Below are 72,089 nucleotides of genomic sequence, written 5' to 3' on the forward strand. Positions count from 1 at the left end.
CTAGCTTGTGGGATGTTTTCAGATGATAAGAAAGCTATATCATCTGCGAACTCAATGACTTTTACAAACAAAACTAAAAATAGTTAAGTATGTTTAAAACCAGTCATCGACTACTTTACCATATAACGGGCGTGGGTTTAAACAGCCCCAATTGCTAAGTGTACAAAAGCACCAATTGCTTGTACATGGCAACCATCCAGGCGATCATCGTGGAGACGAGAGTACCCTCTCACATCAAAGTGGGTGGATGGAGTTAATCATGTCTACATGCAGCCACAGAAACAAGGTTTGAATTTAGTAAAAAGGGCAGATCGCAGAATCAAGGCGATCATATCGGAGACAGGAGTACCCTCTCACATAAATTGGGTGGATAGAGTAAATCATGTCTCCAAGATAACAGCCATATAAACAAGGTTTGAATTTAATGGGTTAGGTTAAGGAAGTTAATTTTGTTAAAAATATCCCTACGGCTATATTCTAACATTTTGTTGAGTCACTTTGAAAAAGTGATTTTAATATGGAAGCAGCATGGAACGGTAAATTAGTTTCAGAAGAAAAAAGGTCAATTAGAAACATAATAAGGGTTTTGAGAAATGAGAATTATCTTGGGAGAGTTCTTAAAAAATGTTGAGAGAGCTCGTTTAGGACGGACAATAATTCTTTGCGTTTTTGTGGCATTTGAGAGAGATGAACCATTAGGAGTAGTGAGTTGTGTTGTTGCTGATCGTATTTAGGAGCCGGTTTAGAGATAGGGTGTTTGTATGTGATTTTAGTTGAACGAGAAGAAGCTGTTGTTGAGGAGGGAGAGGTTTGGATGAAGAGTTGCTGGATGATGCCTCAGCAAATGATGTTTTAACATGCGCAAATAGTTTAGAAGCATGCAGAAAAGGCAAGTTCTGAGAGGCCATAGAAAATTTAATATTTTGGCTAGATTGTTCTGGACAAGAAGAATTGATGGCGAAATGAGAGCTCGAGCGATTGAAACATTTAGGTGAGAAAAAAAAAGTACATTGGTCAGCTGGGTGATTTTCTCCACATTTAAAAAATCTGGACGGAGATTTGCATGCAGCTTTGGTATGGACATAACGGCAGCAATTGAAATATTGAGTGGTGGCATAAGTGTACATTTCAACCGGTAATGAGTTAAAGAATAAGCATATATGAGATGGAAGAGATAAAAACAGATTGGGAGGATTTCCAGGAAATGTTGCCCTCAGAGGAGTCCTTGTAATTTAGCCTCCTGACTTTTATGGGATTACCGATATGTCGGGGGGTTGAAGGTGAAGACAGGATTTCTGGGTTGGACGAGATCGGTCGAGATACCTCTAACCAGGCCAAAGTGAGTAACATTAAATTGGTAATGAATGCTTTAAATTTGGATTTTGAAGATATGAATATATTTTGAATGAAGTGATGGCTGACCCCGTTAGGAATTTTACGAAGATTCGGAATCGACCCTCGGCTTTTACACCTCCAGGCTTAAGAGAAAGGTTCTGGCCATTTTATAGGAATTTACCAAATTTGAAAGGGAGAATGGTTTTGATTCGCTCAGGTCTGTGAGTGTATACCACGGAGGAAGGAAGATGTGTATACTATATAGGGGCCTCGGAAATGGGGAGAAAGAAGTTTTTTGGAGCAGATTGAAGAAAAGCTGGTGGGGATTGTAAAGTCAAAGAGGAGTTGAATTTTATTGGGTAAGAGAAGATACTTTGTTGAATTAAGAACGATAGATTCACTGACTTAAATTTCTGTATTTTCACCTACTAGGGGGTCAGGGGGATCTGGGGGCTCTGCAAGGCGTCCAGGAGGGAATTTTTTTAACAAAATCCTCCTCCGTTATTCACTAACTTACTAACAATAACGACAAAAAAGTGACAAAAGAAAGAAAAGTTTGTAAATATCTGGAAATCAGCGGCAAAAAGTGACTCTTGGAAGAGAAAGGTGAACAAAAATCTTCAAGGCACACCTTACTCTTACACATTACACATTACTCTTTTAAACAGGAAAATATTGGTTTTTCGATTATTTTTCAAAGAAGCAATACAAAACGAATGATGGCAGCCAAATTTACGCCTATAAAGACTTTAACCGTCATACTGACGGCTGATCACATGTGAGTGTAATTTTTGGAATAATAGAAAATATTTAACTTTTGAAATTGATTACTTTATTTAATTATGTATACATTTGGCAGAAGACATTCTACAAAAAAAAAACAAAAGAACCAAATATGCGGTGACTGGAAATACGTGTGCAGAGATCAACATGGGTTATAATACTAACAACTGATACCAAAAGATAGTAACCAATTTTTGTACAAATCGAGTTCAAATAATATGCGATACCAAAAGAAAGATAAATACAGATTAGTACTTTCATTTTGTGAGATCGAATCATGAAATGGTATGTTATAAACTTAGTGGAAAAGAGTTATAAAGAAACTCAGCTTAGTGGCCTTAACCGTCACATTGACGGCGGCGATCTTTGTAGGTATAAACCATTGTATTAGAAAAAGTAGATAAAATACGTACCGTTTTTTCACCATAGTCGTTAAATTAGGAATCATGAAAAGTTTAAAAAAATTAAATGATTACAATAAACTTTAACAAATAAAATATTGTCACATTACATCGAGCAGCCGTCAAAATGACGTCTGACACAAGATAATAAAATGATGTTTACAGCTAATATAATCTAAAAAATTCGCTAAAAAGCATGTTTATAATAAATTATTAATAAACAAATTATGTATTTTTAAAATGATTAGTAAACGCACTGTTTGGAACCATAAATTGTTAATTTCTAGCGCTAAAAAATTGATCGCATAGTAAATGTATCGCTCTGACTCTTATGATGCCACGTTAGTACATTGCACCCGTGCGAAGCCGGGGCGGGTCGCTAGTATGGTATAAAATAATTCAAACGCCATTCCAGACAACATTCTGCGATCATCTGCCATAAGCTCAGCCTCGCACCTACCAGTTAAAGTTTAACGTGTTGTCGTTGGTTAAAGTTACTTAACTCAAAATGTCTGAAAAGCTGTTCTTGATAGCTTGCAGTAAGTACAAACATAATTTGGTAAATTTATTTATTTTTTTAAATATATATACATATTTTTTTATTAAATATTACATGCAAATATGTATTTTTTTATGTTTTTAATAAAATTTTGCAATAAATTAACATAAAACGCAATTTCTTAATGGTTTTATAGCATGGTTGAATGTACGAGTATATTAAGTATTTTGTATGGTAAAATAAAAGCTTGTTTTGAACCCACAAGAAAAACATCTGCATTAATAAAAAACTCATTCTTTTGATTCCTTATAATTTTGATTCTTTATAGTTTCGATTCTTCATAATTTTGATTCTTCATAATTGTGATTCTTCATAATTGTGATTCTTTATAATTTTAATTCTTTATAATTTTGATTCTTTATAATTTTGATTCTTTATAATTTTGATTCTTTATAATTTTGATTCTTAATAATTTTTGTTCATTTTAATTTTGATTATTTATAGTTTTGATTCTTTATAATTTTTATTCATTTTAATTTTGATTCTTTATATTTTTCATTTTTATAATTTCGATTCTTTATAATTTTGATTGTTTATAATTTTGATCGTTTATAATTTTGATTCTTTATAATTTTGATTCTTCATAATTTAGATTCTTTATAATTTTAATTTTATAATTTTGATTCTTTACAATTTTTTAACTTTTAAAACAATTTATCTTGTAATTCCATTTTTAACACTTTTTTATTTATCGAAACACATCTTAAAACTTTCTTCTACTTATATTTGTTTTGGTTAGGACCGGTTTCACCTTATCATCGGTCTGAAAATGCCTTTAATAAAATGAAACCGGTCCGGTCCGAAATAAATAAGCGGAAGAATTGAAACATGAAATAGTTTTATTGTTCTTTTAAAGTGACTTTTGAAGGAAGGTTTTTTTGAATTGCGCCGTGGCTCTGGCTAGATAGCTTTTATAATACTTCATTGAATGGCGTGGCTTTATTTAAAGCACATAGGGTTTCTAAGAAAGTTTAAGTTATTTTTTAATATATTTTTATTTAATATATTCTTTTTTGTAACAGCAAAAATATTGTGGCTTAGCTTGATTTCAAAATCAAATTATAAGCTTAAGGGAATGAAATCATCATTGTTAAGCATAAATGCAACTAACATATAAAAAACAGTAATTCTTTGTTAATAAATGTGATGTAAATCTGCTTTTTCAAAACAAGTGTAGGAAATAAAAAAATAAATTAAAATAAGTTAGAATGTGATGTAAATATTAGGAAACAGAAATAAAACTATTTTTTTAATAACGTCTTCACCGTACAAAATTATAAAACATGTTTGACTTCAATCTTCTCAACCTTGGCAATTAAATTTATTGTTTTCGGTGAAGATAATTTTAGAAGTGTTCAGTTTTTACTGGAATAAGAATGGAAATTTATTATCATGAAACGAGTGGCAAATGGCACGAAAATATTTGCTTTTGGAGTAATTCGCTCCATCATTTCAACTTGTGATTCTCAATCTGAGCAATATGGCCCACCAATGGACGATATAAGTAACTTGTGAGGAAGTAGCTTCATTTCTTTTGAAGACAATATTAACGATTCCTAAACGAAAATCTGAAACGGTAAATCAGAAAAAGATACGGTCACATCTAGGACTCGAACCCCTTGCCTTGCCTTGCCGGGGCACATTAGCTCAGTTAGTAGAGCGGTGCCCCGGCAAGACAAGGGTCCTGGGTTCGAGTCCTAGATGTGACCGTATATTTTTCTGATTTACCGTTTCAGATTTTCGTTATTGAATCGCTAATATTGTCTTCAATAATTAAATATTACAATTTGAAGTATTACTTACAAAGTTATTCCAAAAAATTATTAGCTCCATTTCTTTGAAATCGGTCTTTCCGAAGGATAAAAGTCAACAGTATTTATTAGTTTGACCTTGGGCATAGTTCTTTTAAAAAGATTCCCGAGAGGTACGGGGGGGATAAGGAAAAATGTTCTTGAAAAGTGGGCACTGGACCCTAATTTAGACAAATAATAAGAGTGCTTTAGAAGTTACCAGGTAAACATGTTTATGGCAACAAAAAAAGCGTTCATCATCAATATTTTGCTAATATCAAATACCAAACCAGTTCGCCATCATGTTTTTAAGCTATAAATAGTATCACAATAGAGGCATTTCGATTGGATGATCAACGTGAACCATTCTCTTATATTATTTATCAATAGGCAAAATTATATGGTGGAAGAACAATTATTTCGGAAAAAAGTTATTTTTATTGAAATTTTCGCCTTTTTCGTTTACTTTTTTGATTTTATTTCGTAAAACCGAAAGGCATATGATCTTGTACATCTTTTTTATTTTATTTTTTTTTATTAAAGGAAAAGTACATAAAAGTACCTAATAAGGCTTACAATTAACAATGACAATATTTAATACTACTCTTCCAAAGAAGCATTAGCTTGTGTTTGGAAGAGGAGTGTACATTATATTATTGTAGATACCTATTATGTATTTTACGCAGATTCAAGAAAAGTAGAAAAATAAATATATGTTGTAAGTAAAATGTACTATATTATAGCTACTAGTGGTACATTTACCAGAGTTTAAAGACCATTCTATATTTGGAGAAGAAGTTGATTCTTAATTGTATCTTGTATTACTTTTTTGGTGACCGAATATATCATCACATCTTTAAAAAGTTATATAAAGTCACGGAAAGTGATGAAACAAAAACATTATTAGCTGGGTTAAGAACGTTAGGTTAGGTTAGGTTAGGTTAGGTTTTCATTATCTCTAGTGACTTTATATCACTTTTTAAAAGTGTGTTGAATTGTCACTGTGTTAAGTTATCATGAAAACGATTTTTCTTTGCTACACCTGTTGGATTCGAAGAGAAATTATTAGTACTTGATAAGAGAGAATTTATTAGTTGCTGACACCGCGGACTCCTGTCATGGTGATACGGTAAATATTACCGTGTCGGATTCGGTCCTCATCCGGAGTTGATAGGCGCCAGGAGGGATTCCGTTACACCCTTTCTTCTGCAGCAGGCATGATTTCAGATTCTGTGGGGTCAGTTTAAATTCGATATTATTAATATTTTTCAAATTTTTTTTGGCTTAAAAAGGCAGTTTAATTACCAACCTAGTGTGAACCCAAAATAACTTTTTTTTTGATCTGAGTTCATCGTTTTTTTCAACAAATAAGGGTAAAATAATAGTCAAATAACCTATGGTGGCAGTTCTACGCTTTAACCAAGTTTCAAAGACAAATCAGATGATAGTACTCAACTAGAAACCAACTTTTTTCAAATTTTAACTAAAATAATACACATTCTATTTACTCGAAATTATGCCGTCCACAAAATCGACTCCAAATGTGTTGAAGATTCGCCAGTTTTCAGTTTGTACTACATGTTTACGGACAACCGTGTATATTGTCATTAAATGATTCAGCCACTTCAAACATGCTTAAATAGTGTTTTTTTCTCAATTATTTTTAAAGTTTTTAAAACGAGATTCCAAGCTAAGACAAAAATGGCATGTGATTTCAAAAATGTGGAGTCAGCTCGTCAAATGCTCCTTCTCACATCCTTCAATTTTTTTTACAATACTCAATTACCATTGATTCAATAGTTAATTGACCTGCTGCGTCATTACTGTGCTGCTTTCCATAATATTTAATAAATGTCTTAGTGAAGGAGTTTTACCTGACAGGTAGAAGTTAACCTACATCATACTGGTCCTTTGTTATCAGAAACAGCCGTGTATTTCGAAAACCTGAAACATACCTTCTCCTTTTCCATATACTAGTTATGGACCTTAATATTGTTCCTCCATATGGACTCCACTTTACGGTATATATAAAGGCAGTATTAAAATCATCCAAAAAAAAAATCTGCGGTTTTTCATTTTCAGAATGAACGCTTCTAAACGTATCTTTTAGAATATGCTATAGAATAATACGTATCCACTTTCTCTAACTGACGAAGATACCTTGACTTCATGACCCGGTATAAAGTCTGCAATAACATAATCTACTGTGCCGACTTGCTCAAACTAATAAACTTTAAACTACCACCCAGAACAACTTGGTTTAACGACATATTCTACATTAGCTGGTCAGGCTCAAATACTGGTGTCAGGTATCTAATCAGAAGAATATACCAATTGTTTAATCAATATAAAAAATTTGAAGGATTTTGACATATTTTTTGATACATTTCAGTAGAAAATTGAAAGTTGTTTTCCTATAAATAATATTAATAAAACAACAACTTTGACATACCTCCTGTGCATATTATGAACTTTCATTTCTCACTTTAGCAACATTTTAGAACTATTTTATTTTACTTTCTATTCTCGAAAATTTGTATAATTTGTACGAAATTTATTTGGAAACGTTTAATATATTTTTTTCAGTTGCTATGTTAATTTGTGAGAAATGGAAAGGATGCATGTGAATTTTCCAAAAAATGTTTTTTTTTTCATGTTTATTATTGTCTTATTTGGGTTTTCTCCAATAAAAAAAAAAAACAAAGTTAAATATTTTGACTTGATGGCCAAGAAATGCAGCCGATTGATTTTTGTCAATGTTTATTTTACAGTGGTGCTGGCCCTAGATATAACCTTATCTCACCAGGCTCCTGGAAATTGGGGAGGAAACAATATCCGACAACCACGACAAGTAGATTGGAGTGGAGCCATGCTACCACGAGGAGGCAACTGGGGTGAAAATAATCTACCAGTAAATTGGAATGGAGCCATGCCGCCACGAGGAGGCAACTGGGGTGGAAATAATGTACCAATAAATTGGAATGGAGCCATGCCGCCACAAGGAGGCAACTGGGGTGGAAATAATCTACCAATAAATTGGAATGGAGCCATGCCGCCACAAGGAGGCAACTGGGGTGGAAATAATTTACCAGTAAATTGGAATGGAGCTATTCCGCCACAAGGAGGCAACTGGGGTGGAAATAATCTACCAGTAAATTGGAATGGAGCCATTCCGCCACAAGGAGGCAACTGGGGTAGAACTGATCAACTAGTCAGTTGGAATGGAAACAACCAACAAGGTAGTCAGCAATTACCAACAGGAAACGGCTTTTTCCGTTATTGGTGGAGAAGATGTTAATCCTCACCTTCCTTTTCTCCATCTCCTTCTCCTCCCCACTACCTACATCCTCACATAATACCTCAGTTGGGGATGCCATAGTCTCACTGCTCCAGATGGTTTAGAACCGACTCTTGTGCGGTATTCACATCAAAGAATAACAAAACTCACCTGGAAACAATCAGCATGGTGGTAATCAGCAACAAGGAAATTTGATAGGAAACAACGAACAGGGAGAAAATCGAAATCGAAATATTCACCAATGAGGAAATACATGACAGTAACCAGCAACAAAATGATGGTAGTGGAACTAAGAAAGTACAAACTATTGTATTTTAGATACTAAGAACCGGTTTTTTCACAGAATTTCAACAATTCATTATAATTTCATAGTTGATTTTCAAGTTCTGTGAAGATTCTATTCAAGTTATGTTATTATATTGTTATTGGCCAGTTATTTCAAAAAACTGAAATATACACTCGATATAAAATGAGCTTAAAAATATGTGAAATTTTTCTCCGGATTTTTTTTCGGATTGCACGCGTTAAATTAACTATGAATTTTGACATGTCTACTGAGATGTTAAAAGAAAAGTACTCAATATAACGTAAACAAAAGTCAATGCTAGGTACGGACTGTTTTTTAGCATGTAACTGTTTACGACGCTAATTTTAATGGACAATCATTGAATTTATTATTGTCATAAAATTAATTAGATATTGTTCGGTTTAAACTTCAGTGACTTCAAAATTGTAATAAATCATTGTTTAACACAAGACGTTGCGTCTCATCTATTGTTAAATGTAATATTATGATCATCATTTTTTTGTGTGAAATATGATTGCATTCACTGTTTTACATAAAAAGTAAATAAAAATAAAATGTCAAGAAACATATCGTTTACGAACCAGCTCTGAATAGCCAGGTACTTCTAAACCTACCTACATACATACTTCTCTCCTCCACTACCATAAGTCTAAGTCTAAATAAATAAATATGTAAAATCCTACAGGCTCTGGGCAGTCGGGACTCGTAATGAATAATTCCTATTCACACAGTTAATTTCATCAAAATCAGTTATTCCTGTTAGTTATTCCTCCCTAATTCATGAATTATGGTTCTAACCCACCACAGAACATAAATCAGTGGATTTAGATTCTAAGGACGGGTTGTTTCACAGAATTTGAAAAATTTGTCAAATTTCATATTTAATTTTCAAGTTCTGTTCAAGTTCCGTTCTTCTTTCAGTTTTGTGAAGCAACTGGCCCATTATTATATAGCAACATAACTTGAGTAGGACTTTGACAGAACTTGAAAATTAATGTTGAAATTCGATAATTTGTTCAAATTCTGTGAAACAACCCGCCTAAATCATGTAAAAAAATATATCTTTCTACTAATAAATGTGTTTTATATTTAACACAACTGTTTATTATACAAACGGTTGTTTGTATGTCTCTGTAAAACTATGCTTTCTTCTTTATTGAGTTTTTATTTATTTTTGTATTAACTCCACATAGGAGGCCCTGAATAAAATAATTTCTCTCAGGGCCTATATCATCTTTGGGGATGCTGTGTGGAAGGGTCTTTTTGTGGAGAGGAAGGAGTGAACATGGGTCTTAAAGATTCCCATGTTGTAGGAGGGAGGAAACACAGAGGCCGGCAGTTCGTTCCACAGCCGAGCTATTGAACTTAAGAACGAATCGTAGAAGCGACCCGTTCTCATGTGACAAATGTCAACCGTGTACAAATGTTGGGCGCGCGTTTGGCGTGTATCCCGACTACGCACTGGTGCCGAAGGGATCAATGAAGCTTGTTCCTCAGAGCATCTTCCATTGTAATACCGATAGAACAAGGACAGCATACCTACCTGACGCCTATGCTCTAAAGATTGCAGTCCGTATGTTAAGATTGGGGAATCTATCAAACGGACCGCTCGTTTCTGCACAGTGTCAAGGGTTTTTTTCAGGTATTTTGGGGCTCCGGACCAGAGATGGCTGCCGAATTCGACAGTAGGGCACACTTGCGATTTGTACAGGGTCAGCAGGTGTGTACTATTAAAGTATCTGCGGGCCATGTACAGTGCACCCAGCTTCTGAGAGGCCAACTTTACTCTGGTACAAAACATTTTGGTTTTTATCTTGAAGTGCATTAAAAACGATTAGTACCTTTATAAGTATAATGGTGTTGACAAGCACTAGTTTTATACATAGGGATTTCTACGTGATCTTGTTTGGTTACTTATTTTTGTAGAAATTGTTGAATTGAAATGGTATATGTAAATTTTTAACAGTGTAATATTTTTTAAAATTTTGTTTACACTAAGAGCACAAAAAGAAGTAAACAGCTGCGTGGTCAGAAATATCGATGGGTTTTGCAGGATGACTTTAAAAATTAACATATGAACGTTTTTTACGGTCAAAATTCTCTCCCCAAACGATTTTCCTTATTGTTAGATAGATTGGGCAAGAGAAAAATTTAGTTTAAAAATTTAAAAAAAGATATTTTTTTAATCGTATGTCGAACTGTTGCGAAGTTTGAAGATGTGTTCAATGTTGAAATTAAACTATGTAAATTTTTATAAGGGATTTATTCTGTTGCTGGGATAAAACAGTCGTAAATATTTTTTGCAATATTTTATATATCACACAGTAATTAATCACAACAAACACAGCAAGGATTATTTAAGTAATCGATTAAGTTGTTTTGATTAGCGCATTAAACATATATGTAAGTAGTAGACTGCCTTAGTACATTCCCGCTGTCGCTTATATAAGGCGCGATTGCATCGATAATCATCCAGCGGGTAGCTAAATAGACAGTACCTACGGTGTTTGCTAGTAGGTTCCAATGCCATTCAAGTTGCACCTAAGAACGTTCCCTAACATTTTAATTACTATCGCTACAATGTGTTGCCGCCCAAAACGCTGAAGATTATAGCGGTCGCTCAATGCCTGTAGAAATAGGGCGGTAGTTTCAAGTATGGTCCGGTTTGACTTCTAGTCAACGGCCGAAGTGTCCAGTAGGTTTTACCACGGCCTAGGAAGCTAGGTACTACTGTGTACTAAGAAGTATCTGACACTGTCCGACTTGAGTAGTGGCGTACCACTACAGAACCATGTTTTTAATGTATTTATGTTGGAATTTGCTATCCTTGTTGCCTTCTCCCATATTTTTCCTTTTGTTATCAGTACAGTATTATCCACATAAGACATGATATCACCATATATTAGGATTGTGAAAATTTTATTGACATATATTATAGTAAAAAAGATTGGACCGCTGACAGTTCCTTGCGGTATGATAAAAGATGAGGTTTTGGGTTCACAAGGTATTATTTATTATATAATAAATAGATATACTGTCTATATTTTAAATGAATTTTGAACCATGATAGCGCTATTACATCTATTCCAATTTGATTTTTTTTTTGTGAGTTTGGAATGTGAAATCCTATCGAATGCCTTGCGGAGGTCAATGAAGATACCAATACACTTTTCTCCATTATCCAAATCTTGCATTATTGTCAATGTTAGTTTAGCAATTGCATCTTGTGTGCTGAGATTGAACCTAAAGCCCAATTGATGTGGACTCATTATCTTCTTCTCTTATATGTAGTTGTTGATTAATTTTGATGTAAGCCCTGTTGTACGGTATTTAGAAATATTTTTTTCTCCACCAGATTTAAAAACTGGAGTGAGAATAGTTTTCTTGTAATTATTTGGGGATACACCTTTTTTAAACTGGTGTTTATTATATAAACAATTGGTTTTCTGATTTACTTATATACAGCTTTTAATGCTGTAACAGTTATATTGTCGTTTCCAGGGGTTGTTGATCTTTTCAAACTAAATATGGTATTTGTAACATCTTTGTCAATTACTGACAAAATGGAGTTAAAACCTTCCTCAGAAATGAATTTTATTCTGGTTGGTTAGTTTATTTTCAAGGACAATATTACGGGCTAGGTTCATAAGGAAGTGTAACACAGCACAATAACCCAAAAATAAAACACGATGAAATACATACTAAACTGTTTATTTTGTGGGTCGCAAAATAAATAAAACAATTATAATACTCGTATGATTTGAAATTTTCACGGCCAAAAGTATTATAGTGATTTGTTTTTGGGATATTATGTCGTGTTGCACTACCTCCTTCTTTAGTCAATGTTTCGGACAGCATTGCAGTGTCCATCATCAGGGCAGATGTGTAACACTAATCTAAGATTGTGGTGAAGTGCGCAACACGACATAATATCCCAAAAACAATTCACGAATTTTACGATCCAATATTTGTCTCGAGATCAACTTTAAACATATTTATAAATAAAAAACAAAAGATGCTCACGTTTGTGTTGATAGTTCTTTGAACCCTAAAACTATGTGAAGTCATGGCAAACCAATATTAAATTATACTTCTTATGATTTCATTCGTCAAGTTCTGCGTGTTATCAGGAAATAGGTATTCTTGGAAAAGCGAAATAAAAAACATCCAATCAAGTAGATTTTTTATGTTAAAAAATTTATGTGATTATGATAACTTATTTTATTGTAGGCAATAACGCTACAATATATATACTTGTCATTATCTCACAAAATCAAGATAAAATGTGGTAAGTAAGATACACTTTTATTTGTTTCCAGCGAATTTTGAATTCAAACGTTTCTCATGTTATTGCGTTCCACCAATATATGTACTATACATACTTTAGACAACGATTGCGAGTGACATGGGCGCCTGACGGATTTTGAGGTGTCATGTGATTAAGTATGTACTTAGCCATAATAGAGCAACAACAGTTTGCAAATGGCGGCGATTCTTGTTGATACTCGTTGTTACTGCTAAAATGTACTTAGTTTTACCACTATACTATACATATAAAAAAGCATATAAATAAAAGAGTTGTGTTAGTTGGGGACAGCACTAAATTCGTAATTTCGTTGTTGCGCACCCAGACCTCCACTCTAGTCGGCCTTGTATTTTCTCTATAAAGCGTACAATTTTCAGTCGGGTAACAACTTTATTATTTATAACCATCGAAAAAATTAGTAATGTGCGTGTATTTACAAATATAATGTTATTCCTGGCTTTTACTATTGTGGGCCGAGTATTTAAAACATATTCTCATCACGCACTAGGGCATTTTTGCACCTTTTTACCTTAAAAAAGTGACAAAAGAAAATATAGCGTACCCGAAGAATTTTTTTTTAAATTTCAGCCTTACACCTTGGAAGAACTCAATTTGAGACATCTATGACATCAGGATCAGGAATTGGCTCCATTGCTTATGTAGCTTTTTATTTCTTCAACCCACGTTCTAAAAAACGTCAAAGAAGATATATGGCATTTAAACAAAAAGTCTTGGGTTTTTTTTAATGCAAACATAAAAAGTTGTCTACACTGAATTATTACTGTTGAACGAAAAAGTGGTATTTTTTTATGAATCATATTATTAAATTTTTCCTCATGTTCAAGTACCTACTAAGCCTGTAATTTTTAACGGCACAGGGTGCGGCAAAACAGAAAATGCAAAAACAGATAAAGCAGTTTTGAAAGGCCATTAAAAAAACGTCCTCACTTACAGAAACGGGGATTATTTTATTTTATTTGGTACAACAAGCCGTTCTATGCATCAATCCCTGAAAGTGACATCAGAAAGATGATTTTGACGCATCTCGACGGGTGTAGCGGCGATTTACTACTGATTTCGATCTTTGAATTCTTCCAAAATTTTTGGCCGATGTTTAAAAACATTTTTCTTTGAGTATCCCCACGAGTCGCAAATTGCAGCAATAAAGCCCGCTGGGTAGCGCAGAAAGAACGGCCATTTAAAAAAAACATGCAGACGGCGAAATCACGGTGTTGTGATAATGGCATTACCCTTTTGACACACGACCCTTCCCATATTCCTAATCCCTCCACACGGGATGTACCGACTACACTGTCAGTTAAAACTACACTGTCAGTTTTGCTGCACCCTTTATTTGACTTTAACTAGGCATGGGTTTGACTTTTGTCAAGCAAACTACATGTCTTATTATGCAGGTATACACGCAAACCTCATGTCTTGCTATGCAGATATACACGCAAACCTGATGTCTTTCAATGCAGGTAAACACGCAAACCTCATGTATTTCTATAGAATTATACAAATAAATTTGTAATTTATCTTCGGTTTTCAAATGAAACATATTAAGTAAATTTCAATTGAGTATGATTTTGTAAACCTACGCTACTAATGACATATAAAAAATACTGTAGTAAATCATTGTCAAATAATGCAGTCAAATATTAGCAACTTTGGTGAATACGAAATGATCCATTTTTTTAATTTAGAAAAGTGGAAAACCTTGACATTCAACAGAAATAAATCTCCTGTTTTAATTAGAATACTCAATTAATAACACAGCTTTAGAAAGAATCACGGAAAAGTGAGACCTTGGTATCATTTTGGATGAAAAACTTAATTTTGCTAGTCACATCCGCCAAATTTTGAACATATTTATGAAAACATTATGCTTCATTTGAACAACCAAAAACTTTCATTCCATGTAAATCATAAAACTGTTAAATGTGTCTCTGGTTAGAAGTCTAATTTAATTCTAAATTATAGTGTTTACAAGTAAATAAAATAACAAAATATATTTTTTCTAAAATATTTATATTTTTAGATACTGAAATATTTATTGTTATCTTTTTTCTCATGCAAATAATTAAAAACTCTTACCTAAAAGTAAGTATCAATACGCGGTTAAATTTTCGAAAAAAGCATCAAATTTTTTATCTTTTGAATCTGTATGTCCTATCGTTAGAATTAGATGTTTTCAGTCAGAGAGGCGAGGATATCATAATCCTTGATTAATGAAAGTATAAAATAAGAACAAGGGCTTCTAACATCTATCAATATAGCTAATCAAAAGACATAGCTAATATTAATAAAACTGACACACCCATTGTTAAGATGGATATCGAAGACCAAACAATACATGTTAATTCCAACAACAAAAAAATCTCTCACCGTTTCAATGAATTTTTCTCCAATATCGGACCTAAACTAGCAAAAATATTTGAGACATAAAGTCTCGGAGACGCCAAACGACGTACCTACGGTAACTCTCAGCTATAATCCATTTTATTTTACTCCCACCTCTGAAATATAAATTAAAGAAATAATCTAATCTCTTAACAGAAGCTCTTCCGAAAAAGATCAGATTTCAGCAGAAGTTATCAAAAACAAAAATATATTGCCTTACATCGTAAACATGTAATTTATCTATGTAAGCTTCAATATTGGTTTATTTCCTAGTTGCTTAAAACAGGCCACAATAATCCCAATCTTCAAAGCGGGTGACAAAATATCTGTAAACAACTACCAACCGATATCCCTACTTGGCACAATATTTAAAAATGCGGTGAAGCATAGACTGTAAATTTCTTGAGGATAAAATATTATCAGATAACCAATACGGCTTGCGAAAAGGTAAGGAGTGCTTCAGATACGAAAGCCGCTCTCACCAAATTCGTCTCTCATAATCTTGACATTGGTCGCAAACCACTTGCTGTTTTTCTCGATCTAGTAAAAGCATTGGATACGGTCTCCCATTCCTTACTGTTTAAAAAAGCTTCAACAAATTGGAATAGCAGGAGTAGCTTTTTTATGGTTTCAAAACTATCTAACAAACCGATCGCAACAAACTCATATCAGCTCTGATAAAATACAAATGAGCAAAAAATTATCTATGTCCTACAAAGTACCTCAAGGCAGTGTACTAGGCCCACTTTTATTTCTTATATACATCAAAACACTCTGTACCGTGGATATAGATATAAGATACCATCTATACCAGATAAGATACCATCATTTGCAGATGATATAGTATAAATATTTGAAGATTAATCATGGCAATCAGTAACTCATAAAACTAATAATGGCCTAATAAAAGTAAAGCATTGGCCATACACAAACCTTCTCACACTTAATATCCACGGAAAAGAATATATGACATTTTCTTTATGCAAACATAATGCTTCCAATAACTGTCCTCAATAATCATCCACTCGTGTTCACTCAATCAAACCACTCATGAAACCTCACATAAAATCCATTGCACATGTTCCACCCTAAAACCATCGAAGGTAGTTAAATATGTGGCAATAATCATAGACGACCAACTATGCTGGGAGGCTCAAATAAATGACACAGTAAAAAGACAATGTAAGCTGTGCCATATATTCTGCTCTCTTAGGTCCAAATTAGACTTGGAGACTCTAAGAAACGTCTATTTACCCTTTTACAATCCTTAGCAACATTAGGTATTGTGGGATGGGGTAGCTGTGCTGAATCTATTATTAATCCATTTATTACATTTTAAAAACTAATTTTAAGAATTGTATTTAAATGCAAACCTACTCACCCCTCAAACGAACTATTTGTAAGCAAATTAGGGTCTTAGATATTCGCCAAATATTTACTAAGCAAGCTTGTTCTAAATACGGAAAAACAACCTGCTGGTGTCTCCACTACATCAACACACACCCGCTTTTCATCAAACCTGGGATGCGTGGTTCATAAAACTAGAATCACATTCGCTCAGCGACAATTTTGGTTCATCGCTCCTAAAATATACAATGCTTTCAACACAGATATAAAATCAATTAATTCTAAATCCTTTTTTATTACCCTTGTTCAAAGAATACCTGAGTCTTAAATATATCATTTATTTACTTTTATCTTCATTTCTATTTTTAATGGTGTCTATAATAATACGCATTAAAAATAAATAAATTACCATAACACTTTCCATTTCCGTAATGTTTTATTATTGTTATTCTTACATAAAAAAATGTAAGACTACCATAATAAGGGTATCAGCCTAGTATGGTAGTTGAGTAAGTCATCAAAAATTATAATTTTTTAATATTTTGCATATAAAACCAGGGAGAGGTTAAAAGAAAGGAATTTACAACTGCGGTTCTTCTGGTTGAAGGTAGCATTCTTTTCCAGGCGTGTTCTTCTGAATTTATTCTGGAATGAAGGTAACGAGGTCCATCCCTCGTGTCCGGGAATCAAGCGGCCATCTTTTTTCGGTCTTTTCTCAGTCATTCGCATACATATGAGCATGATGATTATAGGGTAGCTCTCGCATTTTTTCCAGGGCTTGTTTTCAACTCCTATCACTCACTAAACAAAGGAGACGCCCGCACCAGCCATGGCTGCCATTTTCATTCTCATCTCAAAGCAAAAGCATGAGATCACGCCATCAGTGGGATGAATGCCAAACTCGTTTAGAACTCATCTGATTGTACATTCCTTGGTAGAAATAGCACATTCCTTTTACCTGCGTCGATATTGAAGGCACAATTAGGTTTCAGTGTTGCAACAAGCCATCGCCCGTTGTCTTCCCTGCCACCTCCCGTTTCAGTTGTCAGTGTTCTGAGTTATTATTGAACCGGTTCATATAGCAGTTATAAGGATAAAAATATCATTAAGTACGTTATAAAGTAATTCAAACTCCATTCTAGACCACATTCTGCATTGATCTGTCAGGAGCTCCGGATACTATACTCGTAGAGAGTTTACCGTTTTATTCTTGATTAAAATTGTTTTAATATCACTGAAAATGGCTGAAAAGCTTATCTTGATAGCATACTGTAAGTACAATCATAATTTTTACATATTTTTTTTCATACTTAGTTTTCACAAGTTTTTATTAAATATGTACGTACATATAAATTTTTAATTTAAGTTTTAAATAACATTATGAAATAAATAAATATTCTAAAATAAAAATTTCATGTATTAAAGCATTTACATAATAATATTTGGCATCTTAAATCAAAGATTGTTTTGATCCTAAAAGATTTATTTATTAGAAAATATATGCATTATTCAATAAACGCACTGTTATGATTACAAATACTTTTGAAACTTCAAATGAATTCATGTTGGAATAAAATTATTTGGATTTTTTATATTTCAAAACGATTTTTAAATCGTTCCTCTACTTACCATTTTTCTGAACGGACTGATTTCACCTGATAGCGGGATCAGTCTGAAGATGCCTGCTATAAAGTGAAACCTGCCCAGTCAGAAAGAAATAAGAGGATGAAACTTAAAATGGTGTTTTCTTACATCAAATAGTGTTATTGTTCTTTTGAAGGATCATTGAATGTTTTTTAAAGTGCGCCGTGGCTCTCAGTGGACAACTTTTAAACTCGTATTACTGCTCTTAAATAACATGGCTTTATTTTTAAGCACTTTTATTTTTAGGTATTTTTTATATGTTGTTTAAAGAAATTTTTAGGTAGTTTTTGATGGAATTTTTACCCACGAACTTGTTTTTTTTTGCAACAGAAAATATTGTGGCTTAGCTTAGACAATTTTCAAAACCAAATCATTAGGGTGAAATGAATGAAAATAGGTTTATTATAACAGAATTTTGTTGTAAATATGATTTAAATATAAATGAATAAATGAAATGTAAATCTGCTATTTTACAAGCGAGGGAAGGAATGAATAATAAATGATAAAAATAAGTCAGCATGTGATGTAAATATCAGAAAACAAACATTTTAACATTTTCTTTACTAACCTTTTCACTGTAAAACATGTTTTCTTCAACCTTAACAAATGATTTTATTGATTTTGGTGTTTAAGTGGATACATTTTACGTTAGTTTAGTTAAGGTTAGGTTAGGTTAGGTTAGGTTAGATAATATTGAATATTGTTAAATATTGAATAGATACTAAGAAAAGCTACCGGGATAAACAGCCAATGCTTAATAAATTAACAATAAGTAAACAAATTTATAATAAATAAATTTAAAACAAAAAATTATCTAACAATGTTACACCAAAGCAACAACATTTTTGAAATGCATAGAAATGGTGGAACAGTGTTAAGTGTTAGTGAACACTTAACATTGGTGTAACATTGTTAGATAATTTCCAGTGGGAATAAGAGTGGAAATTTAATTTAATGAAACTTGTGGCAAATGACACGAAAATAGTTTAAATGGAATTTATTTTAGGCAAATTTTTTGCTCGATATGATTTGAGATTTTTACATCCAAAGAATTATAGTGATTTATTTTTGGGGTATTTTGCCGTGATGCGCTACCTTCTTATTTAGCCAATGTTTAGGAAAACATTACATGTAACTGTAATGCTGTCCGATACGTTAGATAAAGAAGGAGGTATCGCAACACGGCATAATATCCCAAAAATAAATCAGTGTAATCTTTTGCTCCTTCATTTAGACCAGTGATTCTCAAATTGGGTATATGGCCCACCAGTAGACGATAAAAGTAATTTGTGAGGAAGTAGCTTCCTTTCTTTGAAATATAACTTCCCGAACGATAAGAATCAACAACATTTATTTGTTTTTCAATGGCCTAGTACGTTTTTAAATTTTCAGGGGAGGGGGGGTTATAGGGAAAAATATTCGACAAAAGTGGGCAATGCCCTAAAAGTTGGGAACCCCCGATTAAAACGGAAAAATTGAGGGCTTTAAAAATAAATTTGCCAGTCAAACCAGTTTATGGCGCGACAAAACAAGCAGTCAACATCAATAATTTTGCTTATGTCAAATAACCAAACCAGTTATTCAACATATTCATAAGCTATCAATAGTATCAAAATAGATGTATTTTTTTTAGCTGATAAAGGAGAACCATTCGTTAATATTATTTGAAATCGGTTTAGATACGAGTACGTTAATGATAAGATTTTTGGTCGCTTGGAAATACTACTGCAATGGTTCATAGATACAATCTATTTGTTTGTACGTCTTCTTTGTCATACATAATATGTCTTTGTTGATAAACTGATTAATTTCAGTTTAATGGAATAGTATTTTGATTCAGTTTAATGGAATAGACGAATAACAAATAAATAGAAATATATCATAGAAAAATATGATTTCATAAAATCATAGAAATATATGATTTCAAGATTGTGGACCCAGCTTGTCAAATACTCCTTCCCACATCCTTTTTGATCAATTTATTTTACAATAATGAATTACCATTTGTTTAATAGTTCCATTTAAAATTTCTTAATTTCACTCACAAGACATGCAGCTGATTGATTTTTTGTCAATGTGTATTTTACAGTGGTGCTGGCCCTGCAAATAACCTTATCTCACCAGGCTCCAGGAAATTGGCGACGACGAGAGCAAGAAGAAAAACATTGGCATGAAAACAATCGGCAACAAGAAGGTGACCTGGCTGAAAATAATCAACAGGAAGGCAATCAACAGGGAAACAATCAACCAGGAGGAAACTTGCCAGGAAATAATGGACGACGACCACAACAAGGAGGAATGAATTGGAATGGAAACAATCAGCCACAAGGAGGCAACTGGGGTGGAAATAATCTACCAGTAAATTGGAATGGAGCCACGCCGCCACAAGGAGGCAACTGGGGTGGAAATAATCTACCAGTAAATTGGAATGGAGCCACGCCGCCACAAGGAGGCAACTGGGGTGGAAATAATGTACCAATGAATTGGAATGGAGCCATGCCACCACGAGGAGGCAACTGGGGTGGAAATAATGTACCAATGAATTGGAATGGAGCCATGCCACCACGAGGAGGCAACTGGGGTGGAAATAACGTACCAATGAATTGGAATGGAGCCATGCCGCCACAAGGAGGCAACTGGTCTTGAAATAATCAACGCGGAGATAGGAATGCAAATAATCAACAAGGTAATCAGCAACAACCAACAAGAAATAACTTTAATCGTTTTTGGTGACAAAATTTGAAGAGCTAGTTTCTCCCCACTTTTCCCTTCCCCATCTTCTTCCCTTCCCTGCTACTTTCATCCCCACAACATACCACAATAAGGGATGCCATAGTCTCTCTGGCTTCAGGGGGCAGTTTTACCTCACAGCACTTTTGTGAGGTGAACAAAACTTAGTGAGATTAGTTACATCAATAATTTTGCTAGATTTTTTTTTATTTTACGCTCATAAAAGCTTTTACAAACATTTGAAAATACGAACATTACAATTCAGTGAAACAGTAATCAATATTAAAATTTGCATCTAAAATTATACAGAACCCATACAAAAGAATGGTATTATGCTAAACTTAATTGTTATTATTACTGAGGTATGTTATTATAGCCTTCTTGTAACTATATTCCGTAAAGTTGAACATATCTACGATTTCTTATAAAATATTGCCAACTGCATGCAATTTAGGTAAAGCGAGTATCTAAATGACTCAGTCCTGATATTTTTATTGCAATTAAAAAGAGTTTTGGATCGACAAGTTCTTATAGGTATATGTAAGGTAATTAGACTTAATAAATCAGGGCTGTCTATAATACCACCAACAATTTTATAAATAAAAATCAAGTCGGAAACAAGTCTTCTATCTGCCAGTTTTAATAAGTTTAGTTCTTTCATCAAGTGTTTGAAGTTTATTGTTTCAATTGGTAGACCGAGTTTAAAGTTAATGAATCTAAGGAATTTATGCTGATTTTTTTCAAGTGGATTTTGAAGTGAGGGGACCAGATAGAAGAATTATATTCGACTTGACTACGAAGTAAAGAAGAATATAAGATTTTTAATGTTGAAGTATCACGAAAGTCTCTGCCTTTTCGAAAAATGAAACCAAGCATTTTTAATCCTTTGTTGGTTACTGAATTTGTTTGTGAAAGGAAGTTAAATTTTGAATCAAAATCACGCCAAGATCATTAATTTCACTGACATGTGAGGGGAACATTATTGATTTTATATTGGTAATAAAAAGGTTGGGTTATTCTGAAAAATCTTATTATGTTTAAATCTAATTATAGCGTAGACACAGTGGGGATAATTTAAGGCGAAGCTTAATGCTAAATCACTATTTTGATTAATCTTTATAACGAATTGGTGTACATTATGAATACAACAAAATATTATTTAGATAAATTGACGGTGTTCCTATCGATTCGCTTGAGTGGACTACAAATAAAAAATAAATTACTCGAAAAAAATATATTTGTAAACTAGTAAAAACAATATTTTTCAATAGAAATATATGAACGCGTAAAGGAAACAACTTTAAAAAGGAAAAGTACAGTATTATAGCTAAGATTATCTGTGACAGTTTCACTTGATTAATTTTTTTTCTTTGTTATAAAATTATTTACAAAATAAATAAAAACCAGGTAAGTTTTTAGATTCTCACGGCCAAAAGCATTTTTGTTGTTTGTTTTTGGGGTGTTATGCCGTGTTGCGCTAACTCCTTCTTTAGCCGACGTTTCGGACAGCGTTGCAGTGTCCATCATCAGGGCAGATCCGGTAGATCCGAAGATGTGTAAATACAATTTACACATCTTCGGATCTACCGGATCTGCCCTGATGATGGACACTGCAACGCTGTCCGAAACGTCGGCTAAAGAAGGAGTTAGCGCAACACGGCATAACACCCCAAAAACAAACAACAAACATAAATAAAAACCAGTTTTGTGCTTCAAATCGAACGTTTCTAGACTCACTATAAGATATTTCTTCACAGGGTTTTCAGGTGATTTTTGACGAGGAATCATAGTTTTATATTATTTAGAAAGGACACTTACACTGTTTAAATATAAAGGATTTTTTTCACTCACAAATCATTTAATCTAATAAGTTTATAGTTTTAATAAAATCACAGTAACTAGTTGATATGCATAAAAATGTTATAGGTATTAAATAAGATAATTTAGAAGCATTTATAAATGAGGAAATCACAAATATGTTTGAATACTTACTTAACAACAAAATAAATTTATCTAATCAAAAAAATACATCCTTTTTAGCCCTTAATTTTACTTTCTCTCTGCAATCCATCACATCCCATAATATTACATATTATGTGTTATTTTGGCTTTCTCCGATGTTGAATTATTATTACATATAATGTAAATATTTTAATTTTTATTACATATTGTGAAATTATTTTAATTTTTATTACATATTATGTAATTATTGTAATTTTTATTATATATTGTGCAATTTTAATTACATTTGATGTAATTTTATTATAATGTAAAATACATCAAAAGTTTAACTTCTCAATATAAATCCATTAAATGTTGTTTGTATATTTCCTTGCGATTAGATATATATTGATGTCTACCTCCGGAATATTTATTATCACTTTGTTTTTTTTTCCGTTATTTCTGGCTTTCACCCTTCAAGGGTGTTCTTGGCCATCATTTAAAATTATTGAGAAATGAAAAGTGAATTTAAATATTAATTTTATTTAAATAGGAAAATTTCAAAATTATAATGAAAATTGGAGTCGAGTTCAGACTTAGAAGAGATGAGATGTTGAATGGAGGGGAGGCAATTTTAGATGAGGCTTGATAGAAGAGAGGATATTTGTATAGAGAGGGACAGCCAAAAAATATGTAATCTAAAGTTCTCACTTCTAGACCACAGAATGTACAATCTGGGGAGTCAACGACGTGAATTTTAAAAAGATGGGAAGGAACGGAACAATGTCCGATCCTCATTCGAATGAGTGAAGAAATTTTTTTTTTGGCAAAATGAGGGAATTGCTGAAACCACGGTTTTGATGGAATAGTCTTTTGTATTGATGCATAGCAGGCTCCATTGGATTGACTAGCAATGTGCTAATACTCCGACCAAACATTGCGGGATCTATCTTTGATGATGAAAAAAATGTCAGATAGGGGAATGTGGTTTACGAGGGTAACAACAGGATTGGACGCTCCTTGTTTTGCCAAGGCATCCGCAATATCATTACCCATGATACCAACATGTCCAGGAATCCAAATCAGAGTTACAGTTTTAACAGAGCTTTGAATGGAGGCATCTCTCGAATAAGGCATACAAAGTGATCATCGGGATGAAGAAGAGGACTGGATTTAAGTTTTTGGAGGGAACTGAGAGATTCAGAGAGAACGAGGGAATGTTCAAAATTATTTTTGATTATATATATGAGAGATTCTATTATTGCAATGCACTCGGCTGAAAATATTGAAAATTGATTTGAAATTGAATGAAATATTCTGTCATTAGAATTATTGTGGTAAACGTTAATACCTATACCACAGTTAGGAGAGTCGGGAGATTTGGATCCATCAGTAAATAAAAGAAAAAAGTTGGGCCATTTGGATGAAATAATGTCATTGAACATATTATTGACAGTTCTGGCCGGGAGATTGGAATGACTTTTAATGATTCCGATCCGATTTAAATTTTTTATAGATGTCAGGTAGAGGTTTAGTTGAAGCTCTGATTGTAGATGAATGGGTTGAGTCAATGAACAACGAGACGCTGGGGATAACCTGATGACATTTAGAATTTAAACATTTAAGAACAAATTTGAAAAAAAAAATAGTTGACGCCTTAAATAAAGAGGAGGATCAGAACATTCTACTTGAAGGGAATTGATGGGTGACGATTGCATCGCTCCAGTTATAATTCGCAAATATTTAGCCTGAATTTTGTCTAATTTATCAAGTACATTTTTTGAGGCAGTACTAAAAAGTAGGCAGGCATAGTCAAGATGGCTTCGAATAAGTGCGTTGTAAAGCAACTTAATGCAAGTAAGGTGAGCTCCCCACCAAACGCCAGATAATGATCTGATGATATTTAAATTTTTTTCGCATTTAGTAACTAAATTATTAATATGGGAAGACCATTTGAGTTTCCTATCAAATGTTACTCCCAAAAATTTTACTTCAGAAGCGTTGGGGATTGGTGAATTTTTAAATAAAATTTGAAAGGGGGGGTTTATCACTTTGTTGTTTCTTTAAAATATTTGTACTATTCAAATTTTTTACCTAAAAACTAAGATTTTAGAAAAAAAGTACAATTTATTTTCTACTTCTAAAAAATCATTTATAGTCACCCCTCCCCCCCTCCGAAGTTGGTGTACTTTGTTCCCGGACATCCTGTATATTTATTAACAGGAAGAAGACTGAATTTATTATTATTTCTGATTTGGAAACAGTTAATCGTGGTGGAATTTCATTTACTTCCCGATGTGACTGATTTCTAAAATATTAAATGTGGATTTTCAAAAAAAGTTATATTTGCCTACCAAGATCGTGTAAACAAGGTGTACAAAGAAGTGTTTCAAAGGATTTTACTAGAAAACTATATATAATTTGAAACAAATAGAAAATGTTTGAGAATTATATCTATCTATGATTTACGTACAAGTTTAAGCTCTGAAGTGGAATTATTGTCTGATTGTGTAGTGGATTTCCACTCAAGACACTTGCAGATCAGTATGTCGACTAAGTAATTATATATATGTATGATTTTGATGTTGATGTTTTGAGCAAGAGAACTGCTCCCAACCACGTGGAGCCGGTGAGACTATGGCATTCTCAATTGAGGTATGCTGTGAGGCTGAAGATAGTGAGGAGGGGAAGGAGATGGGAATGAAAACTGTGGGGAAGTACTTGGCTGTTAAGATCTGGTAACCAAAAGGGTCATTTCAAGTAAGGTTTCAATACTAAATGGTAGTCTTACACCAAGGCGATACCTTTTCCCTCGACCAGGGAAGTTAAAGATATAGTCTTTTTCCCTAAACAGACTGCACATATAAATATTTCGTATTTTGTTATTCTCACTGCATGCTTCTTTGGCGACAGAGAATTACTGTTTATAAAATTATTCCTGTGGTGGATTTCAACTCAAGACACCTGCAAATATAAGTTAATAAACTTTTGTTTTACCAATATTATATTACATAAGTAACAGTAATTAGATAAAGCGAGGGAAACGGCGTTAATGTCATTAAAAATATTTGTGGAGTGGATTTCCACTCTAGATACCTGCAGATATAAGTGTATCGACTTTTATTATCCCAACTGCAGTATATACTCTCTACATACCCCGTCGTGGACACTTAATTGTATTATATGTAAGTATTTCTCTAAACAAACAAAATTAACATATTTTCGGATTCACTGCCTAAATTCAAACGTGGCATCATGTCAATAATATAAAATGTTCAATGAGCATACTTACTCTACCGATGAGGACGTACCTACAGAAGAAATAATCTTTTAGGGGATCAACTGTCCGAGGGATCAACTGTTCGAGGGATCAACTGTTCGAGGGATCAACTGTCGGTGGGCCAAATGTCGGGGGTCAACTTTCGGAAAACCCCTTTTAGAGAATGCAACTGTTTTTGAATTTTACCACGCTTATTAAATTTATGATTATTTTTGCGTTTCTTTTGGGGTAGATATTGATCAGTTTAAAATTCAGTGACTTCAAGACTGTAATAAATTTAATTTTCTCAGAAACTATTTTTTATGTATAATTATTTTCACAATACTGCATCTCAATTGATATTATTTATGTAATATTGCTATCGTTGATTTTTGTTACGTTATTTTTGATCTGTTTTTCTTCGAAATATTATTGAATTCACTATTTTTCATAATAAATAAATACAAATAAAATTATCATGTTTTATTATCTGCTTAAAGGGCCTCAAAAAATATACGATTTAGCCACCGATTTTAAGAAAACATGAGAAAAGATTATAAATGATTTAATTTTATAAATGTTTCTAGCAGTCTGTCTGTGCAGATAGAGAAACAATATTGTGTGTTGCTTCTACGACCAACAGATGGCGCTGTTTTACAAAACATGTTTGTCCAACAGATGGCGCTTTAAAAAAAAGCATCTTTTTACCTGTTACAGGTGACATCTACATGATTTAGGCACATAAAAACACACGCCTATTTGAATTCAACATTGCGTCAAAATTCTAAAGCAATCGGTCTAGAACTTTCGGAGATTTAAGATTTTGAACAATCGAACATTTACATTTTCATTTATATGTAATAAATATTCTTACGTTCTTGGTGAGCAAGTATTATATTATATTATTATGTTTAGTTATTAATTACTTCCAAAACGTAATAATTACATAAACACTCCCCCCTCCACTCCACTACCCCCACCTAACAATGTTTTATTATTTCCGTAATTGTATAATTATTTAAAGTTAATTTTATAAACGTTATTGAATGACACAACTAGACAGGACATGTCGAAAGTTTTTTAAAAATATAATACGTTGTAATTTTTATTAATTGATGTATTAAAAAAAAATTATTGTTGGACAAATAATTGAAACTTCCTCCTCGCGGACTGGCTGCTAACTGCTGTGAACTTTTAAAATATTTTAAAAACTTGTTTAAAACTTACAACATTGGTTAAAACGTTGAACATTGGTAAAAACTTAAAACATTGGTTTGAATGAGAATCGAACCTTCCTCCCCAGGGATTGGAGTCAACAAAACTTGTCCAAATTCTAATAGGATAGTAAAGATATTTATTGCATCAATAGAGGTATTAAAAACAATAATTTTTTCGACCAAGAATTGAAACTTCCTCCTCGCGGACTAGTTCTTAACTCTAGCTGTGAACTTTTATAATATCTTGAAACATTGGTTAAAACTTTAAACATTGGTTAAAACTTAAAGCATTGGTAAAAACCTAAAACATTGGTTAAAACTTGAAACATTGGTTAAAACTTAAGGCATTGGTTAAAACTTAAAACATTGGTTAACCCTTTAAATGCCGGAAAGTATTTTTATTCTGCGAATTTTTTAACAAAAAAAATTATTAAATAATTCTTTTCTGAAATATATTAAAAATATAAATTGAAGACATGCCAAATATGTACACTGTATGTCGTTTGTGTCACCATTCACCAAGAAAAACATCACAAATTTTCACAAAATGTCCAGGGTTGTCTCAAATTTTTAAGTTTACTCGAATAAAATATAAATAAAAAAATATATATAAAATATATAAAAAAACAGATAATTAATAATTAATCAAAGTTATATACTTTTCACATCACTAAAAAATTAATAAGCTTCTGCCGTATGGTACTCCTCAAAACAAGGATCAATGCAGAGAGCTACTTTGCACTGTTTACACTGATACCTTGAAGCTTCATTTAGATCAAGTAGATATAATCTGTGAACTGTTATATTATAATTATTTCTTCATCATTCTAATAGATGTCACAGTGGGATACATATTTTAGATTTTTCAAATTACTTGAGTTTGACAAGCAAAATCGTCATATAGAACAGCGTGTTAACGCGCTCATTTGGTATGGCCGGCCTTGTGAGCACGGCTACCTAGAGCGCGTAAACGCGCTTAAGCCACACAACCGGTTAAAACTTAAAACATTGGTTTGAATGAGAAATAAAACTTCTTCCCCAGGGATTGGAGTCGACAACGCTTGGCCAAATTCCAATAGGATAGTAACGATATTTATTTCGTATATAAACTACCGTTAATTATTTAATAAATATAATGTCATCCAATTTCATGTGTGTGTATGAAATACGTATGTGCTGGCGCGTGTGTGTGAGTGCCACCAAAAGTTCATTCCTTTAAGAAAACAAAATCCCAATTTCAAAACACTTTCAAATTTAAAACTCTTCTAAAAAAAAAAAAATAATAATTAAATTTGGGAGCCACCTCTGGGTTGGAGCCCCACGATACTTGATAAATCTACTTAATTCTAGGTAAAGGAGGTCGGTCCGTCTGATAGATAATCCATTGTAAACAGACCGATTGCCATCTCTAATGAACAAACGCGATGTGAGCAAGCTGAGTCTGTTCTACAGGTATTTTAACGGAGCCGTTTTAAGGAGGCCCCGATGCACTGATGCACGTGCGTGTAACTCGACGGAACGAGCGGAACACCAGTTCATAGTTTATATTGGTCGAAAATCGTTTTTGTGTAAGTCAAATATCAGCATCTGTTTTTCTTCCTTCATATGATCCGGATCTCTTCAAGACCCGCATTAATAAATCCTTTCCTACAGCCCCTACCTTAACCCGCCTCAAAATTCTGCCTAAACGGGTGGCGACATGGGTCACCTATCTTTACTGTACAGAGAGAGGCGCTTTGAGGTGTCACATACAAATATAAGAAAAATTGTTTCGTATAACACCAAAGAAATATCACCAATTTTATTTGCACTACATTCGTAAAATGAAAAATCTTTAACTATGTAGTTGTTTACTTTGAATTATAGTTCTTGGATGACAAGGTAAAACAAACGCTTTCTCAAAAATTATTTTTTATGTTTTCCTTCTGTCCTTAACTAGTTCTAGGCCTATAACTTATAACTAATGACTTACAACTTTACTATGTAACAAAATATATGTTTCCTCTAACCTCTTAGACGACAAGGATGTAGAATACCTTTGTAGGTATATGTTATGAAGGTTAAACCTTATTATTTAAATAACGTCCATTTATATTTCCTTATTCCAATTGTTAAATTTTCTATTAATTACATTTCAAACAAACATTCAAAGCAAAATGGATTAGTTTTTGACTTTGATTTGAGAGGCACTAGTATGATTCTCATCACGCAAACGACATGTAAGTATTTAAATGTATGTTTCGAAAGCTGTAGTGATTATTTATCTTCAGTTTTCAAAAAGAGGAGGGAAAATTAAAGCAACCAAATTGAATGTGAATTTAATTTTATAAACCTGTGTTACTGATTAAAAATAGGTACTTCTTATAAATTTGATTCATAGATGTCGTTCTTCCACAATAACAGGAATGCGATTGGAACCAAATTTTATTAATTTAAATTATTCCATCTAAATATTACCGTCGATAGATGGAGCACATTTTTATTACAGACAAATTAATGTTCTACCAACGAAAACCGAAAAGTCCTTAGATTGATAAGAATATAAAAATTATTGTTTTCAATTGGTTTACATACAAATTTGAATAAAAAAATGATAACATACTTGCAAATACAATTTTTTTTTTTCTGTATCATAAAAAAAATATTTAGGGCTACTGAGGGTTAAGCGTGGTGTAATGATTCTAAAGTTTTACTATATTTATGTAGCAGTATATTTATTCCGTAGGCTCCTGGCCACGACTGCCACTGAAACGACTCTACTCCTCTCCCGCGTAAAAGAAATCGCTGACTCTATTTTCTCACTTCGTGAAAAGTAAGGATTTCTCCCGTCTGATTTTCAACTTCTCGCGGCACATCAACCCTTCAATCTTATCGAATTAATATGTCACGTTGTGTCAATTTTTTGTTTCGACAGTGATTAATTCATTGAAGGATCTTTTTAATTGGTTGTGGAAACTTTGGTTCTTTTTAGATGAGGCGTGTTACATTCTGTATGGTTTTAAAATAAGACAAAGACCGACTACCCTGATTTAAACTACATTTTCCCTACCTTTTTGCTCGCCAAATCGTTTCTGGCTACTGCAGTCGATGATGTGCTAATATAATGGGACAATTAAATACAAGTAGGTACATGAAATTCTCTATAGACAATTCAATTCAAGATGCACAAGATTCTAGGTTAATGATTTGGCTATGGATTGTTAGTTTTGTGAGTTATTTCTATGAGTAGGTATTTTTGGGAATGGCTAGAGACAAAACATGTGTTGCTTTCGGTTGGTCTCCGTCCAAATCCCATCCATCAACGTGGCCAGCTCGAGAGCAGCCAAATTGATGGTCCGACTCTAACACCTCCAGAAATTAATTGAATATCGCTCAGCGACAGGTGAAATAATGACATGTTTTGCCTCCTGCCGGAGGGTGATGAAGGTAGGATTCCTTTGAATTCCGATATGTGGGTCTTTGTTGGTAAATGATGATGTTGATGATGATGATGATTGATGAAGATTCATCTTATACCGTTAGGTACAAGGAGCTGCTCCGGTCCGGTGGCATGATAGCATGATGTCAGGAACCATTTGGGGTTACGTGGGTGGCGCGAGGTTTAGGTCGCGTCAACCTCCCCCAAATCGATGATGAGTTAAGCTCCGCCAGCATGCCGAAAGTTAGGAGTCCACTCTACTAACCTCAAACATACAGAGTTAATTTCGAATGTCTGAGGAAGTTGACTAGGATCTGGGTTGAGAGATGGTCTGTGCTTAGAGTCGCTGACTAGCGTGATAACTGAGAACCCCTGGTGTATTGCTCCTGCTCCATGACTAATTCTTTTACAATTCTCCGATTATTGTTTATGCTATTCTGTTCTTCTTATTTTTCTTTCCTTACTGTACCAGCTGCTGCAGATGATTTTCTTTCGTTTACATTTCTTTCCAAATAACTTGTCTTTTATTTTTCTTCTTATTTTCAGTTTTCTTTTCTTATGTTTTACTTTTATGTTATCTTATACTTCACATGCTGTCCTCTTTACAGACTATGCAGATTTTATTTTTACACTTTCTAATTTGTTTTACTTAATCTACCGATGTCCTTAAGTGGCACTTTTGGATTGTTTATTGTTTTCCTTTTCTCTTTTCTTTTCTCTTCTTTTTACATGTATTTTTTTTCGGTTCTTTTTTCTTTTTTCAGTAACGGCAACGAGTTTACAGGCTAGAACTGAACTTCGTTGTTTGTCTTGTATTGTTTACTTCTCCTCAATAGGGGTTGGACAACGGGCCTCGTCCCCGCATGCACTGCTGGAGCTTCTTTTAATTTATTGTTTTTACCGGAGGATTCCGCCAATCACCTGCGCCACCCCTGAGGAGCGTTGGTGGTCAGAGGGGTGACTGTGCGGATTGGGGTAACCTCCACCCTGCTTCCGACCTCCTGACGCTTCTTTCCCCTAGGTTCTTTAGGGTTTATCCCTCTTTTTCCCATACTTATCTTCAGGGCACCACCGGGTGGTCGGCTAAGGGGTGTGGAAGTCCTGACCTGCACCAGTCACCCCAACCACCACCAATCTCTCAACAGGACTGCCAGACGTGGCTCGGCGAAACTCCCCCGTCACTCTATTATTTCACTTTGTTCTTTTTTGTGCTTACAGGTACTGGAGTGTGGGTTCCCTCCACCAACTATTTGCCTGACACTTGTTACTTGATTGTTTGATGCTTATTGTTCTGTGTTGTCCTTGGATTAATACCTGTAAGCGCTCGCATACCGCTTCCTAACACCGTATGCGGGGACATTGAAGGTCTAGCTTCATTTATATACTTTGTAGAGCCGTTTATTCAAAAATTAGATTCATGCGAGAGCTCCGAAGGGGTGACCATAAGTCACCTATGCCGGGGTGGGACAGGGCGGGTGTAACCTTCAATGTAACCTCAAACATAAACAAATACTGAAGTGGTTTGCATCAGCAACGTCAGGAGTTCGGGAGTCCCGTGAAAACCCCTCGGTTTACGCTAGTAAGAATAAGTTGAATTCAGCTTCAGTTTGTTCGCCTTCGCCTCTGCAGTCTTGTTACTCCAAATAGCTCCTGGCTCCAGTCTATACAGCTTCTCATTCCAGTAGAGGTAATGACACATGTTTATCATATGTGCAATACAGAACATAATTCAAGTCTTTTGTCCACACTCAACATAATCATATCAATATTTGGTTTGGATGAAGGCATCCATCCAACATAACGAATGTTTCCGGGACGGGAGATCTCACCCCACTTTCAAGTCATGGTCACTCGCTCTATCGTTTGTTACCTTCCGCCCGCTTCAAATATCGCTTCAAACACAGTCACATGCAGTAAAATACCCATGCTGTTAGAAAACCCACACTTTCTACACTAAATGATTTTAGCCGTGCTCGTGTTCCGACGATGAATTCTTGTTGACGCGTTTCCTAGCTTTTACTGACTCGACTATCTTAAAACGCTGACCGATCCTGATTATCCTTGACTTTCTCCCAAACCTTGAATCTCCGACCCCCTTGACTCTATTTGACCGTCTTCCAACGCTTTCAAAAACTGAATATCCGCCCGCGCTCTTTTACCCCGACTATCTTCCCCCGCTCTTTCACGCTGACTCTTTGCCCGTTTCCTCACGCTCCTGAATCTAGTCTCTCCCGTCTCCTCCCCCAAACCAACTCCGCCTTTCTCCATATGGCGATATCTAATTTATGTTTTTCGAAATCTGAAACTTTTAGGACAGAATCGCTCTAAAACGATCACATAGATTATAAGCACTAGAATCCGTCACATTAATTTCCATCGTTTCAAAACCAATAAATTGTTGCTTCTTAAATAACCTGTCAAATTCTTTGCCAAGGAATGAAACTCGACTCCCCTCAGTCCAGTGGCGTGTCAGCCCACCAGCATTTTAGCTCGGCTTACAATTATTAATACGGTCTAGGATGTAGTAAATAATTATGATGTTATAGTTTTATTTTTAAATCTTCTTGCAGGATTTTAATTTAACTAAGCAACTTCCAAACTCGTCCTGTTAAAATGTTATTTTCCTCGCTAGTCATAATTATAATTCGTCTAAATCCTTAGAAAAATTACGTAACTATATTTAACGGCGTATTTCCGACTCAAAAGTCACTTAGTAGCATTGCTTAACGGAGTTTAATTGTTTCTAATTGACTTTGCTAGGGTTTTTTTTTTATCCGCCCCAACCTGCCAAATTCATTGCTACTGCACTGGAATAAGTCTGAGAATTCGAAATACCATCACGGAGGTCTCTGAAAATGCAGTGCATGTTCCTATTTTTTTGCTACCATCATAAATTCAAGCACATGTTTTTAGGATAGCTTTATACGCCAACATCTGGTAAGTCAGTATTTCGTGAAATCAACTGAAAAATTCCTTCTCACGACAGTAAATCAATAATGTAGGCGTAGCCTGTTTATTTCGAACTTTAATGAGGCTTCTCTGATTGGTTGCATCTTAACTTTTGGCGTAGATCAAAAAAAAACGACACGCCTCGATTCCCTCTAGTTCCCAGGATCTTTAACTAGATGTCACCTCTGACCACGTTTTGATTGGAGAAACCAGAATTAATTAATTCCTACAACAAACGGAAAAAAAAAAAATCCCAGGGCAAGTTCATCACAGTGGTGACTTCGGGTGGTGATTCTACACGATAGTATCTAGAGGTAAAAAGGAATGAAAACTTTTTTTCTAAATTTATCTTTTTCATTTTTTGTACGTATCGCTTTATTTTTCCACGTAAAAAATCTAACATTTTTATCTGAAAACATTTTTTATTATTTTTTTTAACTTGAAAGTACTATCGTTATCATCACCTACCAAAGTTACCAGACTTTACCGCAGACATCTTGTATATAATTATATTATAAAATATATAACAGTTTATTTATATAACAAAACCAAACAGTTGGTTAAAATGATAAAATTATTTAAATTATGTTAAATATTTCAGCGGATACTTAAATATGTTTCTTTGTAATATGTTATTATTGTGATAAATGAGTAATAATAACAGGTTGACAGTAGCTTAAGTATTTGTATGTGTACGTATGTGTGTTTGTAGGTGTGAGTATTAGTAATGGTTCATTTGGCCGTCATAAGGATAACGATTCCAATAAATATGTTATAAAATAATTCAAACGCCATTTTAGATCACATTCTGCATTGATCTGTGAGAAGCTCCGCATAGTAGATAGAGTTTTACCGTTTTGTTCTTGATTAAAATTGATAAAATACTACTCAAAATGGCTGAAAAACTAATTTTGATAGCTTGCTGTAAGTACAAACATAATTTTTACACAAATTAATTTTTAAGTGATGTGTTTTTCAAAAAAATAAGACAAAATGTTTATTAATATTCTAAATAGCAATTTTTAATGGTGTATGAAAGCGTGCTTTGATCTTACAAGAATTATTTATTGAAAAGTATTTCAATTTAATAAAAACTTATTCTTTTGAGTATTTATAATTTTTAAACTTTTAATTAGTTCATGTTGGATTTCCATTATTAAGTCTTCTTTATGTATAAAAATACATTTTTAAACATTCTTCTTCTTATTTATTTCTGACCGAACCGGTTTCACTTTATACGTGGACAGGTCTGAAGATGCCCATTATAAAGTGAAACCGGTCCAATCAAAAAATTAATAAGCGAAAAGAAGTTAAAAAGAGTGTTAAAAACATAAAATAGTATTATTGTTTTATGCGTTTTCTACGCTGCCCTGGAATGGTATAACTTTATACATGCACGTAGTCTATCTAAGCAAGTTTAGGGTTTTAAATATATATATCGCTCATTTGCGACAAGAACGTGACAAAGTAAAAATCTCAATTTGTGATAAAACGCATTTGAAAGTTTAAAATGCCTGTAACTTTTTAATTTTTATGTTTAGACTATTCAGCTCAATACAACATAACTTCAAGGTTTTCGTTTTTTTGAATCAAATTGCATTCAGACCTTTATGTCAGTTATTAAATTTATTATGATTATTTATTTAAAAAAGGGTCCTCCTTGTTGCGTTATTCTTGTAAAAAATTTGCAGTATTGCAAAACAAACAGATATGTACCGTTTTTCTTGAAAAAAAATTGAATAAAAATGTAAACCTTTACAAGTTATGTCGTATTGTTACGTTTTTATTGATAATTTGTAATATAAATGTATGGAACATTTTAATTAAGACACGTTTCTGTCGTAGAAATCTCTGTATTTTTTGTATTTTATTTTACAAAATGAAAGATATTTTAGCGAAGTTATTGTGTAACTTTCGCTGAAATACAAGTAATAATCACATTTAAAAAATATTATAATTATAACCAGACACTAATATCTGTAGTTTTACTTTTACTCACAACTGTTAGCAATTATAACGTTATTAAATATTTAGGAATGCCAGGAAGGCATTTCTGAATTCACAGTTCACTTAACAATAATAAAATCTGAGTAAATGAAATAAAAAACTTAACACTTAAATCTACAAAAATTCGTAAAAAGGTCTGTAGTACCTTGGAATGTGGTTTTTGTTGATCAGTTCCATTAGATCAGCCTTCTTTCTTTCAGCTATTCCGGGTTTAGTTGTGTAGGCTTTTTTAACCTCAATATCAATGTCTTTTTTCTTCTTTATGACTATAGCTCTTTTAAACTCCTCTTCTGCGTATGAGTTTTTGTAATAAATTGCCCGAACATCATCCTTTATGACTTTTATCATCTTGACTTCACTGATTTTGACTGGAACGTTTTCGTCATCTTTTTGTATTGCAAAAGACATTAAACTGCATACATTCTTCCAGTCATAAAAATCTTCAAAGCACATTTCGTTCACTCGGAATGGCTCACTCTTTTTACGAGCAGATTTGATAGCACTGATGAATGCATCGGGCGTGTACATAGGTCCTCTTCGCAATTCTCTTCGCACTTGTCTTTCTATTTGTGAGTGTGGCGAATCCCCTTCATTTTGGGTATGTCCTCTGATTAAATATTTGTGTGTTATTGACTTTATATTTGGAAATTTCAGAACCGCGAAAAGGTACATGGCCACCATAAATTTGTTTTTTTGTTGGCCAGCACAGTTATCAGAATAAAATACTACATTCATATTATTATCTTCGGTACCGTTTGATATCTGCTCGAGATACTTAAATACACACGTACCTATTTCGTTCACACCTCTGCTTGCATTTGCTTCATCCCATACATAACATTCTACAGTATTCTTCTGGACGTCGTATACTGTGAGATTGAGTACATTCAATTTGGATTTGCAGTAAAACACGGATATCTCGCCTTTCGGACACTGAAATACCGCTTGCAAATCATATACGCATACTGTCAGTTCTTCGTTTTTCTTGTCTTTTTCTTTTTCTAATCGTGATAGCGTCTTCTCTTCATGATGTTTTTCATAAGCGTCCTTTTTAGCTTCTTTTTCTTCGGGTGATGAATTTTTAAACGCTTCGCATACGTCACACATATCTTTTTTTGGTGTAAAAAATGATAAGTTGTGCTCTTGAGTAAAAATCCGGTAGAACATTACATAGTTGATGAAAGGAACTTTCTTTTCCTTACAGATTTCGACGTAATCGTGGTGCAGATCAGCAATGGTTTTGCTTCCATCAATGAAGTTTCTTCTTGAATGGGCTCGTGTATAGTGAGATTCAATTTTGGGTATTGAATCTATGAACTGCTTGGCTCCTTCTTTAATATTATCGTCAATTTTTGGTTGCTTTCCATGTCGTCCACGGTTATCTGTCATCAATGAAATATTTGTTTCCTTATTTTTCTTGCTTAATGCAGTTGTTATTGGGCGATTATTGATACAAAGCGTATTCTTGAAAAACACCTTGCACACTCTATATTTTTTCCCCTTCGAAATCAAATAAAAAGCATTATTAGTTCGCTTTGGTTCAATAACCTTTCCTTCATCATCGAGTTTGACATAACGATTTGCTGGAATGGCTTCTTCAACGGATGCAGCAATGAAACTCCATTGCTTCTCAATCTCTCCTAAATTCCAGTAATCTTTCAGTATTTCACGGCGTTGTTCTTCGGAAAAAAAAATTTGACACTTGAAAATGCAGGTTTCCTTACAGGGTTCTCTTAGTTTTTTTATTTTTTATTTTTTTTTTTATTTTAGCGACTATATAAAATAATTGTTACATACAAAATATAATGGTGAAATTAAGTATAAAATATTGTATTTCTTAGTCCTCCTCACTAGGGGGTCCTGTGCCGAGGCGGACTAAAGTTATTTAAATATGGTTTATTTGTCTTCTATGTCGTTTTTAGTGTCTTCTATGTCGTTTTTAGTGTCTTCTATATCGTTTTTAGTGTTTTCATTAGGGTTTTTTCATTGACCTCTTTCAGCCATGTTTTTATTAATGATTTGTATTCATTAGGATTTTTTATTAGTTTTATGTCTTGGGGAAGGATGTTATGGAGTTTTGTTGCAAAGTATGTATAGTTTCTTTGTCCGAATGTGGTTTTATAACTTGGAATATTTTTTATATCATTTTTGTTTGATCTAGTGTTATGCATACACAGTCTAGTAGAGGATTTGTTATTTTTGAAGAGCTTCAATAATATATTTTTGGCATATATTTGCTGTACATTTGGTACGTCAAAGGAATTGAATATTTCAATTGAAGGCGTTCTAATTGGTACTTTCAATATGGTCTTTATGATTCCTTTTTGAATCGTATTCAGGTTGTGTAGGTACGTATGTGTAGCAGATCCCCATCCTATGATTCCATATTCAATTCGAGAATGACATAATGCGTAGTAGACCTTTTTCATATCCTTTTTATTTAATACGTTTCTTAGATTTTTAAAGAAATATATAAGGCTTGTGAGTTTTTCCGTAATACCTTTGATGTGTAGGTCCCATCTAAGATTTTCGTCGATTATTACTCCGAGATATTTTATGTTTTGTGTTTTTTCGATGACGGGGCAGTAACATTGTATATTATTTCCATGGCATTCGTGTAGTTTTAGTTCTAGTGATTTTATTGGTTGGCTCCTTGCGTTTACTGAAAATGTTATATATTTTGTTTTGCTTATATTAAGGGTAAGCGAGTTGATTTTAAGCCAATTTTGAAGTGCACTAAGCCCCTTTTCAGCCTCATTAAATGTATCCGTCCAATTTTCTTCTTGAAATAATAAAACAGTATCATCAGCAAAACTGATTATGTTTCCTTTAATGGTAAGGTTAGTTAAATCGTTGATATAGATAATGAATAGGATCGGTCCCAGTACACTTCCTTGAGGGACGCCATAGTTTAAAGATAGTAGTTTGCTCTTTTGTTTGCCAATTTGTACTTGTTGTTCTCGCCCTGTTATATATGACTCTAATAAGTTCATTGTTGTTTCGGCCATTCCTATTTTTTTTAGCTTAGTTAGTAATATTTTATGGTCTATTGTGTCAAAAGCTTTTTGAAGATCTATGAATAAAGCCAAACACTTTTTCCCTTCATCTATGTTTTTTATGGCTATGCTTGTTAGATTTTCTATGGCATCATTGGTGCTTAGATTTTCCCTAAAGCCATATTGGGATGGTGATAATAATTTGTTTTGTTCAAGAAAAAGAACAATTTGCTTCTTCATTACAGTTTCCAAGATTTTTGAAAAGGAGCTTAAGAGACTTATGGGTCGGTAGTTATATATATCCTTTTTGTTACCACTTTTATGTATAGGTATAACTGTTGCTTTTTTAAGGCATGAGGGGAATACATTTGTAGATATAGACAGATTGACCAAGTATGTCAAAGGGAAGGTCAGTTCATTTTGGAGTTGTTTTATTGTTTTATTTGAGATGATATCATTTCCCGATGATTTATTAACATTGAGGGATACAATTGCGTTTCTGATTTCAGTATTGGTTACATTAGTTAACTTTAATTTATCTATCTGGTTCATACTTTCCTTTTCTTCTGGTAAAATGCTAGTTTTTGGATGTCTGATTTTCTTTGCCAATTTTGACCCTATATTTGTAAAAAATTCGTTTACGTATTCGAGAATTTTGTCCGGATGCTTTTCGAAAGAGATTTGGGTATTTTCAATTGTTAGTTCATCTATGCTTTTGTTATGGGATGATTTTGCACTTGTAATTTCATTAATGATCTTCCATAATTTGCGTGGGTCATTGTTACATTCGTCTATTTTTTTCTTATAATAATTTTCTTTGACATTGCGTACAACATTTTTGCAAATATTTCTGTATCTTTTATAATATCGTTGTATAAAAATATCACAAGGATTTAAACTAACTTTCCTGTGTAGTTCATCTCTTTTTCTAATGCAATTTATAACGCTTTGGGTTATCCATGGTTTAAGATGTTGATTTTTATGTGAAATCTTTTTTTCTATTGATTTGGTATTTGACATGATGGTATGAGTTATATATTCAATGAATTTACTCCAGGCACTATTTGTATCAAGGTTCTCCAGTAGGTTTATCCAGTTTGTATTTAGTAATTGTTGTTTTACTTCATTCCATATGGTTTCTGTCTTCTGCACGATAATTGGGTAGGGCTGCGATCTTTGTATTTTCTTTTTTGTAATAGATAAAATTGTTGTATAGTGGTCGGTTATAGTAGAGGTGAATATGATAGAGTTGGTTGGTTTGACAGTCTTACTGAATATGTGGTCGATGCAAGATTTGCTGTCATTTGTAACACGCGTAGGTTTATTTATCAAACTTTCAAGTCCGTGGGCGGCCAGTGTTTGCAGATAATCAGTTCTATTTGGATGACCGTTTTCTAGTATGTCAATATTTATATCTCCGATGAGGAAGACATTTTTTTTGTTTTTTAGAAGATTGAGTTCATTAGAAAGCGTTTCAAGAAACTGATTAATATTAGTTGTAGCTGGTGATCGATACAGAGCTAATATAGTGGTTTCATCACCCACTTTGATTTTCAAACAGTTTGCATTTGGGAATTTTATTTCATTGACTTTAGTGTCATCTTTAATGTACACTATCACACCATCATTTTTTGTGTAATTCAAATTGGTTGCATATGAGGTGTAATTATTAATATGTAAGGGTGAATATTTATCCTTTATCCAGCACTCAGTGAGGATAATTATATCAAGATAATTACTAATAAAAGCATAGCAAAACGAGTTAGCAGTTCATCTGGTTTGTTTGTAGTTATTGTTTCCTTATCCATGTTCTCAGTAGGTATTTCAGTTTGGTGTGTTCAAGTAAGTGATTTGTTATATTAGTTTATCGAGGTCGTCCAGATGATTTACGTACAAAATTTTTTGATCATGACCTTTACGAACCATTATTTTCCCATTTTTGATCCAAACAAATTCATAATTTTTTTCTTTGGCTAGTTGCTTTGCTTTCCAAAGCAACTCTTTTTTGTAGGGACTTATTACTTCACCTATGTACACTTTTTCGTTTGTCAAATCCTTTGGTAAATTAAGGTCCATTTCTCTTTTTTTAGATAGAAGGATTTCTTTTAGTTTAATTTCTGTAAATTTTACTAGAATTTTTGGCGGAGCATTAAGTCTTCGATCTGTAGTTCTGGTCACATTGTTTATATCAGCGTGTTTGATTTGAACTCCAGCTGCAGATGCGACTTTTTTTATAATTTCCTCCAGTTGTTCACCATTTTTTTGTGGAATTCCTGCAATTTCTAGGTAGTGCAGATTTGATGTATATTCAATTTCATCTAGTCTTAGTTCCATTTTTTTTATTGTAGCGTTTTTTCCCACTTGCTCTTTTTTTATATTTTCAAGTTCGTTTTGGATTGATTTATTTTGGTTATTATTTGTATCCAATTTTTTAATAATTTCGTCATATTGAGCACTTATGTACTCAATACTTTTTATAGATTCCGTATTCTGACATTCAATTTTTTGAATTATATCCTTTTTTAAAGAATCAAACTTTTTGTCGATATAATCAAAAATTTTATCCATAGTTTGTTTGTCCTCTTTATCAAGGTTTGATTTATTGCTACGTGTTTGGGTATTAGACATTTTGTTCACAGTTTACAAGAAAGTTGGGTTCAAAAATGCCCCCACTTCAATTCAAATTCAAAATATTGTCTCTGGTTTCAGTAACAGCCAGAACAATATTTCATTAGGTTTATGTCTATGGCTTTAAATGTCACTTGTCACGCAAATAAGATTTTGTTTTTAGAATCACTGTTATAGTAGATGTGTTCACACTTTGATTATTTAATAATCGGAAAACGATCCACTTTTTGAATGTGATACAATTAGTTTTTGTATGAAAATCACAATGTAGATAACGATTTTTAAAACTTTTTGTAGGACGAAAAATTTGCTTGCAATTGAAAACTTCATAGAAAAATACTGTTGACGGTTGACGGGGCGGAACAGTTTTTTTTGATGCTTTTGATTCGTAGGACTGTCCTGCATTTCTTAACTGTTTAGTAATGTTTTTTTTCCATTTTTCTTTATTCAGTGGTCTTTTTTTTCCTTTTTTTGTAGGTGTAGGGTCTTCATTTGTGCTAATCTGTACATCTGCAGGTGGTGGTTGATTTTTAGGTGCAATTGCTTCATTAAATGGTCTTTTTTTTGCTTTTTTAGCAGGTGTTGTTTCTTCATTGGTGCTCATCTGTATGTCTGCAGTCGGATATCTATTTTCAGATACAAACGTTTCTCTTTCTGTGGGCACGATGCTTGCAATAGCATCCAGCATTTTTTCTTGTCTCATTCTATCATCATTTCCTGTCATCATTTGTTTAGCTGTGTTATCTATTTCTTCATTTAAAATCGTATTTTGCATTATATTTGTTGCGTTCTCATTTTTTTGTTTATCATCAGTCTGTATAGTACGTATATCAGTCTTATTAGGATTTTCGTTGTCGTCCATAATTATATCTTCATCTTCACCTTCACTAGAACTCTCAATTGTTCGTTGATCTTGAACTAATTCGTAGTCAGGATCCTTCACTGAGTCGTCAGAGTCTTCAATAATTGATGGTATTGATGATGAAGAAGTGCTGCTGCTCAAAGAACTAGTCGAGTCGCAACGAGGCCGGTTACATTGCAGTTGTTGTTCTTCCGGTGCTGATTCACATGGTGAATGTTCATTAATTCTTCGGGCAAGATTTACAATCTTCCTAGACCGTGATTCCATCTGAAAAATAAATTGTAATTACACAATGTTTTTATCATTTATAATGCAACATTGTAAGCTATTCGTTGTAAAAATTTATTATTTTTTATCAAGAATGTGTTAACTTGAGATAACCAATATTAAGATCAAACATTTTGTACTTTTATTATCAACTGTAACGGAACATCTTAAATTAACCAACTAAAAACATTGTTTATTTCAGCAACAACGGTACAATCCTATGTAAACCATAGCATGTGATTACTATTTTTACTACAATAATGACCCACATACAAAATGTCCCGTTATAGCTGCAAAAATAAATCACTAAAAAAACAAAAAGCCGTATTTACCTTTCATCAAAACCGTGACACCATGAGCTGTTACGTTTTTGCCGCAATCGGGCAGCACTTTCCCCCTCAAGCGAGCGGCGACAACTGACGTGAACCGATCTTGCATTAAACTTAAGGGCGGAAAGAGATGGCGCTAAACCGATAGTCGCCGACCTTTTCCCTCATTACTCGGTTATTATTGGCGCTAGAAATATCGCGTTTCAGCAGCAAGTAGAGCGCGATGCGCCGGATTCTACTGTATCATTATTCCATAACGATACACATTTTCGTTAACACGTTCTTGTCGCAAATGAGCGATATGTTTGTGGTTTTTTTTTTGGTGTTTTTATCTATTTTTCAAGTATTTTTTATGATATTTTTTGGGTATTTTTAAGATTTTTTTTTGTTATAAATAGAATAATATTCTAGCTTAGCTTGAACAATTAAAAAAAAAATCATTGAGTTTAAGAATAAATGAAAATCAGCACTTAAAAAATTATTGGCTGTTTCACAAACAAGAGAAGGAATTATTAAAAATCTGCTCTTAAGTCAGCTTAAGATGCAAATATTAGGAAACGGAAATAATACCACTGTCTTTAATAACCTCTTTACCGTAAAAAATTTTAAAAACACGCTTTGCTTCAACCTTCTTAATGTTGGCAAATGATTTATGGTCTGCGGTGTGTGAATGCCTATTATATAAGATATTTGAAACAACCGTAGAATCGATATTTAAAAAAGCTGCAAGGATGAATATGTATACTTGTAGGGAATCAAGGGAGAGTTGAGAGGAGAGATGATGCACTCTTCCCTCGTGGGGCCTCCAGGGAACCAAGGGGATCCAACGATTAATATGTAAACAGTCTGAGATTGTAATAACAACTTTAAAACTGTATGAAAAATCTCAGCGTTCAGTTTTCACTGGAATAAGACTGGAATTTTATTATCACGAAACTTGTGGGAAATGGTACGAAAATAGATTAGGTGAACTTGATTTTAGAGTAATTCTTAGCTTCTTCATAAAGACGAGTGATTCTTATCATGAACAAAATTGCCCACCAGTGGAAGAAATAAGTGATCTGTGATCTGTGAGGAAGTAGTTTCTTTTCTTCTAAATGTGTCTTTCCGTACGAAAAGATTCAACAGCATTTATTGGTTTGTCCTTGGGCCTAATACATTTCAAAACTTTCGAGGCGGTAAGGACGTTAAGTAAAAATATTCTTGAAAAAATGTACTAAATATTTTGGAACCTCTGATTTAGATGAAAACATTGAAGCTTTGAAAATTTGCAAGTTTATGGCGACAAAAAAGTAGTCAACATCAATGATTTTACTAATATTAAATAATCAAACCAGTTCTCTATCAAGTTTTTAAGATATACATAGTTTAAAAATAAATGTGCGCTTCGTTTTGCTGACGAACGTGAAACATTCTCAAAAATTATTTATCAATAAGATGTCTAGGATGAACGAAGTATGCATGAAGAATGAGTTAATGATGAATGTAAGTAAGTCTAAAGTAATGGTGTTTGAAAGAGAGAGTACGAAAACAGTGTGCAATATAGTTGTGAATGAGGAATACTTGGAGCAGGTGGATGAGTTTGTGTATTTAATAAGTATGTTTACGAGAGATGGGAAGGCTAACAGAGATATTGAAAGAAGGGTAAATGCAGGTAATTCCGTTAATGGAAGACTAACGCATTTTGCGCTAACAAAAAATTGTCCAAAGAAGCTAAGCGAAGTTAGCAGTCCACAACGGAGTGCTGGTACCTACCCTGATGTATAGAAGTGAGGCATGGAACTGGCAAAGAAAGGATGAAAGTAGATTGAATGCTGTTGAAATGAGATCCCTGAGGCGTATGTGTGGTAAAACCATGTTTGATCGTATGAGGAATGTGGAGATTCGCAAAGAGTGCAAGGCTGATGTAAGCGTAATCAGTAAGATTAAGAAAGGGACGCTTAGATGGTTTGGGCATGTAGAGCGAATGAGCGAAGATAGGAGTGTAAGGAGGATATATGATGCAAATGCGAATGGTAGCAGAAGTCGGGGACGCCCGAGGAAGACATGGTACGATTAAGTGAAACAGATACTCGAGTCGGGCCATGTCAAGAGTCAGAATAATAGAAGAGTATGTATGAGACGATGTATGAATGTGAATGAGGCAAGAAGTGTGTGCCAAGACCGAGTTGTTTGGCGGTCCGTCCTCTTTGCCTACCCCTGCGGGGAAACGGCGTGATGGTTAGTTAGTTAGTTAAATAGTTTTACCTGACATTACGATTGAATACAGAATACATGAAGGAAAATGATGATTTTTGGTCACTTGGTACTGCATTGGTTCATGGAGACCTATTTGTTTATACCTCTTCTTTGACATAACAATGTTGTTGTACTGCTTAGAACATTTTAACGGATAGAACTTTTGAAGAACAATAAATAAATAATAATAATTAATTTAAAATTAAACAGTAACTTTGTAAACATCACCATAAGTGATGTTTACAAAGTTACTGTTTAATTTTAAATTATAATGTCACATCACAAAGTAACCGCTTCATATGAAGAAATAATAATTAAGATAGCTCGTAGTACAAGTGAGAATCTGGTTGAAGTATGGATCACAGAGAGAACCCAAAATAAATTATTTCTGTGGACAATTTTTTTTCGACAACCCAGGGATAATATAACTTTTGGAGGTGGTGACCAGATAAATCATCAAAATGATAATTCATCCCATCTTTAAAAAGTTATATAAGTCATGGAGAGTGATTAAACAAAAAAAATATTAACTGGGTTATGTAGGTTAGGTTAGGTTAGGTTAGGTTAGGTTAGGTTTAAATTTTATTTTTTCCATCGTTCTAATGACTTTATATCACTTTTTAAAGGTGTGTTGAATTGTCACTGTGTTGAGTTATCATGGAATCTTTGGAGGTAGGTCTACGCTGTAACACATTTTCATAGACAAACTAGCTGATATTATCCTACTAGTGAACCATTTCGTACAAATATAACCTAAAAAAATTCAAAATTCAGACTCTATTTACTCGAAAATGACAGCTCAAAAAATATGCGTATCACGAAATCGACTCAAAATTTTGTTCTTATTAAAGCCAGGAGTGCTTAGAGGGTGGATAGAATGGTAGAATAAGTCGGGGACGCTCGAGGAATACTTAAAGCAATGTCTCTGCCCCGGAATGAGATACGGAGTCGAATGAAAGTCGATGTAATATAGTTTTTAAACATTAACAATGTGGTATACCGTGGTGAATTGTGGAAGAAGTCAGAGATGCCCCAGAAAAATATTAGTAATCGCGAAGCATTGCGGGTGTACTATGAATTAATAATCATTGATTCAATATTTTTACTGACTTCAATTAAAGTTGCGTAGTTAAAAATTTGTCTCAATGTCACTCGCGATTGATTTTTGTCAATGTTTATTATACAGTGTTGCTCGCCCTACAAATAACGATATCTCACCAGGCTCCTGGCAACAGAAGAACCAGACAGACTGATGATTGGGATATGCTTATTGCTGAAATACTCAAAGATGTTAACTCAAGGTTTGTGAATGACCTCCATTTTCTTAGAATTTAAGACACAAACAGAACACTTAAAATACATTCTTGTGGTTAGTATAAAATAAATTTACATTCAAATATAAATGTCCCTAGACTTATGTGTCTGCAACAATCAGATTTGCACATTCACTATCACAAAAATATCAGATTTTTTTTATACAAAGCTTAAAATTACAAGAGATATTAAAAATAAATTTAAATAAGGTATGTTATAGAAAATATCAAACCATCAAAAATCAACAAACAATATGTGTTTTTTATTTTTTTTTTTTAGGAACAGAAATCGTGGAGATATCTCTTGAAACAAATTATATTATTTACGAAAATATCTATGCAAGCATATGTTTTAGCAATATCGTTGTATGATCGAGACATTCTAGACATAGAATTATAATAACCCGTGTTATTTGTAAAAAATTGGTCCAAAATATGTTAAGGTTTCTAGTGAATTTGGGCCTGGCGTATAACTTGATTTGATGGACTACGTTACTATCTACTTGATTATTCACAATTTAGTCAAAATAAGTCATTTATGTTTCGTCTTTTAACTATACTATCTAATTTGAAATATGTAAGTCTTTTTTCGTAACCGTCTAGTAGATGGTAGACACCTGATCAATAAGACAAAATTCGTGTAAATTTTCATTGGACAGATTCAAGTCTAGATACCTGTCTGATATAATGTGAATTCCAGACTGTTGACCCATACTCAAGAACACTGCGGATTAACGAATTGAATAGAATTATTAGGCTATTAGAATTCTTGAACAGTTTAGTTGATCTTACAATAAAACCAAGTAATTTATTTGATTTACTTACAATGTATTCAATGTGTTGGTTGAACGTTAGTTTGTTGTTGAATATAATTCCTAAATCTATGATCGATTCAACTGTTTCCAGATTGTGACCACATATGCTATTTGAATATAGGATTTTGTTGGTGTTCTTAGTGAAATTTATAATTTTGCACTTGGCTATATTCAGTTCCATTTCTTTGTCAACACACCAAGCAGATAAAGTGTTAAGGTCTTGTTGTAAGAGTTCACAATCTTCCATAGATTAAATAGCTTTATATAACTTGAGGTCGTCAGCATATAGATAAAAGTTACAGCGGAGTTCAAATGTAAGGACGGTAGTAAAAATTTAGAAAAGCAAAGGTCCAATGTGTGATCCTTGTGGTACGCCAGAAGTAACACAGATTGGGGAAGAGTTGAACCGTTAACAGTAACTAATTGACTTCTATGTGATAAATATGATTCTAACCAACGAAGCAGATTTCGTGTATGCCGATTGAAACCAGTTTTTTTTTTTAGTTTTACCCGTATTGTTAGTAGATTTTGAGTTTTATTAGTGGCTTTGAGAATTTTATTGGCTTAGTTCGTTTCAATGTCACTAAAGTATAGGTTGGCATGATCATCTAAGTTTTTTGGGGTCTTCGTGGACTAGAATATTTTGCCGTTAATATCCTGTGATTGTGTTATAATGATATTTTCACTCAATATGCTCCAAATTACTTTACTGTCATATCGCGAATCTTAAATTTTTTTGTTGTTTGGTTATTATTATCAGGTTATTGCAAATAATACGATACTTTTTACAGAAACGTAAGAATTGAGGGTTTGTTAACGAATTAGATCTCTTTTACGTATACAGAGAATAAGGTCGTTTGTAATCCACGGTTTCAGCTATTAAAAAAATTTTTAGTTGCTGTATTTATTGGGAAAGAAGCTTCATTGATGTAAGCAGAAAAGTTTTCAAGGGCTCAGTTGTATGGGCACTCTTTGTATTTGAACGTATTAAGACTTGAACCTGTTGTAAACTTCACCAGTCATCAGTTTATCGCTGATTGCGTGGAGAGGTAAATCTTCAAATACATGCTTAGCAGCCTGCATCGAAATGCATTCAAGCCGAAACGAGTCTTGTATTTATAGATTTATCATAATTATTACTTTAAGGCAGGGGTTCCCAACTTTTTTTCCGTTGCGACTTGCGAGAGGGGAAAGGGGCTGATGGGTCATCTACTCTAGAGCAAATCGTATTTCGTATAAATGATCAAAGAATAGCTGATGAGTATTCGTGGCTATATTACTTTTCGTATGGGTATAATTAAAAATACATTTTTTAATGTGAATACCACACACGAGTTCCAACTGCTCCCAATCGTTTCGAGTCAGTGAGACTATGAAATCCCCAATTGAGATATGTTGTGAGGTTTAAGGTAGTGGCGAGGGGAAGGAGATGGGAGAAAAGAAGGTGGAACACTGCAAAAGCCATTTTTTTTCTGAGTAACGTTTCCATTCTGAGTGGTGATCGTGCCGCAAATATACTGTAAATTATTTTAAATAAATAATTTCTGAGTATATATACATGTAATATCCGGGAATATACTGCTATATATATCGCGTCCCATTTGTTGGGAATCTATGCTCTTCAGGTTGAGAATTATCGTCATCACTAAAAAAATATTTTATGCAAACTCGATAAATAGATTTCCAAGTCTGTATTCTTGCTTACCATGTTGAACGAAGGGGTATCAACGAAAACTCCATTAGTTATTATTATGGTAAATAGTAGAAGCTATAATTTATACTTAAGCAAGTATGCTTTTAAGCCCATTATCTCGTACAAAATTAACATTCGTGAAAATGTGGACAGTGGGAATTTTTTTATTTCTAATGGGAAGAAATAGTATAAGTTTATTTTTTTAAAGTAGTTACAGGAAAGTTATTCTGTCTACAGTTCACAATATAATAACATAAGCGTAACATTAAAACAATAATATTATTAACATGATAGTACGCCCAATGCGTTCTCAGCCGGTCTGTGGCTGAGTTGATATAGCGTTTGGGTCCCACCCAGGCGTAGTGTGTTCAATTCAACGGCTTGCTAAGTCTTCCATCACAACACAACAGCATGCTCCGCTTACTGATGTGATAGTAGATTTTAAAATATTGTCAGGTTGTTCGTAATCCGGGAATATTTGCACAAATACGTCATGCATTATAAATGTAATGTAATGTGTGAAGGGCCTTTTTAAGTAAAGGAAGGAGAGGGAGTTCTGGGAAGGAAACAGGATGAGGGGTGGTAGGAATTTGGTGGTCTGTGTATCCAGGAGTGACGGACGTCATGAATCCAACCCTCGAACTGCGGTGCAAGGCGATGCTAGAGAATCCAGCTGGAGAGTCAATAAGGCCTCCTTCAATCAGTCCCGCCATGCAGTTGATGGGAAGACGCATCCGCCCACAAGTCCAAAACAAGCTACATCCCATGAAGCCAAACACCACTGCTAAGTCACCAAGCTTATCGAACCACTTGGGGTGGCCTGTGGAAGAAGTGTTGTTGTTATCGCCTCCCAAACAGAACAAAGAAACCAAAAAAATATGTTAACACTTATCAAAATAAATGAGAGGAATCTGGAAGTTGTAAGGATTGGCGTAGGTTGACAACCGACGTAATCTTTTTTGACCTTCAATTTATTTCTAAAAAATCTTCCATAAAAAGTAAAACGAAAATTCTTAGTACACGCTTAGTGAAATAATAAATATTTTTTAAATGTTTTCCTTATAATATTGCGACAAAGCAAAATACCTACTTAAATCTTCTTTAAAAATCAAAATGTGCACAATTTACCAAACAGTTTCCAAATGCAAGAAAATGCATTCCTTCAGGTATAAACGATGATTTTTTCGATTATCAGCTATCTAAGAAAAGTAAAAAAAGAAAGAAATAATTTTTATTACGAATGATCTACAGGGTGTCTGGGAGTAATTTGCACTAACTTTGGGTGGTGATTCTACATTTTGATAGAACGAAAAAAATGTGAATAACTTTTTTAGAAAATCTTTTATTTTTTCCCATACAAAGATATTTAATAGAAGAATATTTATTTTTCCATTCAGCCGATTTCTTACTACCTAAAAATTAAAATCTGACACTGAAAACGTCGGAATTTCTTAACTTATAATAGTAAATTGAAATAATTGTTTTTATTTTTTTTTTTTATTTTATGAAATAAAAGTGGAAGCGCAATTTTTTTAGCAAGATCGAGGCGTCAATACAATTTTTAAGTCATAAAGGTTAAAATGATATCACGAAAAAATCTAGCAAATTTTGGACGTGCTATGTTCATATTTGAACGACCTGTCAGTGGCACATTACCATTATTGAGTATACGTTTACAAGTAAAGTTTACACATATTTTATTGTACCGAGACAGGGTTGTTAAAAAATAACATTTTATTTTAACAATTGTTGGTTCATTGGTTTCATGTTAAATTTTAGATAATTATATGTTTTATGTAGTCCTTCATCATAACACAAACAAAATTTTCATTTTTTTGCCTACTGTGGTGGTAGTATGAGATTTTCAAATATTGTAAATAGTCAAAAAGTGAATATTATATTGAAGTTTCTTACTCTAATTGTTACATTTGTGTGAATTCTGCAGGTTGCAGGTTTAGCGTTGTGAATTATAAAAATCATGTTAAGTAATATTTTAATATTTAAGAAATATATTTTAGCACCCCTGCCCCAGTCGACAACGCTTGCCTTGCAGCCTGTGCAACCAACGAGTATAATCCGGAATGCGGGACCGATGAAAAAAACTACGATCAGAGAAAATTTGAATGTAGCATAAAATGCGGACTACTTGGTAAGTGTAAAATATTATGTTAAATTTAAATAAGTACCTACCGATATACTACTTGGTTTTGCCAAAGTGTCAACTCCTATGATGGTTTTACGCAAAGTCGAATATAGTACAAGCCTGGGTCGTGACGGATTTTGAATGTCACATGATCAAGTCAGTGCCATCGATCAACGATAATTTGCAAATGGCGGCGATTGTTGTTGGCTCTCGTTGTGACATCTGATTTGTATGTTGTTTTACCGCAAACATATCAAGTAAGCATAATGGTTTACCGTGTTGGGTGTGTCATTCTCTATATTCTTGTTTTTAGACACAAATAAAAGGACTTTTCGCCAAACAGACGTGTGTTGCTTGTACTCATCGAGACTCGTTCCACACACACCAATGATATATCCACAAATTATTCAAGTTGCATTAATTAAGGAACTCCGATTGCAACTTGCAATTTATTAATATTACTAGAGCATACAAGTCAGTCTAAAATATCGACAAATCGTTTTCAATTTCAATAAGTAATAAAAATTAAAATAATTTTCTGTCAAAACTATTATATTATTAGTAGCAACTTTATCGCTTATTTAATAAACACTTCTAATATTGAATATAATCACAGACAGATAATATTTGTATACCTACATTTATAAATGAACATATATTTTTTCCCAGGATAGAAATGAAATGAAAAACATTTCAGTGAAATGTTTTTCGCTCTCTAATATCATAATAAAGAAATTCGAAATTTTTTCCATAAAACGTAATAAGTGTTTTTCACAATAAAAAATAAATTCAATGAGACTTTCCAGTCAATAAATATTTGACATTAGAAATGTTTAATATTTTTCTCACTCACAAATTAAAATTTCAAAGTAAAATAGAATATATTTGCCCTTGACGAAACGAGAGACTAGAATAATATTATTTATTTATTTCTCGTTTCTTTACATTGTATAATTTTTTTATGTTAGAATTTTTAACCTCACTAGGACAAGCCTGTGTTGACGTTAATAATTTTACCAAATAATAAAAAATAACACAAAGATTATATAAAGATAACAATATTGTTACATTGACGTTTCTACGGTCCTGTATCAGGAATACCAACAAGAGAAAATATCAACAGAAATCATTTCAGCTGTCATCCCATACAACGAAAGTGAATTTTCGATTAACGTAATTAAAAATTAAAATGCTAAAATTAAAAATATCCCAAATGCCGTCAGATTCCTTATGTAGTAATTAAGGTAAATCAGAAGGTTTTATTACAAAAATATTTCGTATAATCCGTGTCCAGCGATTCCGAATATTTACCATTTAAATTATATAAAGATAACAATATTGTTACATTGACGTTTCTACGGTCCTGTATCAGGAATACCAACAAGAGAAAATATCAACAGAAATCATTTCAGCTGTCATCCCATACAACGAAAGTGAATTTTCGATTTACGTAATTAAAAATTAAAATGCTAAAATTAAAAATATCCCAAATGCAGTCAGATTACTTATGTAGTAATTAAGGTAAATCAGAAGGTTTTATTACAAAAATATTTCGTATAATCCGTGTCCAGCGATTCCGAATATTTACCATTTAAATTAACGAATTTTTATTTGTGAGGCTGGTTTGGGTGCCCCCTCCCCAGAAACAATTTATTGGATAACCAACACTTGCCATAGGTCATCATCTCAAGGGTGTCCGAGTTTTGGGGAGACCTTTTGACCTCTCGTACTGGTCTCTCAACCCATCGACTTGTGATTCATAATTCCGTCACTCCTCGACACACTGATCCCTAGATTCCCATCCAACCATCATACCTTTTGCCTTCCCAGGTCTTCCTCTCCTTCCTTTCCTTAAAAAGATCCTCCACACAGCATCCCGAAAAATGACATAGGCCACGAGGGAAATTATTTTCTATAGGTCCTCCTGTGTGGCGTTAATATATATTTAAAAAAACATTTTAACATGTCGCTAGAGCTCAGAACATTGTGCAATTTAAGTAACTTTTTATGTTACTATTAATAGTTGCACGTGGTGGACTATTGTTATTCTTCGATTTATAAAAAAATCGATGTATCTGTAATAAGACTTCTAAAATATGATTTTTTTTCTTTTTTTCTAGTTGTAGACTTGCGACCCAGGAAATGCAGTCAGCCAGTTGTTGATACTGTAGATACAGCAGTTACGGAAGGCAACTAAACAATTTTAAAAAAAATCCTGAAATCAACCTATTTAAGACACACGAATTAATTTACTTACCAAACAGTATAAAAAATACCACCCCAACCTAAAATAATATCAAATCTTTTGACTATATCTACCATGTTTAAAATATATCAACTTGATTCTGTTTTGTCTTTTTTATTACTATTTTATTGTTATTGTTTGTTTTGTGAATGCCGCATAAAGACATCTGTCTGCATGACGCTTTTATGGTCGAGGGTCAAAGCTCTCAACTAGCAAGTCAAAGGTCGCGGGTTCAAATCCCGACGTGCGCAAGTAAATTTTATTTTGTTGATTTTGGTATTTCACTATTTATTTATTTAAAATAATATGTACAGCATTCTGGATCCAGTCGACTAGGAGCAGTTGGGACTCTTAGACGGAATTCATGTAAAAAAATATATGTATTTATATATATATATATATATATTTATCCCCTCTCGTACTATGTTGATCTCGCGCGACGGTACGCCAGGTATTTGTTGATCCGTTTGCATTTGTTGATCCACCCCGGATATGTTGATCCATTACCCAAGCTGGCATACATATGTAAATCCCTACAGATCAACTTGTGTCATCGAGATTTAGCTGTAAGCCACGCCCATTTTTCGGTCGCATATACATTTTACACGATTTATTTTGTTGATCTATATATTTCTGACAAACTTGACGGCTTGCATGCGTTGTAACTTAACCGCCAATTTCGCGCGCGTTGTCGTACTTTTTAGATCCTGTTAGTACATCCATATTCTATGAAAATGACTTTATACTTACAGAGGATAGACTGCCTCACGAGTATTTATATTGAAATGGAACTTTCGCAAACGTCAAATCCATGCTAAAAAAATCTTTTGAACTTGATTAAACAAAAATTGTAAATTTAATACATCATTTACTACGTTTCGTGACTTAGCAGGGGTGCTCGGGTTCATAGGGTGAGGTTTGTCTGGGTCATTTTAAAAGAGAAATTTTGAACTTTGATTGAATAAAATTTTATTTTAATGTATCTTTTACCATCTCTCCCGACGTAAGTTTCTTGTAATGATTAAGTTGAAACAAAGCGTAATATCCATAATATGTGCCTATTAAAATTGCGGCGATTAGATTGGTGAGAATTAAATTTTACAAATTTTAAATTATGATTGCTAAAAAATCTATTCTAATTTGTTTATTACTAAACATGGCTAAAGTCATTTCAAGCTACGATTCCAACCAACGATTTTTTAGTATATGTTCGTCAATCAACAAGAGCCATAATGTCTGTACATCAGAGCCCTCGAGAACTATTACAATTATGTGTACCGCCGCCCCGGGAACCATTTATTAGATAACCAACACCCCTACCATAGGTCACCGTCAACGTTTAGCGAGATTGTTGTTTATTTCTTATATTTTTTACAACATATCCACTCAGGAGGCCCTGAGGAAAATCGTAACCCTCAGGGCCTATGTCATCTTTGTGAATGCTGTGTTGGGGGAATTTTGAAGGAAAGGAAGGAGAGTGGGTTCTGGGAAGTAAATAGGTATGATGGGTGGGTAGTAATCTGGGGTTCAGTGTGATTGAGTGATATACATAAGAATCCAACTCTCCTACTGCAAGGCGATGCGTTGAAAGAGGACTAATCGATCCGGCCCACCACGCAGTTATTAGGCAGGCGCATCCGCCGCCAAGCCCCTCACATACCTCACCCCATAAACTCGGGCACACCTGATAAGTCACCAAACATATCCAACAACTTGGGGAGACCTATGGCAGAAGTGTAGGTTATCCAATAAATGGTTCCCGGGGCGGCGGTGCACATACCCTCCTCCCAAATTGTAATAAACGTCTACTTTCAAATGTAAAACATAATTTAAAACGTTCCTAAATGACGGCCTCCGTTATCGAGGGGTAAGGCTATCGACTAGCAATCCGAAGGTCGCGGGCTCAAATAAATTTTACTAAAATTAATTTGTACTATTTTACAATTAGTGTTTGGCAACCAGATCTGAAGAGCCAAGTACTCTCCCAACTTCCTCATCTCCTTCGAGGTTCACAATATCTTCAGTCTCACAACAACCCCAATTGAGGATGCCATAGTCTCACTGGCTCCAGACGGGAGCAGTTGGGACTCTGGTGTGGTATTCAAAACTAAAAATCTACAGCTAATTTCGAGAAGTTGAATAAAGTGTTTTTAGCACGGCAAAATGGCAAAATTTCAATATTATTGGAACAATAGCAGACTAACATGTGACATTAATACATCAATGAATAACACTCATTTTACATGACCACCCAATGAGAAGCTGATTTTTTTCACAGTTTGTCTAGAACCGAACACCTGCATGTTATACTAATACCAGCTAGAGGATAGCGTAAAACACTTCAATATTTTTTTATTTAAATATTGATAATTCTTCGATGCTTCATAATAATGTTTCATAAAAAAATACAAATCAAATCACACCACATCCAGACAAAGAAGCCGATATGTTTTTATACACAAAAAAGGTTTATTTGGATATTCTCTGTATTAAAACTAATTTCGTTAAAAAATAATACTTTATTGTGAATTTGATCAGACCTAAACTTCGTTGTTAAGATAATGCAGCTGCGTGGCCGCCCGCGCCGCGATATATCCATGCCGGCGTTCTTTTGTTATAACGACACCCTGATTAGAATACATTTAATTGTTTTGTCTTTGATTTTATAAATATTTTTAATAAATTAAAAACGGCTATGGAATTCCACGTTTTGCCACCGCGTTTCCGGATACTATTGATTACTTAACACGGCTAAATATTTCAAAACGACTTATTAACGATTCCAGAATGTACTTTATTTATTACTGTTTTAAAAATGTATCTGTTTCTTTAGACAATTTTTTTTTTATAAACTGCCTATAAACTACGTTTTATTACTTATCCACTGGAGCGATCTCTGTCATATTTTAGACCGGTCGGTGGCCGAGTTGACATCGCGTTTGGGTCCCACCCAGGCGCGGCGTAGTGTGTTCAATTCCTGGGCTGGCTAAGTCCTCCATCACAACACAAGCAACATTTTCAGCTGACTGTGGTGGTAGTAGGAGATTTTCAAATATTGCCAGGTTATTCGAAACCCGGGAATGTATGTCTTTCTTTTAAAAAAGTAGTTTATATTGTTTCCGTTTTAATGTTTTCGGGGGATAATTATACCAGTACAACTCAATTACTGTCAAACTTGTTGTAAAATCAGATATGAGCGCATCAGCAGAATGCTGCCTGCTCATTACATAATAATAATAATAATAATTGACCCCGTACTACAAATAAACCCAAGTTTTTTTAAAGTTTCTGTGAGTACAGCTCCCAAGTCTTGCTCAAGTGCATGTCCGTCCGTAACACTTAGTCAATGTAATTATTTGTTCGTTGTCCTCTTTCCTAATGTGAAGTTTATATTTTGATTTTAATTAATATATTTACACGTTGTTTGGGGTAAAGTTTTATCTCATTCATAAAAAAAAACTTTTTCTTCTTCTGTTTTTATCGAGATTAAAGCAAACTATGATATTAACATATATTTGTTTTTCTTTTTTTATTACATCAAGTAGTTACGGTTCGTGATTAAACAGATTTTCTTGAGGATATATAGTGTATTACTTTAAAAAAAAATGAAATTTTGAAGAGTAAGTTTAAACTAATCCTAACTAAATTAAACTAATACTAACCCCGGGGTCGGGGTCATTGCAGCATTTCACTCAATTGGTTTATGAGAATATAGCTTAATTTATATGAGATTGAAAAAAAATCATATACGAATTTGGTGGGCAGTTAAATTGTCTGACGTTGATTATAAGTATTTTTTTCGTAAACTTTATATGCAAGACGTAGAAAATGTTAAAGTCAAATTGGTTCAATTGGCTTTGGTCTCCTCTACCGATGAAGCAAGTGATTTCATTGTATTTCATTAATATTCATTGGGCCTCTGTGAAAAATTCTTCACATAAAATATAATCGAAAAAATTGATTAAATATAATTGCATTTGTAACCACCTTATGGTGTTTTTTTAGTATATTCCACTGAAAGATGCCGACTTCCGGTCATATTGTTTAAATAATATTAAATGTGAGATAATTCTTTTAAATAAGAAGATTTAATTTTATTTAGAGAACTTTAAAATATAACGATTTCCGGTAAGATGTGACAATAATTTAAACAGAATATTAATATTTAAAAAATAATGTTTATTCGATTTGAATGATTTATGCCAATCATTGGGACTTTCTTTTCAAGAGTTATGTGATTATAAAGTTTACGATTTTTTTTAAATCCTAATAAAAAGTGATAATCGATAAAAATTGTGTGAATTCATTGGTTATAACTTATAATATAGATCATTTTGTATGTCTCCATATTCAAATTCGGAGGTATGACTTTTTTATGTGACACATCTCACTAGAGCGCCCCTGTCTTTACACGTTAAATACAGAGAAACTATGTCGCCACCCAGTTGGGCAGCGTTATGGGGCGGGTTAAGGTAGGGTCTGTAGGAATGAATTTATTAATGCGGGTCTTAAAGAGGCCCGGATTATATGGAGGAGGAAAAACAGATGCCGATAGCTCGTTCCACATGCGAGCCGACTTACGATAAAACGAGTTGGAGAAACGACCCGTTCATATATAAACAGGCTCTAATAAAATACCCCTAGAATAGACACAGCATACGCACATTTCGTCATACATGATTTTACCGCACATATGCCTCAGGGATCTCATTTCTACAGTATTCAGTCTACTTTCAGCCTTCTTCTGCCAGTTTCATGCTCACTTCCACATATTAGGGTAGGTACCAGCACTCCATTGTGGACTTGCCGGATCGAAAGAGACTGGTTGAGGGATACCTTTTGGCCATAAAAATCTAAAATGGCGGCAAAAGGAATAATGTTATATGGTTTATTTTGAACTTCTTACCACCTCTCCTGATTACGCTTCGTGACTTAGTAGGGGTGGCCGGGTTCTTGATTATAATGGGTAATTATTTAAAATGGGTAATCAATGGATGATTGAACGCGGTTGGAGATAGCAAAAAACTGTCCAAAGAAGCTAGCAGTCCACAATGGAGTGCTGGTACCTACCCTAATATATGGAAGTGAGGCATGGCATCATATTCTGTCTACTTTCAGCCTTCTTCTGCCAATTCCATGCCTCATTTCCATATATTAGGGTAGGTACCAGCACTCCATTGTGGACTGCTAGCTTCGCTTCTTTGGACAGTTTTTAGTTAGCTCCAACCGCGTCCAACCATCCATTAATTACCCATTATAACCAAGAACCCGGCCTCCCCTACTAAGTCACGAAGCGTAATCAGGAGAGATGGTAAAAGATACAGGTTCAAAATTTCCTACATAACATTATTCCTTTTGCCGCCATTTTGGATTTTTGTGGTCGAAAGGTATCCCTCAACCAGTTTATTTCGATCCGGCCCGCCACGCAGTAGATGGGAAAACGCATCCGCCGCCAGGACCTAGACAAACCTCACCCTATGAACCCGTGTACCCCTGCTAAGTTATGATTTTTTTATGGATTTGTTTTTGCGAAATTTTCGTTTCGATCTAAATACGCATACATTTCTTATAAACAATTCAAGCAACACACGTCATTTTGATTTGAAACGGTACCATTTCACAGTCATTTCATGCGATATTCGACTCTAGAGACTAATACTTTGAGTTCAATATCACAAAAGATTACGGAATCACATAAAACCTTGTGATGAACAGTCCACCGATTGCCCCTTGATTGGTTCATTTAGTAAAACCATATATAGGGACACAGATCAACTTTGTCTAATAACTTCTTACCTGGATCAACATACTACGGGAATAGATCAATATATATGAGATCAACATAAGTATGCCAATTTGGGTAGATCAACATAAATTATGCATCCGATTTCCATACAAATTTTGAAAATTTTATTAACAGTATATCAAATGGTTTTTCTGGCAAACTGGCAACATTGATAATTATTGTACCACTGTTGTCAATTCATTCAGATGTATTCCATAATAGCCAAGTTATATGGTGTTAAAGGTGGATCAACTTAGTCTAACAACTTCTTACTGGATCAACATAATACGGGAAGAGGACAATATATATATATATATATATATATATTTATCCCCTCTCGTACTATGTTGATCTCGCGCGACGGTACGCCAGGTATATGTTGATCCGTTTGCATTTGTTGATCCACCCCGGATATGTTGATCCACTACCCAAGCTGGCATACATATGTAAATCCCTACAGATCAACTTGTGTCATCGAGATTTTGCTGTAAGCCACGCCCATTTTTCGGACGCATATACATTTTACACGATTTATTTTGTTGATCTATATATTTCTGACAAACTTGACCGCTTGCATGTGTTGTAACTTGTAACCGCCAATTTCGCGCGCGTTGTGGTACTTTTTAGATTCCGTTAGAACATCCATATTCTATGAAAATGACTCTGTACTTAAAGAGGATAGACTGCCTCACGCGTATTTATATTGAAATGGAACTTTCAAAAACGTCAAATCCATGCTTAAAAAATCTTTTGAACTTGATTAAACAAAAATGTAACTTTAATGCATCATTTACTACGTTTCGTGACTTAGCAGGGGTGCCCGGGTTCATGGGGTGAGATTTGTCTAAGTCATTTTATAAGAGAAATTTTGAACATTGATTGAATAAAATTTTATTTTAATGTATCTTTTACCATCTCTCCCGACGTAAGTTTCTTGTAATGATTAAGTTGAAACAAAGCGTAATATCCATAATATGTGCCTATTAAAATTGCGGTGATTAGATTGGTGAGAATTAAATTTTTCAAATTTTAAATTGAAATTGCTGAAAAATTCATTCCAATTTGTTTTTTACTAAACATGGCTAAAGTCATTTCAAGCACCGATTCCAACCAACGATGTTTTAGTATATGTTCGTCAATCAACAGGAGCCATAATGTCTGTACATCAGAGCCCTCGAGAATTATTACAATTATGTGTACCGCCGCCCCGGGAGCCATTTATTAGATAACCAATACACCTACCATTAGTCACCGCCAACGATTTAGCGAGATAGTTGTTTATTTTTTGTATTTTTTTACATCGTCTCCACACAGGAGGCCCTAAGGAAAATCGTAACCCTCAAGGCCTATGTCATCTTTGTGAATGCTGTGTTGGGGGTATTTTGAAAGAAAGGAAGGTCAGTGAGTTCTGGGAAGGAAATAGGTATGGATGGGTGGGTAGTATTCTGGGGGTCAGTGTGTTCGAGTGATAAACATAAGATCCCAACTTTCCTACTGCGTTGCAAGGCGATGCGTTGAAAGAGGATTAATCGATCCGGCCCACCACGCATTTGGTAGGCAAGCGCATCCGCCGCCAAGAACCGAACAAACCTCACTCCATAAACTCGGGCACTCCTGATAAGTCACCAAACATATCAAACAACTTGAGGTGGCTCTCGACTAGCAATCCGAAGGTCGCGGGTTCAAATAAATTTTATTAAAATTAATTTGCACTATTTTACAATTAGTGTTTGGTTATATCTGAATAGCCAGGTACTCTCCCACCTTCCTCCTCGTCATCTCCTTTGAGAATGCCATAGTCTCACTGGCTCCAGACGGAAGTTTTTGTAAGTCTCCATATTCAAATTCGGCGGTATGATTTTTTTATGTGACACCTCTCACTAGAGCGCCCCTGTCTTTACACGTTAAATACATAGAAACTATGTCGCCAACCGGTTGGGCAGCGTTATGAGGCGGGTTAAGGTAGGGGCTGTAGGAATGAATTTATTAATGCGGGTCTTAAAGAGGCCCGGATTATATTGATAGCTCGTTCCACATGCGAGCCGACTTACGATAAAACGAGTCGGAGAAACGACCCGTTCATATATGTATAGATAACATCAACTTAACTGTGAACGTGTATTCCGCTCGGTCCGTCGAGTATCAAGCACGTGCACGGTGCACCGGGGATCAATGCTGCTAGCTCCTTTTAACAGGCTCTAATAAAATATCTGTAGAATAGACACAGCATACGCACATTTCGTCATACATGATTTTATCGCACATATGCCTCAGGGATCTCATTTCTACAGTATTCTGTCTACTTTCAGCCTTCTTCTGCCAATTCCATGCCTCATTTCCATATATTAGGGTAGGTACCAGCACTCCATTGTGGACTGCTAGCTTCGCTTCTTTGGACAGTTTTTAGTTAGCTCCAACCGCGTCCAATAATCCATTAATTACCCATTATAACCAAGAACCCGGCCTCCCCTACTAAGTCACGAAGCGTAATCAGGAGAGATGGTAAAAGATACAAGTTCAAAATTTCCTACATAACATTATTCCTTTTGCCGCCATTTTGGATTTTTATGGTCGAAAGGTATCCCTCAACCAGTTTCTTTCGATCCGGCCCGCCACGCAGTAGATGGGCAAACGCATCCGCCGCCAGGACTTAGACAAACCTCACCCTATGAACCCGTGTACCCCTGCTAAGTTATGATTTTTTTATGGATTTGTTTTTGCGAAATTTTCGTTTCAATCTACATACGCATACATTTCTTATAAACAATTCAAGAAACACACGTCATTTTGATTTGAAACGGTACCATCTCACAGTCATTTCATGCGATATTCGACTCTAGAGACTAATACTTTGAGTTCAATATCACAAAAGATTACGGAATCACATAAAACCTTGTGATGAACAGTCCACCGATTGCCCCCTTGATTGGTTCATTTAGTAAAACCATATATAGGGACACAGATCAACTCATTTTTTTTTATAATGAAAGTAGAAATATTGGTTCAGTATTATAATCAGATAATGATTAATACATCAGTGAATAACATTCATTTAACATGACCACCCAACGAGAGGCTGATTTGTTTTACAGTTTATGGATGACATGTGCAGTGCTATACTAATAGACAGTTTTTAGTTAGCTCCAACCGCGTCCAATCATCCATTAATTACCCATTATAACCAAGAACCCGGCCTCCCCTACTAAGTCACGAAGCGTAATCAGGAGAGATGGTAAAAGATACAGGTTAAAAATTTCCTACATAACATTATTCCTTTTGCCGCCATTTTGGATTTTTATGGTCGAAAGGTATCCCTCAACCAGTTTATTTCGATCCGGCCCGCCACGCAGTAGATGGGCAAACGCATCCGCCGCCAGGACTTAGACAAACCTCACCCTATGAACCCGTGTACCCCTGCTAAGTTATGATTTTTTTATGGATTTGTTTTTGCGAAATTTTCGTTTCAATCTACATACGCATACATTTCTTATAAACAATTCAAGAAACACACGTCATTTTGATTTGAAACGGTACCATCTCACAGTCATTTCATGCGATATTCGACTCTAGAGACTAATACTTTGAGTTCAATATCACAAAAGATTACGGAATCACATAAAACCTTGTGATGAACAGTCCACCGATTGCCCCCTTGATTGGTTCATTTAGTAAAACCATATATAGGGACACAGATCAACTCATTTTTTTTTATAATGAAAGTAGAAATATTGGTTCAGTATTATAATCAGATAATGATTAATACATCAGTGAATAACATTCATTTAACATGACCACCCAACGAGAGGCTGATTTGTTTTACAGTTTATGGATGACATGTGCAGTGCTATACTAATAGACAGTTTTTAGTTAGCTCCAACCGCGTCCAATCATCCATTAATTACCCATTATAACCAAGAACCCGGCCTCCCCTACTAAGTCACGAAGCGTAATCAGGAGAGATGGTAAAAGATACAGGTTAAAAATTTCCTACATAACATTATTCCTTTTGCCGCCATTTTGGATTTTTATGGTCGAAAGGTATCCCTCAACCAGTTTATTTCGATCCGGCCCGCCACGCAGTAGATGGGAAAACGCATCCGCCGCCAGGACCTAGACAAACCTCACCCTATGAACCCGTGTACCCCTGCTAAGTTATGATTTTTTTATGGATTTTGTTTTTGCGAAATTTTCGTTTCGATCTAAATACGCATACATTTCTTATAAACAATTCAAGCAACACACGTCATTTTGATTTGAAACGGTACCATTTCACAGTCATTTCATGCGATATTCGACTCTAGAGACTAATACTTTGAGTTCAATATCACAAAAGATTACGGAATCACATAAAACCTTGTGATGAACAGTCCACCGATTGCCCCTTGATTGGTTCATTTAGTAAAACCATATATAGGGACACAGATCAACTTTGTCTAATAACTTCTTACCTGGATCAACATACTACGGGAATAGATCAATATATATGAGATCAACATAAGTATGCCAATTTGGGTAGATCAACATACTACGGGAAAAGATCAATATATATGAATTCAACAGAAGTATGCCAATTTGGGTAGATCAACATAAATTATGCATCCGATTTCCATACAAATTTTGAAAATTTTACTAACAGTATATCAAATGGTTTTTCTGGCAAACTGGCAACAGTGATAATTATTGTACCACTGTTGTCAATTCATTCAGATGTATTCCATAATAGCCAAGTTATATGGTGTTAAAGGTGGATCAACTTAGTCTAACAACTTCTTACTGGATCAACATAATACGGGAAGAGGACAATATATATATATATATATATATATATATATATATATATATATATATATATATATATATATTGACCTCTTCCCGTAGTATGTTGATCCAGTAAGAAGTTGTTAGACTATGTTGATCCACCTTTAACACCATATAACTTGGCTATTGTGGAATACATCTGAATGAATTGACAACAGTGGTACAATAATTATCAATGTTGCCAGTTTGCCAGAAAAACCATTTGATATACTGTTCATAAAATTTTCTAAATTTGTATGGAAATCGGATGCATAATTTATGTTGATCTACCTAAATTGGCATACTTATGTTGATCTCATATATATTGATCTATTCCCGTAGTATGTTGATCCAGGTAAGAAGTTATTGGACAAAGTTGATCTGTGTCCCTATATATGGTTTTACTAAATGAACCAATCAAGAGCAATCGGTGGACTGTTCATCACAAGGTTTTATCTGATTCCGTAATCTTTTGTGATATTGAACTCAAAGTATTAGTCTCTAGAGTCGGATATCGCATGAAATGACTGTGAGATGGTACCGTTTCAAATCAAAATGACGTGTGTTGCTTGAATTGTTTATAAGAAATGTATGCGTATTTAGATCGAAACGAAAATTTCGCAAAAACAAATCCATAAAAAAATCATAACTTAGCAGGGGTACACGGGTTCATAGGGTGAGGTTTGTCTAGGTCCTGGCGGCGGATGCGTTTTCCCATCTACTGCGTGGCGGGCCGGATCGAAATAAACTGGTTGAGGGATACCTTTCGACCATAAAAATCCAAAATGGCGGCAAAAGGAATAATGTTATGTAGGAAATTTTGAACCTGTATCTTTTACCATCTCTCCTGATTACGCTTCGTGACTTAGTAGGGGAGGCCGGGTTCTTGGTTATAATGGGTAATTAATGGATGATTGGACGCGGTTGGAGCTAACTAAAAACTGTCCAAAGAAGCGAAGCTAGCAGTCCACAATGGAGTGCTGGTACCTACCCTAATATATGTTGCTTGAATTGTTTATAAGAAATGTATGCGTATTTAGATTGAAACGAAACTTTCGCAAAAATCAAATCCATAAAAAATACCTACTGCGTGGCGGGCCGGATCGAAAGAGACTGGTTGAGGGATACCTTTTGACCATCAAAATCCAAAATGGCGGCAAAAGGCATAATGTTATATGGGAAATTTTGAACTTGCATCTATTACCATCTCTCCTGATTACGCTTCGTGACTTAGTAGGGGTGGCCGGGTTCTTGGTTATAATGGGTAATTAATGGATGATTGGACGAGGTTGGAGCTAACAAAAAACTGTCCAAAGAAGCGAAGCTAGCAGTCCACAATGGAGTGCTGGTACCTACCCTAATATACGGAAGTGAGGCATGGAACTGGCAGAAGAAGGCTGAAAGTAGACTGAATACTGTAGAAATGAGATCCCTGAGGCATATGTACGGTAAAATCATGTATGACAAAATGTGCGTATGCTGTGTCTATTCTACAGATATTTTATTAGAGCCTGTTAAAAGGAGCTAGCAGCATTGATCCCCGGTGCACCGTGCACGTGCTTGATACTCGACGGACCGAGCGGAATACACGTTCACAGTTAAGTTGATGTTATCTATACATATATGAACGGGTCGTTTCTCCGACTCGTTTTATCGTAAGTCGGCTCGCATGTGGAACGAGCTATCAATATAATCCGGGCCTCTTTAAGACCCGCATTAATAAATTCATTCCTACAGCCCCTACCTTAACCCGCCTCATAACGCTGCCCAACCGGTTGGCGACATAGTTTCTATGTATTTAACGTGTAAAAACAGGGGCGCTCTAGTGAGAGGTGTCACATTAAAAAATCATACGGCCGAATTTGAATATGGAGACTTACAAAAACTTCCGTCTGGAGCCAGTGAGACTATGGCATCCTCAAAGGAGACCTCAAAGGAGATGACGAGGAGGAAGGTGGGAGAGTACCTGGCTATTCAGATATAACCAAACACTAATTGTAAAATAGTGCAAATTAATTTTAATAAAATTTATTTGGACCCGCGACCTACGGATTGCTAGTCGAGAGCCACCTCAAGTAGTTTGATATGTTTGGTGACTTAGCAGGAGTGCCCGGGTTTATGGGGTGAGGTTTGTTCGGTTCTTGGCGGCGGATGCGCTTGCCTACCAAATGCGTGGTGGGCCGGATCGATTAATCCTCTTTCAACGCATCGCCTTGCAACGCAGTAGGAGAGTTGGAATCTTATGTTTATCACTCGAACACACTGACCCCCAGAATACTACCCACCCATCCATACCTATTTCCTTCCCAGAACTCACTGACCTTCCTTTCTTTCAAAATACCCCCAACACAGCATTCACAAAGATGACATAGGCCTTGAGGGTAACGATTTTCCTTAGGGCCTCCTGTGTGGAGACGATGTAAAAAAATACAAAAAATAAACAACTATCTCGCTAAAACGTTGGCGGTGACTAATGGTAGGTGTATTGGTTATCTAATATATTGGCTCCCGGGGCGGCGGTACACATAATTGTAATAATTCTCGAGGGCTCTGATGTACAGACATTATGGCTCCTGTTGATTGACGAACATATACTAAAACATCGTTGGTTGGAATCGGTGCTTGAAATGACTTTAGCCATGTTTAGTAAAAAACAAATTGGAATAAATTTTTCAGCAATTTCAATTTAAAATTTGAAAAATTAAATTCTCACCAATCTAATCACCGCAATTTTAATAGGCACATATTATGGATATTACGCTTTGTTTCAACTTAATCATTACAAGAAACTTACGTCGGGAGAGATGGTAAAAGATACATTAAAATAAAATTTTATTCAATCAATGTTCAAAATTTCTCTTATAAAATGACTTAGACAAATCTCACCCCATGAACCCGGGCACCCCTGCTAAGTCACGAAACGTAGTAAATGATGCATTAAAGTTACATTTTTGTTTAATCAAGTTCAAAAGATTTTGTTGATCTCATATATATTGATCTATTCCCGTAGTATGTTGATCCAGGTAAGAAGTTATTAGACAAAGTTGATCTGTGTCCCTATATATGGTTTTACTAAATGAACCAATCAAGGGGGCAATCGGTGGACTGTTCATCACAAGGTTTTATGTGATTCCGTAATCTTTTGTGATATTGAACTCAAAGTATTAGTCTCTAGAGTCGAATATCGCATGAAATGACTGTGAGATGGTACCGTTTCAAATCAAAATGACGTGTTTATAAGAAATGTATGCGTATTTAGATTGAAACGAAAATTTCGCAAAAACAAATCCATAAAAAAATCATAACTTAGCAGGGGTACACGGGTTCATAGGGTGAGGTTTGTCTATGTCCTGGCGGCGGATGCGTTTGCCCATCTACTGCGTGGCGGGCCGGATCGAAATAAACTGGTTGAGGGATACCTTTCGACCATAAAAATATAAAATGGCGGCAAAAGGAATAATGTTATGTAGAAAATTTTGAACTTGTATCTTTTACCATCTCTCCTGATTACGCTTCGTGACTTAGTAGGGGAGGCCGGGTTCTTGGTTATAATGGGTAATTAATGGATGATTGGACGCGGTTGGAGCTAACTAAAAACTGTCCAAAGAAGCGAAGCTAGCAGTCCACAATGGAGTGCTGGTACCTACCCTAATATATGGAAATGAGGCATGGAATTGGCAGACGAAGGCTGAAAGTAGACAGAATACTGTAGAAATGAGATCCCTGAGGCATATGTGCGATAAAATCATGTATGACGAAATGTGCGTATGCTGTGTCTATTCTACAGATATTTTATTAGAGCCTGTTAAAAGGAGCTAGCAGCATTGATCCCCGGTGCACCGTGCACGTGCTTGATACTCGACGGACCGAGCGGAATACACGTTCACAGTTAAGTTGATGTTATCTATACATATATGAACGGGTCGTTTCTCCGACTCGTTTTATCGTAAGTCGGCTCGCATGTGGAACGAGCTATCAATATAATCCGGGCCTCTTTAAGACCCGCATTAATAAATTCATTCCTACAGCCCCTACCTTAACCCGCCTCATAACGCTGCCCAACCGGTTGGCGACATAGTTTCTATGTATTTAACGTGTAAAGACAGGGGCGCTCTAGTGAGAGGTGTCACATAAAAAAATCATACCGCCGAATTTGAATATGGAGACTTACAAAAACTTCCGTCTGGAGCCAGTGAGACTATGGCATCCTCAAAGGAGACCTCAAAGGAGATGACGAGGAGGAAGGTGGGAGAGTACCTGGCTATTCAGATATAACCAAACACTAATTGTAAAATAGTGCAAATTAATTTTAATAAAATTTATTTGGACCCGCGACCTACGGATTGCTAGTCGAGAGCCACCTCAAGTAGTTTGATATGTTTGGTGACTTAGCAGGAGTGCCCGGGTTTAAGGGGTGAGGTTTGTTCGGTTCTTGGCGGCGGATGCGCTTGCCTACCAAATGCGTGGTGGGCCGGATCGATTAATCCTCTTTCAACGCATCGCCTTGCAACGCAGTAGGAGAGTTGGAATCTTATGTTTATCACTCGAACACACTGACCCCCAGAATACTACCCACCCATCCATACCTATTTCCTTCCCAGAACTCACTGACCTTCCTTTTTTTCAAAATACCCCCAACACAGCATTCACAAAGATGACATAGGCCTTGAGGGTTACGATTTTCCTTAGGGCCTCCTGTGTGGAGACGATGTAAAAAAATACAAAAAATAAACAACTATCTCGCTAAAACGTTGGCGGTGACTAATGGTAGGTGTATTGGTTATCTAATATATTGGCTCCCGGGGCGGCGGTACACATAATTGTAATAATTCTCGAGGGCTCTGATGTACAGACATTATGGCTCCTGTTGATTGACGAACATATACTAAAACATCGTTGGTTGGAATCGGTGCTTGAAATGACTTTAGCCATGTTTAGTAAAAAACAAATTGGAATAAATTTTTCAGCAATTTCAATTTAAAATTTGAAAAATTAAATTCTCACCAATCTAATCACCGCAATTTTAATAGGCACATATTATGGATATTACGCTTTGTTTCAACTTAATCATTACAAGAAACTTACGTCGGGAGAGATGGTAAAAGATACATTAAAATAAAATTTTATTCAATCAATGTTCAAAATTTCTCTTATAAAATGACTTAGACAAATCTCACCCCATGAACCCGGGCACCCCTGCTAAGTCACGAAACGTAGTAAATGATGCATTAAAGTTACATTTTTGTTTAATCAAGTTCAAAAGATTTTGTTGATCTCATATATATTGATCTATTCCCGTAGTATGTTGATCCAGGTTAGAAGTTATTAGACAAAGTTGATCTGTGTCCCTATATATGGTTTTACTAAATGAACCAATCAAGGGGGCAATCGGTGGACTGTTCATCACAAGGTTTTATGTGATTCCGTAATCTTTTGTGATATTGAACTCAAAGTATTAGTCTCTAGAGTCGAATATCGCATGAAATGACTGTGAGATGGTACCGTTTCAAATCAAAATGACGTGTGTTTCTTGAATTGTTTATAAGAAATGTATGCGTATTTAGATTGAAACGAAAATTTCGCAAAAACAAATCCATAAAAAAATCATAACTTAGCAGGGGTACACGGGTTCATAGGGTGAGGTTTGTCTAAGTCCTGGCGGCGGATGCGTTTGCCCATCTACTGCGTGGCGGGCCGGATCGAAAGAAACTGGTTGAGGGATACCTTTCGACCATAAAAATCCAAAATGGCGGCAAAAGGAATAATGTTATGTAGAAAATTTTGAACTTGTATCTTTTACCATCTCTCCTGATTACGCTTCGTGACTTAGTAGGGGAGGCCGGGTTCTTGGTTATAATGGGTAATTAATGGATGATTGGACGAGGTTGGAGCTAACTAAAAACTGTCCAAAGAAGCGAAGCTAGCAGTCCACAATGGAGTGCTGGTACCTACCCTAATATATGGAAATGAGGCATGGAATTGGCAGAAGAAGGCTGAAAGTAGACAGAATACTGTAGAAATGAGATCCCTGAGGCATATGTGCGATAAAATCATGTATGACGAAATGTGCGTATGCTGTGTCTATTCTACAGATATTTTATTAGAGCCTGTTAAAAGGAGCTAGCAGCATTGATCCCCGGTGCACCGTGCACGTGCTTGATACTCGACGGACCGAGCGGAATACACGTTCACAGTTAAGTTGATGTTATCTATACATATATGAACGGGTCGTTTCTCCGACTCGTTTTATCGTAAGTCGGCTCGCATGTGGAACGAGCTATCAATATAATCCGGGCCTCTTTAAGACCCGCATTAATAAATTCATTCCTACAGCCCCTACCTTAACCCGCCTCATAACGCTGCCCAACCGGTTGGCGACATAGTTTCTATGTATTTAACGTGTAAAGACAGGGGCGCTCTAGTGAGAGGTGTCACATAAAAAAATCATACCGCCGAATTTGAATATGGAGACTTACAAAAACTTCCGTCTGGAGCCAGTGAGACTATGGCATCCTCAAAGGAGACCTCAAAGGAGATGACGAGGAGGAAGGTGGGAGAGTACCTGGCTATTCAGATATAACCAAACACTAATTGTAAAATAGTGCAAATTAATTTTAATAAAATTTATTTGGACCCGCGACCTACGGATTGCTAGTCGAGAGCCACCTCAAGTAGTTTGATATGTTTGGTGACTTAGCAGGAGTGCCCGGGTTTAAGGGGTGAGGTTTGTTCGGTTCTTGGCGGCGGATGCGCTTGCCTACCAAATGCGTGGTGGGCCGGATCGATTAATCCTCTTTCAACGCATCGCCTTGCAACGCAGTAGGAGAGTTGGAATCTTATGTTTATCACTCGAACACACTGACCCCCAGAATACTACCCACCCATCCATACCTATTTCCTTCCCAGAACTCACTGACCTTCCTTTCTTTCAAAATACCCCCAACACAGCATTCACAAAGATGACATAGGCCTTGAGGGTTACGATTTTCCTTAGGGCCTCCTGTGTGGAGACGATGTAAAAAAATACAAAAAATAAACAACTATCTCGCTAAATCGTTGGCGGTAACTAATGGTAGGTGTATTGGTTATCTAATAAATGGCTCCCGGGCGGCGGTACACATAATTGTAATAATTCTCGAGGGCTCTGATGTACAGACATTATGGCTCCTGTTGATTGACGAACATATACTAAAACATCGTTGGTTGGAATCGGTGCTTGAAATGACTTTAGCCATGTTTAGTAAAAAACAAATTGGAATAAATTTTTCAGCAATTTCAATTTAAAATTTGAAAAATTAAATTCTCACCAATCTAATCACCGCAATTTTAATAGGCACATATTATGGATATTACGCTTTGTTTCAACTTAATCATTACAAGAAACTTACGTCGGGAGAGATGGTAAAAGATACATTAAAATAAAATTTTATTCAATCAATGTTCAAAATTTCTCTTATAAAATGACTTAGACAAATCTCACCCCATGAACCCGGGCACCCCTGCTAAGTCACGAAACGTAGTAAATGATGCATTAAAATTACATTTTTGTTTAGTCAAGTTCAAAAGATTTTTTAAGCATGGATTTGACGTTTTTGAAAGTTCCATTTCAATATAAATACGCGTGAGGCAGTCTATCCTCTTTAAGTACAGAGTCATTTTCATAGAATATGGATGTTCTAAAGGAATCTAAAAAGTACCACAACGCGCGCGAAATTGGCGGTTACAAGTTACAACACATGCAAGCGGTCAAGTTTGTCAGAAATATATAGATCAACAAAATAAATCGTGTAAAATGTATATGCGACCGAAAAATGGGCGTGGCTTACAGCAAAATCTCGATGACACAAGTTGATCTGTAGGGATTTACATATGTATGCCAGCTTGGGTAGTGGATCAACATATCCGGGGTGGATCAACAAATGCAAACAGATCAACATATACCTGGCGTACCGTCGCGCGAGATCAACATAGTACGAGAGGGGATAAATATATATATATATATATATATATTAGGGTGTCCCAGGACATAAGGAAGAATTTTTTTTTCATGAATTTAAATACGCATACCCTCTTATTTTATTTCATTTGATCCCAATAACTCATATAATAAATATTATTTTGATTAAACACCGGCAACCCGTGCCGACTTGATGCCAAACATATGGTACAGAGTTAATATGGAAGGATTTTCAACTTTCATTTTTGTCGGATAAATAAAATTTAAAAATGCACAAATGTTCAATTATGTAGTATTTTATATTTAAAAATGGTTTATTGATTAAAA

At 34.6% G+C, this 72,089-nt stretch overlaps 3 protein-coding genes across 4 annotated transcripts; all 3 read left to right on the forward strand.

The window, feature by feature from the left end:
* The first annotated feature begins 2,917 nt into the window (after positions 1-2,917).
* On the forward strand, positions 2,918-9,550 carry LOC149419679 (uncharacterized). The gene is made up of 2 exons (XM_089637230.1): positions 2,918-3,058; positions 7,640-9,550. The coding sequence occupies exons 1-2, from the start codon at positions 3,028-3,030 to the stop codon at positions 8,164-8,166; spliced, it is 558 nt and encodes a 185-aa protein (XP_089493356.1). The 5' UTR covers positions 2,918-3,027; the 3' UTR covers positions 8,167-9,550.
* Positions 9,551-17,630: 8,080 nt separating this feature from the next.
* On the forward strand, positions 17,631-22,931 carry LOC149419680 (uncharacterized). Of its 2 annotated transcripts, XR_016302795.1 has the most exons (3): positions 17,631-17,800; positions 20,263-22,310; positions 22,607-22,931. XR_016302795.1 is itself a non-coding variant. In XM_089637231.1 (2 exons), exons 1-2 carry the CDS (start codon positions 17,770-17,772, stop codon positions 20,817-20,819), a joined length of 588 nt encoding a protein of 195 aa, XP_089493357.1. In that variant the 5' UTR covers positions 17,631-17,769; the 3' UTR covers positions 20,820-22,931. The 2 variants fall into 2 exon arrangements, 1 of the variants encoding a protein (XP_089493357.1); XM_089637231.1 differs by having other exon boundaries at positions 20,263-22,931.
* Positions 22,932-34,480: 11,549 nt separating this feature from the next.
* On the forward strand, positions 34,481-53,326 carry LOC149419681 (uncharacterized). The gene is made up of 4 exons (XM_089636984.1): positions 34,481-34,611; positions 46,201-46,315; positions 50,854-50,984; positions 53,099-53,326. The coding sequence occupies exons 1-4, from the start codon at positions 34,581-34,583 to the stop codon at positions 53,173-53,175; spliced, it is 354 nt and encodes a 117-aa protein (XP_089493110.1). The 5' UTR covers positions 34,481-34,580; the 3' UTR covers positions 53,176-53,326.
* The last annotated feature ends 18,763 nt before the right edge of the window (positions 53,327-72,089 follow it).

This window comes from Hesperophylax consimilis, chromosome 11 (genome assembly GCF_061612785.1).
Source record: "Hesperophylax consimilis isolate HC1 chromosome 11, BYU_Hcon_1.0, whole genome shotgun sequence".
Classification (NCBI taxonomy): domain Eukaryota; kingdom Metazoa; phylum Arthropoda; class Insecta; order Trichoptera; family Limnephilidae; genus Hesperophylax; species Hesperophylax consimilis.

What these genes read in the sequence shown, in the direction of transcription:
- LOC149419679 (XM_089637230.1), top strand. Translation starts at nt 3,028, where the DNA reads ATGTCTGAAAAGCTGTTCTTGATAGCTTGCA. An exon ending in GCTGTTCTTGATAGCTTGCA is followed by an intron (nt 3,059 to 7,639) that starts GTAAGTACAAAC and finishes TTTATTTTACAG; the next exon opens with TGGTGCTGGCCCTAGATATA.
- LOC149419680 (XM_089637231.1), top strand. Translation starts at nt 17,770, where the DNA reads ATGGCTGAAAAGCTTATCTTGATAGCATACT. An exon ending in GCTTATCTTGATAGCATACT is followed by an intron (nt 17,801 to 20,262) that starts GTAAGTACAATC and finishes TGTATTTTACAG; the next exon opens with TGGTGCTGGCCCTGCAAATA.
- LOC149419681 (XM_089636984.1), top strand. Translation starts at nt 34,581, where the DNA reads ATGGCTGAAAAACTAATTTTGATAGCTTGCT. An exon ending in ACTAATTTTGATAGCTTGCT is followed by an intron (nt 34,612 to 46,200) that starts GTAAGTACAAAC and finishes TTTATTATACAG; the next exon opens with TGTTGCTCGCCCTACAAATA. An exon ending in CATAAAATGCGGACTACTTG is followed by an intron (nt 50,985 to 53,098) that starts GTAAGTGTAAAA and finishes CTTTTTTTCTAG; the next exon opens with TTGTAGACTTGCGACCCAGG.